Raw genomic sequence first — 72,089 nt, forward strand, 5'->3', positions numbered from 1 at the left:
TTAATAATTACGTAACCTAAAAGTAACAACAACAATCGAGAATTAGGAAGTTTGAAGCATGGAAAATAATGAGATAGTCTATTGATTGATTATCACGTAAGATAGGTCCTACATATTATTCAATTTACTTTTTATTATATACTCATCGGTATATACTTTCTGTTTCATATGTATATTTCATTGTTATTTTATATCCCAATATTATTAAGAACGATGGATATTAAGTTATCCATGTTTGTTTGCTGTATTTCTTAAAATAATTTTTATGTGCCATGTTAATTTTCATTTGTCTTTATTTGCGCAAACAATGATGCACAATGGGGCCAACACAAAAAAAAAAGAATGTTGAGGGACTTATCCTTACAGATAAATGCAAGCTCCCTGGAGAACAATAATCGTATTTTAATTATTTAAATGCAATTTGTAATTGTATTTAATTACTTTATACTTTCATTTGGTATTTTATGAGGTTGTGACTGAGATACTTAATTGTTTTATTTATAACAGTAGGCCATGACTGACCGGGTACATACGGACTCGTGCTCAGAGGGGTGGAGATCGGGGTTTTGGATGGCCCACAAACTACAAGTCGTGCTAAAGATGTTGCTTTGCTAATTATGCAATATGGAGTATGGTGTACATTACGGAACTATATACTTACCAAGTTTTAAATGAAAATGATAAATCCCTGTATCATATCCTAAAGGAAACACGTGCTGTTAAGAGAAATGTTACATACATTTGTTTATCTTAAAACAGGAAAACCATGTGTAGTGTTGCTTCACATTTTCTGTAGCTGTAAGTTATTTAGTTCCGTTCGACATTGCATGTAAATTGTAGTTATCTTGTTATGGGTATTTTGAAGACATTTTATAGTTTAAAAAACCCGGTTAAGTGAAAAACAATCTATCTATTGCATAGATACAAGTGCAGCATAAATTATAATTATCTTCATGTACATACTGTCAGGTTTAGGCCTCTTCACCTGTTCCTACTTCAGAGGAGATTTTCCATTCTTCTTGTATTATTTGTTAAAAAATTCGTAAATTATGTTATTACAAAAGCGAATAAGATGAACAGTACAGTTATTTATTTGTTTGTTTGTTTTTTTATTTGTTTATTTATTTATTTGTTTATCTATCTATCTATTTGTGTGCATAACAGGGCAAAGCCCCAATTACAATAGACAGTACAGATAAAAAAAAAACATAGAATTGCATACAACACGAAAAAAGAGGTAAAACAGATACAAGTGTAACTACAAATTAAAAATGGAAAAGAGAAGAAAAAAAAACAAATAGATACCACCTAAATAAAAGACACAGATACAGATATAAATGAAAAACACCAAATAAAAACAAATCAAAAAGAGCCAAGTACAGACATCACAGCCAAAAATGCAAAATGTAGGCGTAGCTATAATTGGCAAATTGCAGAGCAAATACAACACCATGTTAATAAATTCAATATACAGCACTACGCAGCAGGCCCCATAGGCTCAATTCATTTATTAAAAAACTCACCTGTTTATTTGATAGATGATTGTAAGTTCGAAGCATTAATAAAAGTGGAGACATTTTATGAGATAGAGTTTTTGTTGTCTGTAAATAAAAGAGAGATCGCTTTCTCAAATTTGATTTACCAATATTGAAACTAATTAGCTGTAGAAGATAAGGGTTGTCTATTAAGCCATTTATGGTTTTGAACAAATACAGGGACATCATTTTATTTTTGCTTTATTTTTATTGTACCTGAGTTTTTAATGTACTTCACTCCCACCCCTTCTACTAATAAAGTTCCAACTGTCCTCCACACAGAACCAAGACCGCATATAGTAAACAGCACTGGGTTAGTGAGTATAGTACGTTCCAGAAATATGTTCGCGTTTTCCAGTGACGGAAGAGCTTTCAATAGTGATTCGTATTTTCGCACAGGTACTGTCAGTTTGCCTACGTCGCATCCCGATTTCCCCCACCTGCTTCTGTTCGCCCCTCTGTAAAAGCTGGGTTGTCTTAGCTCTTTTCTGAAAACATTAATTTCTGTTAGGAATTGACGTTTACGCAATATTACACAACTGTTTAAAATAACTTAAATAAAAGGGCTCGTTAAGTAATTAAGTAATTAACTGTCACGTGATTTCCCCCCTTTCTACGATCCTATGGCATAACCACTTGGACGGACAGTAGATAGCATTTCTGAGTAATTTTATCTGTGCGGGTCGGGCAGAAGTGAAGATTGAATTTACAGTACGTAAGGTACTCTTTTATAGAGTAAGTACAGAATTATTTCAACATGAGTTACTAGTACGAAGGACGAAACTGCCAATCGGAATTAGATGCAATAGTCTATAGTGCGATAATATGCACAAAAGAACTGAAGCCTGTATCGAAATGAACGGCCACCGTTTCAAAAATGTGTTTAAATATTCATATTATGATTATTTTACAATTTAACTTCTTTCTCTATATCGTACGTTAATGTGCTGTAGACAGTATAATATACACTGCATAATGAATACGTTCGCATGGATAACTCAGTTCGTGAGTAAAAATACTTATTCTTAATACAGTACTGTATTTTATTAAACAAAAACCTAATGAAAATTATCGAACTCAAAATCGCGATATTTCCTAGTTTACGTAAATGGATGAACTACTTTTCTTCCCTCCTATACCTAGTAAAGTGATTTATTTGTTTCGAACTACAGCCGTGGAAGGGGATAGCAAACTGTATTTCCGGTTCTCTAAAGGTATAGCCAGGTTAATATTAAAAATGTTAGTAAAAATAAAATGATGTCCCTGTACATTTGTTGTGCTCTTATCCTGCGACAACTGAGAGATGGTACATTAAATTCAACCAGCATGGATTCATAAGATTAGAATATGTTGTAACGTGAATGTTTTTTCATATATAGCAGTTTTAGGATTTTATTCTGTACTCTCTCTAGAAGGACCGAGTATTCACTTAAGAGATAATTTTTCTGTATAATGCTAACGTCTAATACAAAATTCAGAAATTCAGAATTTATTAATGAAATGGTTTTTGTGATGTTTTCTTTAGGTACTCCAACAAAAAGCCTACTCAATTTTTGTAACATATTTTATAAACATTTTCATGAAAACGTACACTTTGTAGGCCTACAGTGATTGGACACAATTTTATAGTAATTGGTCTGCGTAGAGGTAGTGACTGACCACAGTATCTTCGAAATAAATTTTTTTATAAATATAGAAAATTTACAAATTATGTTGTATGTATGTATTTATTTACATTGCAAGTGGGCAAGCACCCGGTGGCAGTGGTATACACAATATAAACAATACACAATAAAATCATAAACAATACACAATAAAATTTACAATACACAACACAATTATCCAATACACAATACAATAAGAATATACAATACAATTTAGCACAATAATTACAATTAATAATAAAACATAAATAAAATACCTAATTTTACAATACACCCTACATAATGTATAGGCCCTACATAAGTTTCAATAGTCTTTCACTTTACTCTCATCTCACTCACTGTAGTGGCACTATGACGCATTTCACTGACACTTTAGCACACATTTCACTGACACTCTATAACACATTTCACTGACACTATAGAACACATTTCATTGACGCTATAAATTATCACTGATCGGAACTATTCACTGCACTGTAAAACCATAACTTCACTGACTCACCTCGCTTCACTGATACAACAGTTCAAATAAGTCAAATAATTACACCCTTATGCATACTGTACTTATAAACAGAACTACATTTAAACTAAACATTTCTAGTCTAAGGCCCTCTTACACGCTATTTTTAAATAATTTACAAAACAAACCAAGGAAGTAACTTGTCAGGCTAAATAAATACATGTCACCTTAAACAAAATTAAATGTTAAGTTTCACCTTAATTTTAATTTGCGCTTTATAGACAACTTTCTAAGTTATTCTTGAATCTCCTTAAGGAAGGACAGCCCTCAAAGACCGCTGCAGGTAGGTCATTCCAATCATTTATAGTTCTATTTAAAAATGAGAATTTACCTACATCCGTTTTCTGTTTCCTACATTTGATTTTAAAATCATGATCGTTCCTACCATAGTACGTTGGCTTTTCTAACCGAGCCGTTATGTCTACCCATGCTTTCTGACCTAGATGTGCTCTATACAATGATGTTATTCTAGTTTTCCTACGTCTGTTTTCCAAAGTTTCCCATTTAAGTTCTTTTATCGTATCGTTTCCATCTTCTCTTTTACCTTTAATGTTTATAGCGTTGTCACAATATAATGCGCGTTTGCCTGCTGATCCGGAGTTGCACTCGGGCTTGGGTTCGATTCCCGCTTAGCTTGATTATTCGAGATAAAAAAAAACCCTTCAAAATGCAAGAAATATTAACTTTCAAGGAATTCAAATTCATAAAACTGATAGCAAGCAAAATCTTCCAATATGTTCGAGTGTATTCTATGAGAAACTGCAAGAGGCTATGAAAAACGAACTATGGGATGGAAATGATGTTCATTTGTCTCATTGTGCCAAAGCTCTTGATGCCAACCAGAGAGTGGATGGCGAGAAAATCCACAAATTCGCCTGATTTACTGTGAGAAAGAAATTAAAGGAGAAGGATAATGTAATTTTGACTTTCAATGCACTTTTTTATTATCATTTTTTGTATTTATAAATACAATTGTCGCAATTTAAATTCGAGATTAGTTTTTGGAAAAAAGATTGGAATCAAAATTTTGATAAAGAAAAAATATCAGGATACAGTAATTCACTGAACTGGATATATCTAAGCCATTTTTGAAGATGGATTCAAAACCTCTTTGACATTTACTGCTAAAAGCATATTATTTAAAATGTCTGGAGGATAATTTTGATACTGGCTTTTCAAAATATTGAGATAAGCTATTACATTGTAAGAATGAATTTTAAAGGTAATTGTATAGAAATATGAAAGTATATTTTTTTTTTCAAATTCAACAAAATAAAAAAATATATATATATATATATATATATATATATATATTCGAGAGAAAATTCTTTTAGTAATCTAAAGAATGTATGTACCGAATATTAGACATGTAATATTAATACTTTCGAAGATATAATAATGTTTTTATGTGAATATTTATTTATTTATTTATTTATTTATTTATTTATTTATTTATTTATTTATTTATTCTGGTGTAGTAAAGGCCATCAGGCCTTCTCTTCCACAACACCAGGAATACAAATACAATAATAGAAATAAACAGAAAAAAATACACTATATACAAAGTAAAGCCACACAAAAATATACACAGGTTGCAGTCACACAAACTTTAAATGAGTGATTAAGTATCATAATTAACTGTATCCTGACTAATTAACTAACATAAACAAGAAACTTGCAATTTTAATCTAGATTAAAAAAAAAAAACAAATCAATACTTCTAGCAATACCTAAAAACATTAACTAAGACAAAATTTTTCAATTTAATTTTGAATTGTGATAAAGTCCGGCAGTCCCTGACGTCATTAGGTAACGAATTCCAGAGGCGAGGTATTTCTACAGTATAGGAAGATGAGTATAAAGACGTTCTATGATGAGGGATAGAAAGAAGTGCTTGATGTCGGTTTCGAAGAGTTGTAAGAAATTGAAAGCGCGATAACAGATAATTCGGAGTAGAAGTATGCATGATTCTAAACAGAAGAGACAGTGAATGTATTGTTCTTCGTTCCTTCAGACGCACCCATGAAAGTAACTGGAGGGAAGGTGTTATATGGTCAAATTTACGAGTATTGCAGATGAATCGTATGCACACATTATGAACACGTTGTAGTCTCTCAGCTAAGAGTGAACTTACATTAGTTAGCAAGGAATCGCAATAATCAAAATGGGGCATTACAAGCGTCTGATAAGATTCTTTTTTAGACTAAGTGGTAGAAATTCTTTCATATGGAACAAGGAGTGAAGTTGAGAAAATATTTTTTTGCAAATGTGCGTTACTTGAGTGTTCCAATTTAGATCGCTATCCATAAAAATGCCAAGATTTTTAACTGTTTCACTGTATTTAACAATAATCCCATTCAATGTTATATGTGATATAGTACCACTATCAAGAGTGCTTCGTAGACGATTATGTCCCATTACGATTGCTTGCGATTTCTTTGGATTTAACCTTAATCCAAATTTGTGTTCCCACAGTGAAATCGAATTCAAGTCTTCGTTTATTTTATTTACTGCGTCACTAGTCTCGTCAGGGTGGAAATGCAAATAAATTTGCAAGTCGTCAGCATACATATGGTATCTGCAGTGTTTTATCATTTTAGTCACGTCATTAATATAGATCATGAAGAGTAAAGGTCCGAGAACTGATCCTTGTTGAATTCCAGATTTCACGACACACTATTTTGAAGAATAATCGCATGCAATGACACATTGTTGACGTTCGCGAAGGTAGGATTCAAACCAAGTAATAGAACTTTCATAAAGATTCAGAAGTCTTAATTTACATAATAGAAGGTCCGTGTCAACTGTATCAAATGCCTTACTGAAGTCAAGTAATGTCAGTAATGTTAATTTTCGTTCATCCGTGGAGAATAAAGCATTACTAGAAATTGCAATAAAAACCCTGACGGCCACAATTAAAAAAATTACGTGAAGACAGCTAACAAAGGCATACAATTTTATGTAATATGTTTTTAATGAATCAAAAAGTTTTAAAGCAATATATATATATATATATATATATATATATATATATATATATATATATATATAGGGTGAGCAATAAGTATGGAATATTGCAACTAACTAATTACATTTTAATTATATAAAAAGTTTTATACAAAAGCTGTTGGAGATAAACCTTGGAATATGATACCAGTGTTCGAAAGAAGTTAGTTATTCAGACGTACAGGATGTGACAGTAAACTTTATTTTTTTAATAACATCCTATATTAAAATTTACATATTCCGTATCTCCGTTAAATTTTACGTATGAATATGTAGAAATTTTACCTATTTCCCAGTTTCATGTGTTGTAACTATTAAACTTGTATCGTGGACTTCAGTCTTGAGGCAAATAAATATGTAAAATCATGTCGAGTAGGCCATGAAAGTAAACAAAAGACTATCATTAATCAAACTTTACAACGGATGCTAAAATGAGAACCATTCACAGCCAAACAATGTCCCAGTCTATCACGAAAACAGTCTATTGTCTTTCTCACAGTTACGCGACTGATCTGATCCATATAATTCTACTGTCATGTATAGTAGGCCATGAAATTAAACAAAACACTAAAATTAATCAACAATGAACAGTTTTCATTAGTTTTAAGGCCTACTCAACATGATTTTACGTACTTATTTGTCCCAAGTTTGAAATTCACGAATCGAGTTTAATAAATAGCTAAAAGGACATGAAACAGGTGATTGGATAACATTTCTACACATTCATACGTAGGCCTAACACTTAATGGAGATTAATAATAATAATAATAATAATAATAATAATAATGATAGTAGTAGTAGGTTTATTTTGCCTGGCAGAGTTAATGCCATGAGGCCTTCTCTTCCACTCAACCAGGTTTCAATAATACAAATACATGAGATACAAAATTTGATTACAAAACAACACAAAAGAAAATAACTTAGAAATTACATAACATATAGTAGGAAATTACAATAGACAAGATCAGTTACATAATATAAAATTACAAATGGTCAAGATCAGTTACGTAATATATAAAAATAAAGTAGAAAATTACACATAATCAAAATCAGTTACATAACATAAGGGGAATACACACACACACACACACACACACACACACACACACACACACACACAATTTATAAGATCTAAAATGCCCGAGACAAATTGGACGATTAATTTACTTGAGATATATTATTCAGTTAATATACTATTTGGAGAATACATATGGGTGACAAGACATAAAATGTTGATTAGCAAAGTCCTACTAAATGGCATACAAACACAAATGATTAAGTAATATATGAAGATAATAAAAAAAAAAAAATAATAATAATAATAATAATAATAGGAATAATAATAATAATAATAATAATAGGAGTAGTAATAATAATAACAACAATAATAATAATAATAATAATAATAATAATAATAATAATAATAATAATAATAATAATAGAATATCCGTGACGCAGATGATACAAAGATAATAATACAAATTAATTCATTAATAATAATAATAATAATAATAATAATAATAATAGGAGTAGTAATAATAATAATAATAATAATAATAATAATAATAATAATAATTTCATATATGGTATTCTCAATCTAGAATCGTATCCCGCTCTCATCAGAAATCTTAATTCTAATTCTGTATATTATAGGGTAAGGTTGCCTAATTCCGTGACATATTTAATAAAGTCTATATTAATTTATGCCACACTTGTACTAACAATTTTCAAATAACATCGAAATGATGTTATTTGAACTTTTAGCTACAGTTTTTACAACATTCAGTGTCAACAGTTTCACAAGTTTGGTATATAATATATGATTCTTCATTGCTATAAAGTGGCTCCTAAATCCGTGACAGGGATCCAAATTCCGTGATAGTGGTTTCCTAATTCCGTGATACTAAAATAATCCTCATTAACTGCTCAGAAAACAAACGTGTATTTGGAAAAACACATTAAAGTCATGGTATATTGTTTTCATATGGATTAAGCAAGAAATTACAACATAGAAAAAGGGCCTAAGTGACAAATTTCATAGAAAATACTTGTGTTAACTACAGGAATACATATTACATATCAATGTATTATAAACAAAATAAACTGAAAGTTAAATTCAATACAGAATTAAATTTGAATGAATTGAATTATAACACAATTATTTTTCATTATTTGTATTCCTAACAACAGGAGTAATTAAGTTAAATATAATATGCCCTATTATTTTATTATAATTATAATTTATCGATGTCTTCTATAACTTATTTCTATTATTATTTCCACGATCTATTTTCTTTCATAGATATTAATTTTCACAATTTAGCGTTGGCATCACTGGTCGAGTGAGCCAGGAAGAAGAAATACGAAAATAAATCCGAAAAAGGGAAAACTCCTGTGGCATTGTTATTGTCTCACAATGTTTAAATAATCAGTTGACTATAATCTACAGTAATATATCATTTCATAATGCTATATTAATTTTTATCTCAAATATAAAATGTTTCTTCAGGAGCGGTCGCAAGAGAAAGAAAAACTTACTGGTCAACCACCTTTCACTGAACAAAAGCTTCTGCGGTCCACTACTTATGTTCAAAAGGCGGGTAGTTAATAGAATTGAAAAGAAGACATCTCCTGGTATCTGTTAGGTATGTATTTCAAAAACTTAAAAGTCAGAGACCACAACTGCATGGCAGTCAATTGAAATTATATCACGGGATTAGGGCTATCACGGAATTATGCACCTTTTCCCTACAGATTATGGCAATAAGGCAAGATTTATTTATACCCGCAGAATAATGATGGGTTTATTTACACAAAGATTTCTCTATTCAAGCTATATTGACATCCATTAGAAAATAGTACATTATGCAACGAGCCTATAATGATAGTAATTAAGAAGCGAGTATAGATGTTTATGAAACGAGCGCAAGCGAGTTTCATAATTTTCATACGGGCTTCTTAATTACCATTATAGGCGAGTTTCATACGACTTTTTATGCTCGACCATATTTCTAACTTGAAATTACAGTATTCAGATGTATATGTACATTTTATTTGTATCTGACAAGATCGGAAGTGACCTTGTTCTAGACGCGAAAGTATTGATTTTTTCCGAGGAACAATAATGTCATTGGCCTTGATGTAATCCCGTTAAGCTTGATATAACCTTGATTATTGAATTCGACATTGAAAAACGAGATGACAAATTGAATTTATTTGAATATTATTTACAATTAACGCTAATTATTATAGTAACAGAACATAACCTTCTGCGACAGTATTGGATTTCCAGCCTCCGTGACTTTTCGCTAATTCTCTTTCGATTGCATATCCGAGAATAATCGATACTTGCGGTTTTATAACGGTACAAAGCTGACTTGTCATTGGCTGAACACCTGTACTTTAATGAGTAGGTGTACTTTAATGACTGCATTAAAGGACTGCTACCAGGTGTATAATTACTACATTTCGGCATGGTCGAGCATAAACACTTTTATAATCACAGTGTATTATTAATCGTTTCACGGCGAATTTGGAAAGTAAACAAAAGGGGTACCAATACTGAACATCTGATATCGTCCAACATGTTTAGCCGCGTCCATCGCTGTGGAGTAACGGTTAGTATGCCTGACCGTGAAACTAGCGGGCCAGGTTAAAATCCTGGTTGGGACAAGTTACCTGGTTGAGGCTTCTGCGGTCCCTCAACCCATTAATAGCAAATACTGGGTAACTTTCGGCGCCGGACCCTGGACTCATTTCACTGGCATTATCGCCTTCATCGCATTCAGAAGCTATATAACCACAGCAGCCTGATTAAGCGTCGTAAAATAACCAATTACAAACATATTTAGTCAGCATTCGCTGGTGTTTTGTGCCACTCAAATGCCTAGTTACGTTACATCATCATTTTAATTTAAAAATATTTCATGATGTTTTATTGAATCTTTTGTATTTCACTCAAGCGATGGTAATTTGTTAATTAAAAAGTTGAAAGCAAAATTTCATTTCTTATTGTTATTGTTTTGTTATTTTTAGTTAAAAGGTTTGTTCCAGCAAGCAATTTAGAACACGTTCCGAACTTCTTTCGACGTATGCGCCAGTTGTGTACGATGTCAGAACTAGTTCGGGATTTTACATTGTTAGAACGTTTCTTGAATTATTCTTTCACGGCCTTCGGAGTTTCTTCTCATATTAAAATTATATTCATCTTCCTAACTTAATTCGTCATTAAAATATATCACTATCACCTTCCTAATCACTTTAACCGTAACTTCAGATTAAACCATCTGCGCATGCGTCAGCAGTTCAGAATTTCCAGTTCTGCTCTTAATTGAGACAATTTTTTTCTATTTATGTTACATGTTTAACTACTGAATGAGTAGGCAGTATAAGCAGCCATCGGATGCATGGATGCGTTCGAGAAGGCTGTGTTTTTATGTATCAACGTTGCAATGACAATTGAGGGGCGTTTTCACAAAACTCGTTATCTACATTTTTTTTTTTTTTCCGATTTTGAAGTTTTAGCGTATCCTTATGTTTTTGGGTCAGGAGACTCCAATGGTGCTATCAGAATTAAGCTAAACTTGGTAAGTATATCAGTAATTTGATCTTGAAATAAAAGAGATTTTTCAAAACTCGGTATCTACAGTTGTATATTTTAGAAAAGAGCTCTCTTGAAAAAAAAAAACAGGATTTTGTAGATAACGAGTTTTGTGAAAACGGCCGTCAATTACAAATACATTTTTATTTTTATCCTGAAATAAAATATCAAAAAGAAGAAAATGTATACTTAAAATGAAGTTTTGATGTAATGAAACAATATTTCGGATCTTTTTCAGAATTAAGTAATTTTGACCTCGCCGTGTTCCATGCAGTGCTAAAAAATATGTAAAAAAATTACCGTCTTTTCTATTCAATACCTAGTTGTTTTTTTCCCAAGGTTTTCCCAACCATAAGGGAAATATCAGGTAAGACTTGTGTACAATGATAACCTAAAAACATTTTATTTTTTCATGACTAAAAATAGAACTTCGAAGATTGAGAAATTTGTTACATAATGTGGTTAGTACACTATCTCCGATTAGCTCTAAAAATATTTGCAGGTATACCTCTCCCACTCTGTATATTATCATGTTTGTGACTTCTAACATATTTTATGCTTGTTTTCTTGCAAACCAACGCCAATCCTTGTCTAAAAATTTGTCTTATTAGGCATGTCATTTGAAAACTCGCTCAGTCCGTAGACTGGTGGATAAAAAAACCAGTCCAGTCGTTTCATAAAAATGGACTGAACGCATTTTGGGATCATGCTCTTCAATTGCTAAAAAGGATAGGAACTCACGCCAAATTACAAGTTCTAACCGCTACATCTGATTATGCCCATAACCACAAATGTATGTTATTGCTTTAGGGCAGCGTTTCTCAAACTTTTTTGAAGTGGGGACCACTTTTTTAAGTCGGAACAATTCCGCGGACCACCTTAGTCTACTCTTCTTCCCTTCGAAAGCAGATTTATCATTTTGTAGTATATTTTAATACCAGTATACTCATATTTTTAAATAGAATTAATTAATTAAAATTAATTTAATTAAATTAATTTTATATTAGTATTAACTAATTAAGCCAATGTTAATAGAAGAAAATTAATTTTGTTTCTTTAACAATTTTTGTTTCTTTAATAATTCAAGGCTATTAGAGTTTGGATAATCTTTAACTTATTAACTCAAAAAGAAATAAATAAATGTTGGTTCTCACATTAATGAGATGGATGAGCCTGCCGATTCTTGCACAGTTATTCTATATTTGGATATATGCTGCTAAGTTTAAGTCGGAGATCCTCACATACATCAAGTCGATTTCTGAATTTTTTTTTTCTTATAGTTAGTGATCCGGAGCTGCGTTCGGGCTTGGGTTGGATCCCCCTTTGGTCTTTGGTTTCTTCCGAGGTTTTCCACAGCCGTGGGACTGCAGCCGGATGGTCTATGGCGAGTCCTTGGCATCAACCCCTTTGATTTGATTACCTGGTTGGGTTTTCCCGAGGTTTTCCCCAACCAAATGGCAAATGCCGGGTAATATTTTGGCGAATCCTCGGACCTCACCTCATCTCACTACATCTCGCCAAAATATTGCACAAAATTGTAAAAATTGTAGAAAATTAGTAAATTGTAAAACTATAAAAATTTGTAAAAATTGTAATTGTAGTATTGTAAAATTTTGACTTGTTCCACATCTTAAAGCTTCATTGCTTATGTAAGATTTATGGAATAAAATAAATGAATGAAAGAATGAAACCTTTCTCACACAGATTCGTAGAAGCAAACTGAATTGTAATCTGTAAAGCACCATTGTACAGTTCACTATATTTTCTTTTCACTTGTGATGAGGTCCAGAAATTAACCAAACCTTCCGCTTGGAATTTCATTTTAAGTCCGGTCTCATTCGAGAGTTCAATTAACTGTTCTCTTTCCCTCAATGAAAGTTTGTTAGTTTCAACATCGCAATGAAAGTGATCACGAAACCATGAAAATTCGTCATGTTTACTTGGAAAATAAGTTTCAAAGTGTGACCTCAGAGTTGTAATATTGGTGTACGATACAGTACGTGACCATTTCAATGTGCAGACTGGGTGTCGGCAAAACTATTAAGAAAGTCATCAATACATCAAAAGGTTCGGTCTTCTGTTATGAATTTGGGTGGTTCCTGGCTGAGTTACAGGCGCGGCGCCAGATATGCAGGGAAATACCACATTCATAGTGCTTTAAATCTCTCTTTTGTTGTCGAGAGTAGATTGGGAAGTCGGTAGACGGATAGGGTAGGTCTAATAAATTTAATAAAATGTCAGTACTGGGAGAAAAAGTGAAAAAGCGATTTCCATGTGTTATTTCCAAACTCTGAGATTTTCAGCTATAGTGTGATACGCAATTCGTTTGAATTTTATTTTTTCTTCTGCATTTTTTGAAGGACCACAAGGGCAGACCTCAAGGACTACAGGTGGTCCGCGGACCATAGTTTGAGAAACGATGCTTTAGGGAAAATGAATGAATAAAATGCGTGGTGCAGTTCAAGTCAGGACGGGGGTGTAATGATTGTATTGTATTGTATTGTATTGTATTTATTAACATTCCATGGTATTCATACATTGCTTTACAGCTAGAATGTGGAACAAAAAACGTAATACTATTATAAAGTCTTAATTTATAGTCACAGTCTAGATGAAATATATACAGACGAGATTTACAATATAGTCTACTAGTACAACACAAAGTTTTAGTATCAATTTCATGAAGTGTTATTGAATGTCATGAATTCACCTACAGAATAGAAGGCGTGAGAAATTAGGTACTTCTTTAATTTGGCCCTAAATAATCTTATGTTTTGAGTTTCATTTTTTATATCGATAGGGAGGGTATTAAAAATTTTTACTGCCATATAACGCAATCCTTTTTGATAGCACGATAGACTTGCCGATGGAGTATGAAAGTCATTTTTTGACGTGTATTTATGCTATGAACTGTTGAATTAGTTACAAAGTTTTCACGATTACATACAAGGAAGATATTAATGAAGAAATATACTGACAAGCCATGGGCATTATTTGTAGTTTTTTAAAAAGGTCCTACACGATTCCCTAGATTTGGCACCTACTATTATTCTAATTACTCTTTTTTGTAATAGAAATATACTTACTTATTTACTTACTTACTTACTTACTTACTTTCTTACTTACTTACTTACTGGCTTTTAAGGAACCCGGAGGTTCATTGCCGCCCACACATAAGTCCGCCATTGGCCCCTATCCTGAGCAAGATTAATCCATTCTCTACCATCATATCCCACCTCCCTCAAATCCATTTTAATATTATCTTCCCATCTATGTCTCGGCCTCCCCAAAGGTCCTTTTCCCTCCGGCCTCCCAACTAACACTCTATATGCATTTCTGGATTCGCTCATACGTGCTACATGCCCTGCCCATCTCAAATGTCTGGATTTAATGTTCCTAATTATGTCAGGTGAAGAATACAATGCGTACAGTTCTGTGTTGTGTAACTTTCTCCATTCTCCTGTAACTTAATCCCTCTTAGCCCCAAATGTTTTCCTAAGGACCTTATTCTCAAACACCCTTAATCTCTGTTCCTCTCTTAAAGTGAGAGTCCAAGTTTCACAACCATAAAGAACAACCGGTAATATAACTGTTTTATAAATTCTAACTTTCAGATTTTTTGACAGCAGACTAGATGATAAAAGTTTCTCAACCGAATAATAACAGGCATTTCCCATATTTATTCTGTGTTTAATTTCCTCCCGAGTATCATTTATATTTGTTACTGTTGCTCCAAGATATTTGAACTTCTGCATCTCTTCAAAAGATAAATTTCCAATTTTTATATTTCCATTTCGTACAATATTCTCGTCACGAAATATAATCATTAGGAACTAATTTAATATTTATTTTTTAAAATACAATGACAAATATTAATAGAAAAGTACACAACTCTGTATCCTTGGTTTTAATTATGGAAATATGTTACTTTACTTTATACAGAATTGTATCCTGAAACGTATTACCAGTTTTCACTTGCAATCAAAATAACATAAAAAAATACACTTAAAATTTTCGATCTTCGAAACCAGCTGTATAGTATAATATTTGAGGTGTTGAGAGCAGAAGTGGTGTAAGTCAAAAATGGGTTAAAGTAAACATTCTGTAAAATACAGCGCAAAGTAGCAATTAATATTGAATTTATTTAAGCTATTAGTAGCCAGTGGATAGCACGAAGGACATATTAATTGCTACTTTGCGCTGTATTTTACAGATTTTTTACTTTAAACCTCATTACCCAATTTTGACTTACACCACTTCTGCTCTGAACGGCACATTTGCAAAGAAGTATGAAATGATGATGAGTTTTTGTTGTAGGAACATTAAAGTGAAGAGAGACATTGAAGAGACGCTATGAATTACCTTGCACCATGAATAATACGTCTATGAGTTTGTGGCTATAGTACATATTTAGAGGTCTGCATCTGACGTTTTCGCTCGAGCGCCAAGTAGTTCATAGCATAATCCGATAGGTAGCGCACATGCATGATGGGTAAAATTGTCGCAAGCGATATAAACCCTCGAACGGTATAAGCCGAGCGTTAGACATTCGTTCTTGTTACAGTGATGAACTGTGTAGTAACATCATAGATGTTTATCATTTCAAAACTTCCCAGTGTTTAACTAACCTCTCCATAGTACATCTACAAAACTTGCTTTAAAATGTAATATAAATGTTGTAGGTACATGTTCCCCCTCCCCCCACAGGAGTGATTTTGTTTTTGTCACATCTAACAGATGTTATTGGATATAAATGTATTTATTATTAACGGAGAACACAATCACGATAATGCAAGAACTGTATCAAGTTTTCTAATAATAATAATAATAATAATAATAATAATAATAATAATAATAATAATAATAATAATAATAATAATAATTGTAATAATTAGTGTATCAATCTTTGCGTCTGTAACAGTTGTGCAGCATGATTATTCGTTTTATTATATTTTCTGTGACGTTATCTCTGTACTAATATTGTTATTAATCTACTGCTATATAATAATACTAGTGGCTTGTGCAGTAAATGCTGCAAACTAAGTTCATTAGACGTTCAAATAAACATTTTTCATATTTATTTTCAATGAAGAATACCAGACATTCTGAAAGTTATTTGCTTTCATAATAATGAAAGATGCCCTCTCTCGAGACAATACTGAAGAGAACCACGCATATAAATATCTACACCACACCGCCATTAAATATATGAAAAAGACCCAACCCCACTTGATTAATAACTACAAAAATATTTGATTTTTAATAATATTATTATCTTACGTAAGTTTTATAGCTTTCAGTAACATATACTATATACAGTATATAGGCGCCACTCAGTAAAATATAGAAATCAAAATCTAATTTAAGTTATTCTCTACATCTACGTATATAACCCCAAAACGTTTCACTTTCAAATCATCAATATAGCATTAATATGTATAATTAATGAAAAATAGTCACATCACGGCATTAACTACAATAATATTTCATTTCTAATAGTAATAATGTCATCAAACCACCTCAAGTTTTGTAGTTTTTAATATCCAATACACAGCTGTACCCAGAAAATTACACACCACAGAATCGAACCTGTAAATTATTTTTAGTAAGTTAAGTTTTTAATAACCAATTTAATTTGAGCTCTAAAAATATGTCAACATTCTTGCACATCATGGCCTTCGTCTAATATTGTTTACTGTAGTGTGTGTTTTGTTTTATTCTGAAATGCAACATGGCCGACTTGATGCTCGCTTCGCTTCTCCTGAATGCAATTAGCTAGTTCTCAAAACTGACGACAGATGGATTTTGGAAAATAGGAAAATTATGTAGGAAAATTGACATTTCACTGAAAACTACTATTTTTCCGAAAAACTTTGGGTTCCAAGCTTCAAAATGAGGGGCCATTTATTAAAATCCGTTCAGCCGTTTTCCCGTAATTTCCATTACCAGTTCAAATTATATATAATAATATTTTGTAAAACATTTCTACATTGTCGCAGTATATAGGCGGAACACTATGTATGGATCTATCATATTATATATGTGGTAAATCAAATATTGAATAATTATTAATTAGCAATAATAACTGTATATCGAAGTTTTTCATACTATTTTATTTATAACTTCATGTTACTGTTTTGGTACGTTCCATTAAACGTTTGTCATAAACGCAGAAAATAAAGCCTTATTTTTACCGTGTGAGCAAAACATATGTGTATCTTATCTGTTGCCTTCCATACAAGATAAGACATGTCGGTGAGATGACCTTGCACTGTGCTTCTATTTATTACGAACGTATCACGACCGATCTTATCTCACTCGAGCGTGCGACACTCGACTGAGTTCAAGCGAGCGATTTAACTCCAATGCAGCACTTTGGAGTACATAATATTCAATGTTCATGCTAAGCAATAGGCGGAAAATTTTCCCACGTACTTCGCATCTTTAATAAACTTAAGAAACGAAAATGAGCAGAAATTTCACATTCACTAATTACATGTAAATATAATGTAGGTAAAACACGTCGTATATTCTTAAGGGAATAATATATTTAATAAGTAGTATGAATTGTATTTTTATGCTCGACCATGCCGAAATGTAGTAATTATACACCTGGTAGCAGTTCTTTAATGCATGTCATTAAAGTACACCTACTCATTAAAGTACAGGTGTTCAGCCAATGACAACTCAGCTTACAGGTGTTCAGCCAATGACAAATCAGCTTTGTACCGTTATAAAACCGCAAGTATCGATTATTCTCGGATATGCAATCGAAAGAGAATTAGCGAAAAGTCACGGAGGCTGGAAATCCAATACTGTCGCAGAAGGTTATGTTCTGTTACTATAATAATTAGCGTTAATTGTAAATAATATTCAAATAAATTCAATTTGTCATCTCGTTTTTCAATTCTAAATCAATTTTCAGGTTATATCAAAACTAATGTTCATCTTATTATGTGCCAAGGTCAATGAAATTCGGCCTCGGAAAAAATCAATACTTTCGCGTCTGCGCACATCTCACAATTCAGGTCAGTTCGCAGATAACCATAATTTCGAATACTTTCAAGTTAGAAATATGGTCGAGCATAAAAAGTCGTACGAAACTTGGCTATAATGGTAATTAAGACGCTCGTATGAAAATTATGAAACTTGCTTGCGCTCGTTTCATAAACAATCATACTTGCGTCTTAATTACTACCATTATAGGCTCGTTGCATAATGTACTATTATGACGCCAATAACATAATGTAAATTTCTTCCTTTCTTTTTTCTCAGGTGTAACACTATTGTAACATGTCGTGATACAACACGAGATGAGAAGAGTGCCTTTATCATTTAATAATCCATCTAGTGTACTAAATAAATGCTAGGATGAAAGAGTAATGGAACAGAGAAAAATTCTCTCCGGCGCCGGGATTTGAACCCGGGTTTTCAGCTCTACGTGCTGATGCTTTATCCACTAAGCCACATCGGATACAACTCCGACGCCGGTTAGAATCGTCTCAGATTAAGCTCCAACTCTTGGGTTCCCTCTAGTGGCCGCCCTCTGCACTACGTCATAGATGTCTATGAACGCAGGACCGAAGTCCACACATGTGCTGAGGTGCACTCGATATGAGTGACTAGTTGGCCGGGATCCGAGAGAATTTTTCTCCGTTCCATTACTCTTTCATCCTATGATGACGCAGAATATCTGCATGGAAATATCATATGTACTTCGGTACATTAAAATAATATATAAATATATGATGTTACGGTACGCAGACTGTACAAAGTTTCTTCCGCTTTCAAACTTCACTGTTATTGAAATTTCACTATTTCACTATTATTTCAATTTCCACTATTTAATCTAAAATTTCTGCGTTTTAATATGTTTGACAAACTAAGGCGACAGTATTTTGTTTACAACGCTATTTTTTAAACAACTGAATCCACATTAGTTACGGTAACTAAACATATAAACAAATTATATGAGACAAATTTTTTCTGTCATAATTTTTGCATCATTGTAAAAATGAGTCATACAGATGAAGAAAGTGTCTCTAATATCGACATTGTAGCAAATTGTAAATAATTTGTAGTTAATGTATATAACGAATACATTACTTTTATCTATTTTTGTGCGAGATCGTGCGTATTTGCTTGTTTTCCGCACAGAACCAATAAGCGGTAAGTGTGAAATACCACATTCAGTATTCCCAACGTAACACACATAACAATTTCCCTCTTCTTACTGCTTAAGCGCGACATTCATTTTACTGCTTTAGGCTTTTAACATATTATTTTTAGAGACGTTTAACATAGTAATAATTATAAATTGGAAACTTACCACTGCAATTTCACCTAAATTGCAATGTTAATTATTGTTTTTAAATATTTGCAAAAATTAAGGAAAGTCTACTACTCCACGATTCCTGATACAAGTAACATTAAGGAAGCCGTGAAAAAATCAACACGATTCCAGATGCGGATGTTATTACTGCAATATTTTATATAAATAATATTGTTAAAATATTAAAATGAAAAATAAATCATTACATAATCTTACCGTTTGTTTTAAGTTCGCATTTATAGACTGGGGGGAAAAAAAGACAGACGTATATCACGGCCTCTGGAGTATAGTAAACACAGAAAACATTTTATAGCAACAATGTTGAAGAAAGATATTTTGGTTTTCCGAAGTTGCCGTCATTAAACAGAAACCAACATGGAGATTTCATTGCAACTAATTAGAAATTCGTCTTTCAGGTATGCAATAAACGATCTTCGCATAAAATAATGTACGATACACGAGCGGTATGTTTGTTTTCATGTTCTCGGAAATTAAAAAAGCTCAACTACGTTTCGCTTTTTCAATCTTTTCCTCGAACAAGAAAACGTCAACATACCGCTCTTGTAACGTATATTACTATAACGTATGCTTCACTTTACCACAATAGTGTGGTGAAGTATTTTATTACGACATTTTTGTGAATGTCGTAAACTTTTACCAAAAGAGGATACACATATTTTAGGTCATTAACTAATTTGGGTGTTTAAAAATACATAAAATTGGATATTGGTGTATCTAAAATGTTTTTTATTATTATTATTTCATATTCGGCTTGTGCTAGTTGTAATCTAGCATACGACAAGTGACTGTCTTATTCTAATCAATTTTCTGTATTGCTTTTCCTTCTTATAAAGGAGAATAGCAATGGCAAAGGAAGCTTTTAATAGAAAAAGGAACATAACAAACTTTATAAATAGAAATGTTAGGTCATAAAGATAGGATGTATAATATTACTGAAGTTATAAATATATCACTACTAGTGGCTTGTGCAGCAAATGCTGCAAGCTAAGTCCATTAGACGTTCAAATAAATATTTTTCAGATTTATTTTCAATGAAGAATACCAGACATTTTGAAAGTTATTTGCTCCCGTAATAATGAAACGTACTCCCTCTGAATGTTTTTTTATGCCAAATACTTTTTCTTGAACCTATCCACCTGCAGTTTTTGAGTTTCAACGCGAAAACGCAAATAACAATGTCAGGACGATCAGTGGGTTTTTCATGTGGGAGTAAAGCAATAGCTCTTTCAGGTCATTGTGGATTGTAGGTGAAAGTTAAAAAAAAAATGTCAGGTTTGCTATGCGTTTGAACAATAGACATAGCATTTGGCATAGCTGCTGCATGTAGAGCTTGAAATGTAGAGGGTAAAATAATTTTATCCTGCTAAGAGATCTTGCTGAAATAATCGGGAGACTACAACATTTTGTAGGCCTCTTATTTTATCAGTAAATAATCCTTTTTGGTCTTTCCTTACGAACTGTAATTTTTGCGCTCTCTCGAGCCCATATTTAAGAGAATGACGCATATATTATATTATTAAGTATCTACACCACACCGCCATTATGTACCTATATGAAAAAGACCCAACCCCACTTGATTAGTAACTATAAAAATATTTGATTTTTAATAACAATATTATTATCTTACGCAAGTTTTTCAGTTTAATATATAATAGCCGCCACTTAGTAAATTGTAGAAATGAAGATCTAATAAGATATTCTCTACATCTACTTACATAACCCCAAAACGTTTCACTTTCATATCATCAATATAGCATTAATATGTAATAATTAATTAAAATAGTCACATCATGGCATTAACTATAATAATATTTCATTTCTAATGGTAATAATGTCATCAAACCACCTCAAGTTTTGTAGATTTTAATATCCAATATACAGCTGGGTAGCTGTACTCAGAAAATTACACACGGCAGAATCAGACCTGTAAATTATTTTTAGCAAGTCTTGAAGTTTTTAATAACCAATTGAATTTGAACTCTAAATATGTCAGCAATCCTGCAGGTCATGACCTTCGTGTAATAGCCTATTGTTTATTGTAGTGTGTGTTTTGTTTTATACTGAAATGCAATAATTAGTTCTCAAAACTGACGAAAGATGAATTTTGGAAAATAAGAACATTATGTAGCAAAAATAACGCTTCATTGAAAGTTACTATTTTTATGAAAATCCTTGGATGCCAAGCTTCAAAATGACGGGTTTTTCATTAAAATCCGTTCAGCTGTTTTCCCGTAATTTCCATTACCAGTTCAAAATATAAATACTATTGATACTCTCTATAAAACCATGGTTAGAAGTAAGCTAGAGTATGCGTCTGTAGTGTGGTCACCTCAGTTCCAGTCCCATCAGATGCAAATAGAAAGGATACAGAAAAGATTTTTACATTATTTATATTTTAAAAAAACATCACGTATCGTCTTATGACAAGCAAATTTCATATAATCAGTTACTTTTTTAATTTAATTATAAAACTTTAAAATCTCGACGATTAATAAATAGCCAAATTTTACTCTGTAAGACTGTTAATGGTATATTGAATAACTGTGATTTTCTTAAATTCCTTCAGTTCAATGTAAAAAGAACAGAATTACGTCATAGGCAACCTTTTGTTATTCCCATTCCTAGAACTGTTTTCTTCAAGAACTCTCCATTGTTTGTTATGTGTAATACTTACAACTCTCTGTCTTTAAACTGTGATTCTCAATTGGATTTCAGTTTAACAATTGAAAAATTTCATACAATATTAAAAAGCATTGTATTTCCTTAGATATTTAAATTATGAAGAAGTGTATTATAATGTTTTTACTCAAGTTTTTAAATAATTTTGCATCATTATATTGACATGCCACCGGCGTGGCTCAGTCGGTTAAGGCGCTTGCCTACCGGTCTGAAGTTGCGTTCGGTCGCGGGTTCGATCCCCGCTTGGGCTGATTACCTGGTTGGGTTTTTTCCGAGGTTTTCCCCAACCGTAATGTGAATGCAAGGTAATCTATGGCGAATCCTCCGCCTCATCTCGCCAAATATCATCTGGCTATCACCAATCCCATCGACGCTAAATAACCTAGTAGTTGATACAGCGTCGTTAAATAACCAACTAAAAAATATATATATTGACATTTGGCACTATATTAATAATATATTCTAGCATCTATTACCATTATGCATTTTCTTTCTTTCGTTTGTGTTGTTTGTTTTGTTGTTTTTTTTTTCTCTCTTATTATGTATTTTGTGTATACATCTGTGTAAGCCACCTATAATTGGAAGCCTGCTTCTGTTGGTGGTGGATTTAAAATAAAATAAATAAAATAAAATAAATTATATATACAGATTACCAGGATAACAGGAAACGTGGAGATTATTTAAAGGAAAGGAAAACACTTGTTACTAGATTTACAATGACATAAATGCATAATTTTATTACTTGTGAAATCTTATAATTTTATTATTTACTGTACAAATTTACACATAAACCGTATTCATTAACAGTTTTTAATGTTTCGTATTTATGGCTTATAATTTAATAAACACAATGTCCTATTTCAAAACCAAAATTTAATGAACTGTATTTCTAACCGAAAAATACATGACAAGTGATATAATGTAACAAAAATGCACATATATTTCCACAATATTGGAAAAGTATATAACCCTCTCATTTAACATAGCTATCAATCGTTGTATACATGACATTCGCAGTATTGAAGATGATTTATCAATTCTTGTTGGACTTATAGTCAATTTATAGGAGTGATTTCTCTTCATTGCTTCACTGTAGTCACATACTGTATCAGAACAGTCCATACTTGCTCCTTGGTTAATTTTGAAGTATCATACAGACCAGTTTTGCTGTCTTTTTCTATACCCAGTGCAGCTATTACATTCAGCAGAGGAACTCTCTGGTCGTTCACAATGAGGTACGTCCGTGCCGCTTTGTCAGGATCTTCTATTAACTTCAGGAACTCTTCGTACAAGGCTTGTTGCTGTTGGGCCAAATCACTCGTGACTCTTACACTACTTGTACGGGCACCACTTGTAATGTACAAGTTTATCACTTTAATCAGCTGTTGCACTGTGATTCCAGCAAAGTTGTACCTTCCAGTTGAACTATCTTTCTTAAGATTTAACGCGTTGATAATGACTAAAAGAGGTATCCTTGTGCCGTTAACAATCAAAACCTGACTTTCAACATCATCGGACTGCTGCAAAATACTTATGAAATCATTATAAATGACTTCATCTTCTTCATTTGGTTGCATTTCTGTAGTTGAAGATTCTTCGCTTTTTACATACATCTGTAACGCTGACCAGAATTCGTCAACAGTCAAATTATCTGTGATATATTTTCCAGAAGAATCCTTCTGCAGGTTGAGTATTGAAATTAATTTGTTCACATATATTTTATATCCGTTATATATGAACGTTTCAGTGTCTATATTGTGTGAAGTTCGTAATATTTGCAAGAAGAAGTTCAGAGTCACTTGCTTCACGTTTGCAGGACTGACATCACTCTGGAATACAATCAGCAGCTGTATTATCCGCCAAAGGTCTTCAACTGTGGCTTTCTGGATGTCAATTCCCTGCAGTTTCAGTATTTCGACAAGATAATGCAAGCTAATATTGCGACCGTTGAAGATGATCTCTCCGGCAGCTTTGGAACCTTGCTGCTTCAAGAAGGCCAACACACTTTTCAACACTGAAGTAGTTTTGCTATCAAGACCGTCCGTATTGGCACTTGGGTTGTACAAATTATTAATATATACCAAAATAATATCAGAAAGTACCTTTCCTGACAATTCGGAAGTGGTTATGTTCACAAGTTTGAGAAGGTCAAGGATATAGAGTAGAGGAATCTCTTGACCATCGAACACAACTGATGTATCATCGCCCACATTGTTTATTTTCAAGTAGTATAGGATGTACTGAATTGCTTCAAACTGCTCTTTAGTCAATCCTTTAGGAACAGGTTCTTCATCAGGGGAAGGTGTCACTTGAGCTCTCTCGATATACAGCAAAATAACTTTGTAAAATTCTTCAAATGTTACATCTTGTAGCATAATGTTCTGTAAACTCAATGCAGTTAATATAAATTGCTTTGGAATTTTTAAGCCCTTAAAAACAACATCATCCGTAGAATTTATTCCTTCTTCCTTCAAAGTAGTTAGGTCGCTCTTAAGTGAAACCACCTCCTCCTCTGAAATATCTGTAGTTGTGGTTAACGTAGTTGAAAACGCTTTTTCAGTAGTGGATTGTTTTAGTGTCAAGTAAATTTCTAACAAAGCTTTCCATATTTCGTTCTCTGGGACTTTACTGATGTCATAAATTCCAGTGTCCGGGTTCTTAACTACAGCTAACTTATATAGAATAAGGATAATTGGAATCGAATAGCCTTTATATACAACTGTGTCATTTTGTACGTCATCACTGTTCTGGATTATGTTTACAACGCTGTCGACAGCTTCTCGATCTTCTGGAGTGAGTTCAGTGGTACTTCCCACAGTAGTAGTGCTAATATTTACAATTTCATCATAAAGTTTCAGTATCGCTGCTGTCCACTCATCCTCCGTTAAGTTCGAAGTGTCATATTCACCTGTAGAAGGATCCTTTTGTAGACCCAATTCTTCAACTAAACCAGATATTGGTATCTTAACATCATTATACATAATGTTTCCGTATTCAACATAGTCTGGATTATTTATAATAACTTTGAATTTTTCAAACGTGAGTCCTTCAGGTGTAGTGGGCATTTCAGTAGTGGATTGTTTCAGTGTCAAGAAAATTTCAAACAAAGCTTTCCATATTTCGTCTTCCTTGATTTTACTGATGTCATATCTTCCAGTGTCCGGGTCCTTAACTACGCCTAACTTATATAGAATAAGGATAATTGGAATCGAATAGCCTTTATATACAACTGTGTCATTTTGTACGTCATCACTGTTCTGGATTATGTTTACAACGCTGTCGACAGCTTCCCGGTCTTCTTGAGTGAGTTCAGTGGGACTTCCTACAGTAGTAGTGCTCATATTTACAATTTCATCATAAAGTTTCAGTATCGCTGCTGTCCACTCATCCTCCGTTAAGTTCGAAGTGTCATATTCACCTGTAGAAGGATCCTTTTGTAGACCCAATTCTTCAACTAAACCCGATATTGGTATCTTAACATCATTATACATAATGTTTCCGTATTCAACATAGTCTGGATTATTTATAATAACTTTGAATTTTTCAAACGTGAGTCCTTCAGGTGTAGTGGGCATTTCAGTAGTGGATTGTTTCAGTGTCAAGAAAATTTCAAACAAAGCTTTCCATATTTCGTCTTCCTTGATTTTACTGATGTCATATCTTCCAGTGTCCGGGTTCTTAACTACACCTAACTTATATAGAATAAGGATAATTGGAATCGGATAGCCTTTATATATAACTGTGTCATTTTGTACGTCATCACTGTTCTGGATTATGTTTACAACGCTGTCGACAGCTTCCCGATCTTCTGGAGTGAGTTCAGTGGGACTTCCTACAGTAGTAGTGCTCATATTTACAATTTCATCATAAAGTTTCAGTATCGCTGCTGTCCACTCATCCTCCGTTAAGTTCGAAGTGTCATATTCACCTGTAGAAGGATCCTTTTGTAGACCCAATTCTTCAACTAAACCCGATATTGGTATCTTAACATCATTATACATAATGTTTCCGTATTCAACATAGTCTGGATTATTAATAATAACTTTGAATTTTTCAAACGTGAGTCCTTCAGGTGTAGTGGGCATTTCAGTAGTTGATTGTTTTAGTGTCAAGAAAATTTCAAACAAAGCTTTCCATATTTCGTCTTCCTTGATTTTACTGATGTCATATCTTCCAGTGTCCGGGTCCTTAACTACACCTAACTTATATAGAATAAGGATAATTGGAATCGAATAGCCTTTATATACAACTGTGTCATTTTGTACGTCATCACTGTTCTGGATTATGTTTACAACGCTGTCGACAGCTTCCCGATCTTCTGGAGTGAGTTCAGTGGTACTTCCCACAGTAGTAGTGCTCATATTTACAATTTCATCATAAAGTTTCAGTATCGCTGCTGTCCACTCATCCTCCGTTAAGTTCGAAGTGTCATATTCACCTGTAGAAGGATCCTTTTGTAGACCCAATTCTTCAACTAAACCCGATATTGGTATCTTAACATCATTATACATAATGTTTCCGTATTCAACATAGTCTGGATTATTTATAATAACTTTGAATTTTTCAAACGTGAGTCCTTCAGGTGTAGTGGGCATTTCAGCAGTGGATTGTTTCAGTGTCAAGAAAATTTCAAACAAAGCTTTCCATATTTCGTCTTCCTTGATTTTACTGATGTCATATCTTCCAGTGTCCGGGTCCTTAACTACACCTAACTTATATAGAATAAGGATAATTGGAATCGGATAGCCTTTATATACAACTGTGTCATTTTGTACGTCATCACTGTTCTGGATTATGTTTACAACGCTGTCGACAGCTTCTCGATCTTCTGGAGTGAGTTCAGTGGTACTTCCCACAGTAGTAGTGCTAATATTTACAATTTCATCATAAAGTTTCAGTATCGCTGCTGTCCACTCATCCTCCGTTAAGTTCGAAGTGTCATATTCACCTGTAGAAGGATCCTTTTGTAGACCCAATTCTTCAACTAAACCCGATATTGGTATCTTAACATCATTATACATAATGTTTCCGTATTCAACATAGTCTGGATTATTTATAATAATTTTGAATTTTTCAAATGTAAGTCCTTCAGACGTTGTGGGCATTTCAGTACTGGATTTTTCAATTTCGGAATACACTGCGAATATGGCGTTCCATATTTCTTCGTCTGTGATGTTGGTGATGTCATATCTTCCAGTGTTGGTATTCTTAATTAGTTTTAAGTACAATATGATAGATTTGATTGAAACTGGGTATCCTTTATATTCAACAGTGTCATCTTCTACATCATCACTGTTCTCTATTATATTCACAACACTGTCGACAGCTTCCTGATCCTCTTCAGTGAGTTCTGTGGCGATTCTTTCAGTAGTCGAAGTTGTACTTATAATTCCCTCATAAAGTTCGTTTATCGCTGCCAACCACTCTTCCTCAGTTAAGTCTGAAGTGTCGTATTTTCCTGTAGAAGGATCCTTTTTTAGCCCCAAGAGAGTAATTAATTTCAATATTGCTATCTTAACGTTATCGTACTGTAAATATCCGTTCTCGACGTAATCTGGATTATTTATATCATCTTTGAATTCGTCGAAAGTGAGTACTCGGATGTCTTCAGATGTTGAGGGTCCTTCAGTACTGGATTCTTTTATTTCGGAATACACAGCGAATATGGCGTTCCATATTTCGTCGTCTGGTATGTTGCTGATGTCATATCTTCCAGTGTCCGGATTCTTACCTACACCTAAATATTCTAGAATAAGGATAATTTGAATCGGGTATCCTTTATATTCAACAGTGTCATCTTCTACATCATCACTGTTCTCTATTATATTCACAACACTGTCGACAGCTTCCTGATCCTCTTCAGTGAGTTCTGTGGCGATTCTTTCAGTAGTCGAAGTTGTACTTATAATTCCCTCATAAAGTTCGTTTATCGCTGCCAACCACTCTTCCTCAGTTAAGTCTGAAGTGTCGTATTTTCCTGTAGAAGGATCCTTTTTTAGCCCCAAGAGAGTAATTAATTTCAATATTGCTATCTTAACGTTATCGTACTGTAAATATCCGTTCTCGACGTAATCTGGATTATTTATATCATCTTTGAATTCGTCGAAAGTGAGTACTCGGATGTCTTCAGATGTTGAGGGTCCTTCAGTACTGGATTCTTTTATTTCGGAATACACAGCGAATATGGCGTTCCATATTTCGTCGTCTGGTATGTTGCTGATGTCATATCTTCCAGTGTCCGGATTCTTACCTACACCTAAATATTCTAGAATAAGGATAATTTGAATCGGGTATCCTTTATATTCAACAGTGTCATCTTCTACATTATCACTGTTCTGTACTATATTCACAACACTGTCGACAGCTTCCTGATCCTCTTCAGTGAGTTCTGTGGCGATTCTTTCAGTAGTCGAAGTTGTACTTATAATTCCCTCATAAAGTTCGTTTATCGCTGCCAACCACTCTTCCTCAGTTAAGTCTGAAGTGTCGTATTTTCCTGTAGAAGGATCCTTTTTTAGCCCCAAGAGAGTAATTAATTTCAATATTGCTATCTTAACGTTATCGTACTGTAAATATCCGTTCTCGACGTAATCTGGATTATTTATATCATCTTTGAATTCGTCGAAAGTGAGTACTCGGATGTCTTCAGATGTTGAGGGTCCTTCAGTACTGGATTCTTTTATTTCGGAATACACAGCGAATATGGCGTTCCATATTTCGTCGTCTGGTATGTTGCTGATGTCATATCTTCCAGTGTCCGGATTCTTACCTACACCTAAATATTCTAGAATAAGGATAATTTGAATCGGGTATCCTTTATATTCAACAGTGTCATCTTCTACATCATCACTGTTCTCTATTATATTCACAACACTGTCGACAGCTTCCTGATCCTCTTCAGTGAGTTCTGTGGCGATTCTTTCAGTAGTCGAAGTTGTACTTATAATTCCCTCATAAAGTTCGTTTATCGCTGCCAACCACTCTTCCTCAGTTAAGTCTGAAGTGTCGTATTTTCCTGTAGAAGGATCCTTTTTTAGCCCCAAGAGAGTAATTAATTTCAATATTGCTATCTTAACGTTATCGTACTGTAAATATCCGTTCTCGACGTAATCTGGATTATTTATATCATCTTTGAATTCGTCGAAAGTGAGTACTCGGATGTCTTCAGATGTTGAGGGTCCTTCAGTACTGGATTCTTTTATTTCGGAATACACAGCGAATATGGCGTTCCATATTTCGTCGTCTGGTATGTTGCTGATGTCATATCTTCCAGTGTCCGGATTCTTACCTACACCTAAATATTCTAGAATAAGGATAATTTGAATCGGGTATCCTTTATATTCAACAGTGTCATCTTCTACATCATCACTGTTCTCTATTATATTCACAACACTGTCGACAGCTTCCTGATCCTCTTCAGTGAGTTCTGTGGCGATTCTTTCAGTAGTCGAAGTTGTACTTATAATTCCCTCATAAAGTTCGTTTATCGCTGCCAACCACTCTTCCTCAGTTAAGTCTGAAGTGTCGTATTTTCCTGTAGAAGGATCCTTTTTTAGCCCCAAGAGAGTAATTAATTTCAATATTGCTATCTTAACGTTATCGTACTGTAAATATCCGTTCTCGACGTAATCTGGATTATTTATATCATCTTTGAATTCGTCGAAAGTGAGTACTCGGATGTCTTCAGATGTTGAGGGTCCTTCAGTACTGGATTCTTTTATTTCGGAATACACAGCGAATATGGCGTTCCATATTTCGTCGTCTGGTATGTTGCTGATGTCATATCTTCCAGTGTCCGGATTCTTACCTACACCTAAATATTCTAGAATAAGGATAATTTGAATCGGGTATCCTTTATATTCAACAGTGTCATCTTCTACATTATCACTGTTCTGTACTATATTCACAACACTGTCGACAGCTTCCTGATCCTCTTCAGTGAGTTCTGTGGCGATTCTTTCAGTAGTCGAAGTTGTACTTATAATTCCCTCATAAAGTTCGTTTATCGCTGCCAACCACTCTTCCTCAGTTAAGTCTGAAGTGTCGTATTTTCCTGTAGAAGGATCCTTTTTTAGCCCCAAGAGAGTAATTAATTTCAATATTGCTATCTTAACGTTATCGTACTGTAAATATCCGTTCTCGACGTAATCTGGATTATTTATATCATCTTTGAATTCGTCGAAAGTGAGTACTCGGATGTCTTCAGATGTTGAGAGTCCTTCAGTACTGGATTCTTTTATTTCGGAATACACAGCGAATATGGCGTTCCATATTTCGTCGTCTGGTATGTTGCTGATGTCATATCTTCCAGTGTCCGGATTCTTACCTACACCTAAATATTCTAGAATAAGGATAATTTGAATCGGGTATCCTTTATATTCAACAGTGTCATCTTCTACATCATCACTGTTCTCTATTATATTCACAACACTGTCGACAGCTTCCTGATCCTCTTCAGTGAGTTCTGTGGCGATTCTTTCAGTAGTCGAAGTTGTACTTATAATTCCCTCATAAAGTTCGTTTATCGCTGCCAACCACTCTTCCTCAGTTAAGTCTGAAGTGTCGTATTTTCCTGTAGAAGGATCCTTTTTTAGCCCCAAGAGAGTAATTAATTTCAATATTGCTATCTTAACGTTATCGTACTGTAAATATCCGTTCTCGACGTAATCTGGATTATTTATATCATCTTTGAATTCGTCGAAAGTGAGTACTCGGATGTCTTCAGATGTTGAGAGTCCTTCAGTACTGGATTCTTTTATTTCGGAATACACAGCGAATATGGCGTTCCTTATTTCTTTGGCTGTGAATTTCTTGATGTCATATCTTCCAGTGTCCGGGTCCTTACTTGCACCTAACTTATTTAGAATAAGGGTAATTCGAATCGAGTAGTCTTTATATTCAACAGTGTCATCTTCTACATTATCACTGTTCTCTACTATATTCACAACACTGTCGACAGCTTCCTGATCCTCTTCAGTGAGGTCTGTGGTGGTTCCTTCAGTAGTCGAAGTTGTACTTACAATTTCCTCATAAAGTTCGTTTATCGCTGCCAACCACTCTTCCTCCGTTAAGTCTGAAGTGTCGTATTCCCCTGTAGAAGTATCTTTTTTTAGTCCCAACCTTTCAATTATAAGCAATATTGCTATCTTAACGTTTTCCAACAATAAATATCCGTTTTCGACGTAATCTGGATTGTTTATATAATCTTTGAATTCGTCAAAAGTAAGTTCTTCTATATTTTGAGATGTTGGGGGTCCTTGAGAACTGGATTTTTCCATTTCGGAATACACTGTAAATATGGCATTCCATATTTCGTCGTCTGTGACGTTGCTGATGTCATATCTTCCAGTTTCAGGATCTTGTGGAAGATTTAATAGTGCAATGATCTTAATGACTGGAATTGTCACACCTCCGTATTGTATGGTTTCGCTTGGAACGTCATCACTGTTTTGTAAAATCCATTGAAATTCTTCCACTGTTTCCTGTTGGTCACGTGGCAAATCTGTGGTTCCCGGCGTTGTAGGTTCGTTTTCGGCGTCACTGACCTCTGTCTCAATTGTGGAGAGGACATCATCCCACGACTTACTGCTGTCACCATTGGGTTGTATTTTATCATATATTTGCGTATATATCAATTGCCATGGTATATTTGGCCTCTTGGAGAATTCTATTGTGTAACTGTTCGTCAACAAGTCTATTATAGATTCTTGAGTCTGTTGCTGAGAAGTGTCGTCTCCTCGTGATTGTATAATTTGTAATATAAAAGTTAATGTGTTCGTCTCGGGGAAGACAAAGTCGTTAATGTACGCAACTATGTCTTTTTCATCTTCAGTGTATTCATCTGGATTTTTGTTGTATTCGTTGTCAATAAATGATTTTATGACTTGTATAGAGACAATCTTACCATTGCCAAGTTCTAAATAATCTCCTTGGTGACTCTTTGTGAAAATCCTCCATATCAACTTCGGCGACAAATCCTTTTGAGTTTTTGCTTGTTGTACGAGATACAGAAGGTAAGGCCAGAATGCTTCACTATCGACGTTATCAAAGTTTTCTATACTTGTGAACCCGTACGGCTCAATAACAGTCATTACATAATCCAGAACGTCTAGTTGATCTTCGTCGTAATCATCATCATCTTTGCCTTGCAGTTGTCTGAAGATCTTGAGAACGTAGTTCCAAGTTACTTCTTTGCCAGTTTGAAGCTGTACCTTATCGTTTCCTTTCTTATACAGTAACAAGATGTTGTACACTATCTGCCACGTGACAGCACGATCCTTTTCGTCAAGTTCTTCTTGTTGTATGGACAACCACAAGTCTTCCCAAGTGATTTGATCTCCGCTGTGTGTTTCGCCTTCAGCCAGTTTGATAGGGTATTCTGATTCCTTCTGTTTGTATACTTCAAAAATGTATTGCCAGATCGCTACGTATACAGCACTCAGATCTTCTAAGTCGTCACCTTCAAGGGAATCTAGTGCAGCACTAAGAATGACGCCCCATTCAACTGTATCGCCGTTGTTGAGAGTAACTGGTTTGCCTGCTCCAGAGGACTCTTTCAAGATCTCGATCAAGATCTTCCTATTCAGAGTTTGAGTCGTTTGCTGCTGGTCAGAGCCACCTGCGAAGTTTAGGTACATGTACAGATCTTCCCATGACACGCTCTTGCCGTTGTAAGGTTCCCCGTGCACAATCTGGAATGTGAATCCCTCTTCGCTCAGACTTTCCCAAATGTACTCCCAGATGGCAACTTCTGTTTTGCTTAACTGATCAGGAGTTCTTGCGTCTTTCTTCGGTCTCAGAACATTTCGGATGTCTTTCCAACTAACGCTACTTCCATCATTCAGTTTTATATCATTATTTCCAATAAGGAGAGGTTTGAGATAACTCCATAAGTACTGCCAAGTTACTCGTTGGCCCCTTATTCTTCTTCCTCCCTTGTTTCCTCTACTGTGTCTCCCATGTCCTCTGCCACGTCTACCATGATCCTTCTTTCGTCCTTTCCCACGTTTATCATGATCTCCTTTTCTTCCTTTTCCTCCTTTTTTGCCCTTTTTATCATCATCGTCATCATCATCTCTTCCTCGTCCTTTTCCTCCTTTTTTGCCTTTTTTATCATCATCGTCATCATCATCGCTTCCTCGTCCTTTTCCTCCTTTTTTGCCTTTTTTGTCATCATCATCGTCATCATCATCTCTTCCTCCACCTTTTCCTCCTTTTTTGCCCTTCTTATCATCATCGTCATCATCTCTTCCTCGTCCTTTTCCTCCTTTTTTGCCCTTCTTATCATCATCATCGTCATCGTCATCATCATGGTCGTCATCATCGCCATGTCTTCCCCCTCCTCTTCCACGTCCTCTATCGTGTTTATCGTCATCATCATCATCATCATGGTCGCCGCCATGGCCGTTATTTTTTCCATTTTTCCCAGATCCCTTTCCATTGTTTTCATCGTCTCGAGGCATACCTCCAACTTCGCAAACAACGAAAATGGCGATCAGCAAAAGTGCGAGTCCAACCTGAAATAAATAAGTAGATAAATAAACAAATGCATCTTAAGTAATAAAGAGGAGACACTCTTCAGTTTTAAGGATTAGTATGCCATCTGGCGGCGATACGCACTATGTCCCACTCCCAAACCAGCATTATTTAGTTCATCGACAAATGTTTGTATTTACGTTAGTAGGGTTGGCCGAAGCTTTCCATTTGGAATACCGGTAATAACTGGGAATTAAACAGAGTATTGCAGATATACGTTAGAATTTATAAAACAGTTATATTTCCGATTGTTCTGTATGGTTGTGAAACTTGGACTCTCACTTTGAGATAAGAACAGATGTTAAGGATGTTTGAAAATATGTGGGGCTAAGAGGGATGAAGTTACAGGATAATGGAGAAAGTTACACAACACAGAACTGCACGCATTGTATTCTTCACCTGACATAATTAGAAACATTAAATCCAGACGTTTGAGATGGGCAGGGCATGTAGCACGTATGGGCGAATCCAGAAATGCATATAGAGTGTTAGTTGGGAGGCCGGAGGGAAAAAAAAACCTTTAGGGAGGCCGAGACGTAGATGGGAAGATAATATTAAAATTGATTTGAGGGAAGTGGAATATGTATGTATGTATGTATGTATGTATGTATGTATGTATGTATGTATGTATGTATGTATGTATGTATTTATTCACACTGCAATGGGTATATACCCGGTGGCAGTGGTAACTAATTGCACTCAATAATGACAATAATAAAGTTGTTAATTAAAAATACACTTAATAATAATAATACCAATAATTAATACAAATAATTAATGCTAACAATAATTTATAATAATAATAATAATAATAATAATAATAATAATAATAATAATAATAATAATAATAATAATAATAATAATAATAATATGATGGTATGGACCGGATTAATCTTGCTCAGGATAGGGACCAATCGCGGGCTTATGTGAGTGCGGCAATGAACCTCCGGGTTATTTAAAAGCTATTTGTAAGTTACAGAAATACAATGGATTTTAACACAAAATTATGTTATTAAATCAGACACACAGTATTTAATTCTATAACTTTTGTACTTTTCAACGTGATTGATGTGGTAGAAGTATGAAGTCCTATAGATTTTTATTTATTTACTTAATCGCAGAGGATCTTACCACATAGCATAGCTATACAAATACAAACGTATTGCAAATTACATGAAAGACCAATAGAGTATCAGCAGGATCAAAACAGAACAATTATAACACAAACACAAGAGAAATAAAAGAACAAAATAAGAAGTGACTGTATTAGTAGTAGTACAGTATATTATTTTTTTAGTCGGTTATTTAAGGATGTTGTATCAACTACGAGGTTATTTAGCGTCGATGAGATTGTTGATAGAGAGATGGTATTTGGCGAGATGAGGCCGAGGATTCGCCATAGATTACCTGGCATTCACCTTACGGTTGGGGAAAACGTCGGAAAAAATCCAACCAGGTAATCAGCCCAAGCGGGGATCGAACCCGGGCCCGAGCGCAAGTTCAGACCGGCAGGCAAGCGCCTTTACCGACTGAGCCACGTCGTATATTAGTAGTAACGAAAAGTAATAATAATAATAATAATAATAATAATAATAATAATAATAATAATGAAATACATTAAATGACAAGACTAGAAATGACAATACGGCCTGTAGAATAGTTACTATACTGTTCTCCAACCAGGAGATAAACCGTGAAAGGAATGTGCTTACTATTGCATCATCTATTGGAGCGAAGTAGATAGATAATATTAGAGTTATAACGTCAGTTTAAAAATCATGCGCTCTCCTGCATATGCTATTTCCTGTATGGAGGGATTAAAAGACCAGGAGATTAACCGTGATCTAATTTTGTAACTAGGGTAGTATAAAAATGTGTTGTGGTTTGTGCTTTGAGAGATAGCCAACAGAGATACGAGTACCCACGTGTGTGACCTTATGACATCTTATGACATCAACATTCATTCACAGCATCACCCCGCTCCGTCTCATTCCCTGGAGACTTTCTCGTGGTTGGAGTGCAGTACAGTTAGGGTATGATGTAGGCCTGAGTTGTGCGTCTAGACTTTTAGCAAGGAATCTCATGAAGAAGAATGCGATTTTTAAATTTACAATTGATTTTCGATACTGTTTAACAGTCTCTGACATGGTCAGGGAGAAGATTCCAGAGCCATTAATTTATTGAAAAAAGAAAACAAGAAACAGTTTAAATGTAATATGTACATTTTAAATTATTTCGTCTGAGTTACGACGGCTGGCCGGCGTCAAGAGCATGGGCGATGCGGAATGCCCCACGCTGCTGGACATCGAGATCTGCAGCGAGCAGGACGACCCCAGGCAGCGCCCCAACTTCGGCGTCAAGTGCAAGATCTTCGAACTGGACGCTTGCCAAGGCATCGGAAAGGTGTGTCTGGTGTACCTTCACAAGAGCGAGTGCGAATCCGATCTAAAACGAGAGGACCCCAAGATCTGGCTGCTGAACAGAAGTTTCGAGTGGCACTACCTGGCTGCAGACTTCACGCAGTACTTCCGCATGATGCTGGTACACCAGGGTCTCCCCCAGTGGCAGTTCAAATTCACGCCCATGGACCATTATTATGAAATTAGTTTACAATGTCCACCTTATGAATTTTTTTTTCATATAATGCAAATTAATTTGAATATTAATTTTTCCTACATTTTTATCGTTAGCTTCTTTGTTAATATTTAAATTTTATAAAATTCCTGTGTTAAGTTACGCACTAAGCAATAATGAATGTTCCCTTAAAGTTTGGAGTAATTCTGAAGAATTACCAACAATATAAACAAAATAACTATATATACTATACAGCCGCCACTCAGTAAAATATAGAAATCAAAATCTAATTTAAGTTATTATCTACATCTACTTTTTGTAAAGTTAAATGTCAATACAAATATTAGGTAGGCCATGGCGTTTCTATGGCAACGAAATAATTATTTTCACAACATTTGAACAAAAGACGCTGCAGTATGGTGGTACTGTTTCAAATAATGAAAATGTGGAGATGATTCTTATCTATGCCGAGCGCTAGCCTTATAAAATACTTTCATGAGATTTCATTAAAAAGCTTCATCATGATAAAGAATTACCGACAATCAGAACATAAGCTTGTGATGATAATGTAGTAGCAGTGTTGCTAAGAACCCACAGATATTCTGCATGAATTAGGTACATCCAAATGCTCAGTATATTGAATTTTGAAATAGCATAAATTGCATTCAGTACTGGTTTTTATAGATGAAGATTATGACACATTTGTGAATTTCGCTTATTAAGTAATGCTTAATGTGGTTCCTATATAAAGTTTTATGGACAGGTGAAGCAATATTTCATAATGTACGATGTAGGGTATTTATGCTATGAACTGTTGAATTAGTTACAAAGTTTGCAAGATTACATGGTTGTATAGTACTCCTATGTGAACGACAGGGGCGATTTCTCAGGGCATGCTATGCTTGCTGCGCAAGCCCAATATTTTCGTAGAATGTGTATTTCTCAAAATGGGATTACGTACATTAAAATTTATTTTGATTTTTGGAATACTGTATAGGCGTAATACCATCCGCAGGTTGCACACCGCAAGTATCGCAACGCTTGCTCGTTTCTCGGAGCTACAGGAAAGACGTAGAAATAGCGAGAATATGATGCGCGCGCAAGTGCCTTCCTCCTTAGTCCGTCCTAGGCGCACATGCTTCTGTTATGTGTTGTTTGAAGCTCTGGTCCGAGAGCTACACCAACGACTATTTAACGTTACACAGAGCAGTATTGACAGCGGGAATGTGCTGTGATTTGCGAGTGCAATGTAATTGTGTTAGCTGCTGCATGTATTATTAATTCTTAAACATTAATTTGAAGTATTGCAATGACTTCGGAATTGTGTGTTATTGAAACCCCATTATTAAATCCATTTTCCCGAAGGACTATTCAAGAGAAGACAGACATTATAGAGAATATGTGCGCTCGTTCAGAGCAGCTCAATACAACAATGTGCATTGGTTGGCAGGGTCGAAAAAACTAAATAAACTGTTTTGTTGGCCATATTTGTTATATCATATCGAACTTCTACATCTGATAAGCGAATATGATCCATGACTCATAATGATTTCATAATTAGAAAATAAATTATTTATGTGGGTCTGATTATTTTTATTAATTACTAGCTGTACCCGTGCGCTCCGCTGCACCCGTTAGAAATAAATATAAAGTAATTACATCATTAAAATAGAACATCTGGTACAGGGAACATTCATGTTTGATAGAAGGATAAATCGTTTAATATGTCACTTAATTTAAATTAATGCTATCATTTAGTGCAATGATAATTCCTTTAACATATTTCTTGTTATTACATGCAAATAATTAAAATATGATCATTTGGTTCAGAGAACATCCGTTTTTGGTGCAATTTGGTCCCGTCAAAATTTTGCTTGGAATGAAGCGTATCGGAAATCATTATAAAGAAACTTTTGTTATGTAACATTTTTCACAAAAATCAATAATAAGCGAGATATTTTGGTTTATTTAATTCAGGCCCCCTTATAACCCCCCTTTTAAATGAAGTATTTTGAATGCCATATAGCCTAAAATCTAACTTACAACGAACTTATATTCCAATTTTCATATAAATCGGTTCAGCCATTACCGCGTGAAAAGGTAACAAACATACAGACAGACAGACAGACATACAAACAAAAATTTCAAAAAAGCGATTTTCGGTTTCGAGATGGTTAATTATACATATTAGGACAAATTATTTTTGGAAAAGCGAAAATTACGAGATAAATTTCGGCTATAGATTTATTATTAGTACAGATGAATTATTATATCCTCCCAACTTCTCCTATGAATAAAAGAGGAAGCCTAACTTTCGTCATTAGCATTCGCCCCTGGTGAACAACATACGCTACAATGTATAGATGGCATTTAAAAAATAAGGTTGATCAAATTATTTAAGAAAATATTAGCATGAAACTTGTGAAAAAGACAAAAGAATGAATTGACATGTTTAGAGATTTAACTTACGTTATAAATATCTTTATTAACAATAAGTTATGTGAAAACAAGAATTACATAAAAATTCAAGTATTTAAATAATTTATTATGTACTCGTAAATACTGCACGGTTGAATAAAATAAGTGTATTAGACAATATTAATGTTTATAGAATTTCAGGCTTTAACTTAGCAACCATAAAATGATGTTCTCTTGTTTTACAAATTGTCAAGGCCTGCTAATTTCTAAACGAGGCCCACTGATTAAGTTATTTCTTCATTGCTTTTATACGTAGGTTTCTATGGCAATGTTCAATCCCTACGTCATATAAAAAGAAAACTAAACGGTAGGCCTATATGTATTGCCGTTCTCATTTGTAGTCTTTTGTTTTGTACGGTATACAAATTGCTGTACTGACTCTCTAGGAATGGATATGTAGGCTAAGTTACCCTATATTTGAATTCACTTCTCGAAACTTCGCATAATTGGGTGAACAGCTTAATTTGGCCAAATTGTACTAATCCATTGCACACGGATTAATAGGAACTGGCTGTATCTTAACCTGAAACGTTTATGCGGCAGACATTTGAGAAATCTGGTCGCCATTTTTGTTAATGTGGTGACGTCATAAATTACTGTAGGCTTTGAAATTATGATCTGTTTAATACAATGTACTCTCGATGCAGCCACCCGTGGTAAAACATAAAGTTGAAAGAAATTAACGTGGAATCATAATGCATTCATTGTTATTCCTACACAAATACGGGTGATTAATAAATTAGAGGATTATAAAGGCAGAAATGATTAATTTAACACATTCTAAATCTAAAACACTTAACTGTGGCATTAATTTAAAAATGGATCCAATTCTCTGTTATGTCATTACTATTCATTACAATTTCAAACAACTCATTGGCGTCATATTGATGTGTGAATCGTTTCGACTATCAATTGCATTGTTGTCTGCAGACTAGGCCTCCTGGAATGAGGAAGCGATTATAAAGTAGTTAACGAGAAGGCTCTGACTTGTTAAATTTAAATGCGGGGAGTATGAAGACAGAAATGAAAAGAAATATCAAACTTCTATTTGAAATTCCAAACATCCTTACAATCCCAACCAAATTCACAATAACAATCACGAACAGCTTTAAAGTTTCAGGCAATTAAAGTCATTCAATCAATCCCCTGTCAATTTTTTGTGTTAATATTTAATTCGATTATATGCAAATTGACGGTATACTCTTTACAATGAAGAAGTAATATATTCATATGTTCGTAGTTCTATAACACGATGGAAACCCTTTTCCCTGGAAAACGTCCCAAATTATAGCTATCACTTTTAAAGCCGCTCTCTTGCATGGACTATGTTGCCTAGGCAACAGCAAACAGAAGAATGCAGCAGTCTAAGTAAAAGAGTTGAAAGTGTCACGAAGAAATTTTCAGATGTCATAAAACACGAAATTTACAGCGATGTTATTCACACAGCATTTCAGGTTTCGTCTTTAATATGAGATAAAAATAAAACTTCTATTAACAGCACCGTCTACCGTCCGATGCGTCACTGATATCCCGGACGAACAACCATGACACCTGATAAAAAAGGAACGGGACTATAAATGACGCGATATTTGTAATGTTTAACATATCTGGTTTCTTTCTATCAAGAAAGGTATACCAACAGTAAATTTAAATGTTATGTGTAACCGATGGTGAAGTACGTAATAATAATAGTAGTAAAAATAATAATAATAATAATAATAATAATAATAATAATAACAATAATAACAATAATAATAACGTAAAATATTAATTTTGTTATTAATAGGTCTGCTGTTATAAAACACGACATAGGTTCGATTCTTTGACCGCTGATACTATGACGTTCGATATAGATTCAGGTGAAGTTCGCAGCCCTAATGATCCTACAATAGGTAAGTCTTTCCGTTCCCGTATGGTTATTAATTTAGATCACTTATGCGACACGTCGTATATTATTTTCAACATTATATAACAAAGTCATTTTTTAAAATTATAATTCTTTTATATACCCACGTTTCTAATAGTTAAAAAAAAAAAAAACTTACACAAATACCGATACTGAATTTAAAAATACAAATCTGTGTATGATAGAAAAAATAAATACTTCTTAACACCAGAAATAATATAATATAATATCTTATAGCCGTAATTCTAGTTTCAATTTGATTATTTTTAGCTGGGTATGGTCGATTAGATTGGTGATAGCGAGATAGTCTTTGGTAAAATAAGGCTGACGATTCACCATAGATTACCTGACATCCGACATACGGTTGTTGAAAACCTCGGAAAAATATTGTTCTTATATTATTTTTAATATTATTTTCATTATTGTAATTATTGATATATTATTATTATTATTAATATTATTATTACTATTATCATTATTTTCATTATTATTATTACTATTACCATGCATACTACAATAATTAATCTCTAACATAAAAAATTACGAAATATTTAAGTACATAACACAAATTAATATTTAATATTATAGGACAGTAACTACATCATGACTAATCTTGAAGATATAATGTATTACGAAAAAGATAAGTAGGCAAAAATGTATTCCTTTATTATTTAAAAAAAACAATATTGCATTGATTTTGTTCATATTCAGTATTTAAGAGTCAATTCATCAGGGAATGATGTACATGAAATATAATAATTTTAGTACTAGTCTGTCTGTGTACAGCGATTTCTACTAAACTATTGGACGGATTTTGTTGATATTCAGTATCTACGAGTCAATTTATCATGGAATGATGTACATGAAATATAATAATTTTAGTACTAGTCTGTCTGTGTACAGCGATTTCTACTAAACTATTGGACGGATTTTGTTCATATTCAGTATCTACGAGTCAATTTATCAGGGAGTGATATACATGAAATATAATAATTTTAGTACTAGTCTGTCTGTGTACAGCGGTTTCTACTAAACTATTGGACGGATTTTGTTCATATTCAGTATCTACGAGTCAATTTATCAGGGAGTGATATACATGAAATATAATAATTTTAGTACTAGTCTGTCTGTGTACAGCGGTTTCTACTAAACTATTGGACGGATTTTGTTCATATTCAGTATCTACGAGTCAATTTATCAGGGAGTGATATACATGAAATATAATAATTTTAGTACTAGTCTGTCTGTGTACAGCGATTTCTACTAAACTATTGGACGGATTTTGTTCATATTCAGTATCTACGAGTCAATTTATCAGGGAATGATGTACATGAAATATAATAATTTTAGTACCAGTCTGTCTGTGTACAGCGATTTCTACTAAACTATTGGACGGATTTTGTTCATATTCAGTATCTACGAGTCAATTTATCAGGGAGTGATATACATGAAATATAATAATTTTAGTACTAGTCTGTCTGTGTACAGCGATTTCTACTAAACTATTGGACGGATTTTGTTCATATTCAGTATCTACGAGTCAATTTATCAGGGAGTGATATACATGAAATATAATAATTTTAGTACTAGTCTGTCTGTGTACAGCGATTTCTACTAAACTATTGGACGGATTTTGTTCATATTCAGTATCTACGAGTCAATTTATCAGGGAGTGATATACATGAAATATAATAATTTTAGTACTAGTCTGTCTGTGTACAGCGATTTCTACTAAACTATTGGACGGATTTTGTTCATATTCAGTATCTACGAGTCAATTTATCAGGGAATGATGTACATGAAATATAATAATTTTAGTAGTCTGTCTGTGTACAGCGTTTTCTACTAAACTATTGGACGGATTTTGTTCATATTCAGTATCTACTAGTCAATTTATCAGGGAATGATGTACATGAAATATAATAATTTTAGTACTAGTCTGTCTGTGTACAGCGATTTCTACTAAACTATTGGACGGATTTTGTTCATATTCAGTATCTACGAGTCAATTTATCAGGGAATGATGTACATGAAATATAATAATTTTAGTACTAGTCTGTGTGTGTACAGCGATTTCTACTAAACTATTGGACGGATTTTGTTCATATTCAGTATCTACGAGTCAATTTATCAGGGAGTGATATACATGAAATATAATAATTTTAGTACTAGTCTGTCTGTGTACAGCGATTTCTACTAAACTATTGGACGGATTTTGTTCATATTCAGTATCTACGAGTCAATTTATCAGGGAGTGATGTACATGAAATATAATAATTTTAGTACTAGTCTGTCTGTGTACAGCGGTTTCTACTAAACTATTGGACGGATTTTGTTCATATTCAGTATCTACGAGTCAATTTATCAGGGAATGATGTACATGAAATATAATAATTTTAGTAGTCTGTCTGTGTACAGCGTTTTCTACTAAACTATTGGACGGATTTTGTTCATATTCAGTATCTACTAGTCAATTTATCAGGGAATGATGTACATGAAATATAATAATTTTAGTACTAGTCTGTCTGTGTACAGCGATTTCTACTAAACTATTGGACGGATTTTGTTCATATTCAGTATCTACGAGTCAATTTATCAGAGAATGATGTACATGAAATATAATAATTTTAGTACTAGTCTGTCTGTGTACAGCGATTTCTACTAAACTATTGGACGGATTTTGTTCATATTCAGTATCTACGAGTCAATTTATCAGGGAATGATGTACATGAAATATAATAATTTTAGTACTAGTCTGTCTGTGTACAGCGATTTCTACTGAACTATTGGACATATTTTATTCATATTCAGTATCTACGAGTCAATTTATCAGGGAATGATGTACATGAAATATAATAATTTTAGTACTAGTCTGTCTGTGTACAGCGATTTCTACTAAACTATTGGACGGATTTTGTTCATATTCAGTATCTACGAGTCAATTTATCAGGGAATGATGTACATGAAATATAATAATTTTAGTACTAGTCTGTCTGTGTACAGCGATTTCTACTAAACTATTGGACGGATTTTGTTCATATTCAGTATCTACGAGTCAATTTATCAGGGAATGATGTACATGAAATATAATAATTTTAGTAGTCTGTCTGTGTACAGCGTTTTCTACTAAACTATTGGACGGATTTTGTTCATATTTAGTATCTACGAGTCAATTTATCAGGGAATGATGTACATGAAATATAATAATTTTAGTACTAGTCTGTCTGTGTACAGCGATTTCTACTAAACTATTGGACGGATTTTGTTCATATTCAGTATCTACGAGTCAATTTATCAGGGAATGATGTACATGAAATATAATAATTTTAGTACTAGTCTGTCTGTGTACAGCGATTTCTACTAAACTATTGGACGGATTTTGTTCATATTCAGTATCTACGAGTCAATTTATCAGGGAATGATGTACATGAAATATAATAATTTTAGTACTAGTCTGTCTGTGTACAGCGATTTCTACTAAACTATTGGACGGATTTTGTTCATATTTAGTATCTTCAAGTCAGGTTACCAGGGAATATTGTTAAATATATTTCTAACGTGAGTAGTTGATGCATATGTTACGCTTAAGTAGATATATAAAGCAAGATATTAAGATACATATGATTTATATTTTAGCATTGACATCAATTTTGTTTGGCAATTTTCTTAAGAAAAAGACTAATATTGGAAAATACTGCTTCCAGCAACTCATGAAGGGAATTATTATGAAATCAGTAAAGCTTATAACAATAACGTATAGGCTATGTTTTATATGTTACAATGACGTTTGATATAAATACTTTGTTTTTATTTTGGAGTCTATCTGAACACGAAACGAAACTCTATTGAGGGAGAGTCATTTGTGTGTGTAGGACCGAGTCGGAAAATAAATGTAAAGGATTGAATTCCCGACGCAAAGTAACTCAAAACTTTCTCTAACTTAAGCAGTAAATTAAACTCAACACATAATTCTCCATTTCGTTAGCAAACCAACGCACTGGTGCAGATACTTACAGGTAGTCGTAGGGACCCCATGTTGGTGGATTGCAGACAACTTGTATGGGTATTCTTTGAGGATTGAAAGTGTTCTGATGGTCGATGAGGCCAATGCTTATATTTCCATGACAACGCCAACTCAACACCCCCGCAGCTTAGCCCATTGGAGGAACTTTCAGCTGATGGGAGTAGTATCACTAGTTGGGTGATATGTTCGACAACATTTCTTTTTTGACGTGAAGGTCGGTTGATTTCTGGTGTCAGGTTCCAGAATTTATTCTAAAAAAACATCCGCTCGTGTGAATCCGAGGAGAAAGATAAAGTTTCCGGTCAGGTCTGTCACATTTCTTTCACAACTGCAAGCTCGGACCACGTACCAGTTAAAATGCTAACGTCACGGCCAAACATTTCACCGACATAGCGTTATCAATGTTTTCTACGTAAAAGGGTGAGAAACGAAAAAATACAGTGTGTGCATATGAAGTGCGTACGGACTTCATGTAAAATTTGAGGGAGAAATAATGATAAGTTATTCAGAAGAGGCACAACTTGGAGACTTTTCATTACGATCCAATACACAAAAAGTCACACAACTTATCAAAATCGGAATGGAGCTTACATTTACATGAAGAATCTTCCACTCAGTCTTTCATTCAAGGAAGAAGAAATGCTGCGATTTCTTGTGTATTTCACCACGACTAAAACAACAAGCAGCACTTTCTTTGAATAATATTTAAGTGCTTCAGCCTGACAAAGGGCCGAAGTATATTTCCTGATATTAAAGAAAAAGGGCGTGTTATAAATAGAGTGATCCAGGAGGAATAGTCAATAATTTAGGTGGTGGCAGTACGGAATATTCTGTGTAAAAAGTTCATATAAACATGTATGTGGAGATGCAGCTATTGGAATGTTACGTGTGACTGTAATTCTTAATTTAAACTTCCCTTAAACTACAGAGGCTATTCATAGACGATAAGATGATAATTGTAATTATAATTATTTATTTAACGTTCCATTTAAACTACGGAGGCTATTCATAGACGATAAGATGATAATTGTAATTTTAATTATTTATTTAACGTTCCATTTAAACTACGGAGGCTATTCATAGACGATAAGATGATAATTGTAATTGTAATTCTTTATTTAACGTTCCTTTTAAACTACAGAGGCTATTCATAGACGATAATATGATAATTGTAATTGTAATTCTTTATTTAACGTTCCTTTTAAACTACAGAGGCTATTCATAGACGATAAGATGATAATTGTAATTGTAATTCTTTATTTAACGTTCCTTTTAAACTACAGAGGCTATTCATAGACGATAAGATGATAATTGTAATTGTAATTCTTTATTTAACGTTCCTTTTAAACTACAGAGGCTATTCATAGACGATAATATGATAATTGTAATTGTAATTATTTATTTAACATTCCATTTAAACTACGGAGGCTATTCATAGACGATAAGATGATAATTGTAATTTTAATTATTTATTTAACGTTCCATTTAAACTACGGAGGCTATTCATAGACGATAAGATGATAATTGTAATTTTAATTATTTATTTAACGTTCCATTTAAACTACGGAGGCTATTCATAGACGATAATATGATAATTGTAATTGTAATTCTTTATTTAACGTTCCTTTTAAACTACAGAGGCTATTCATAGACGATAAGATGATAATTGTAATTGTAATTCTTTATTTAACGTTCCTTTTAAACTACAGAGGCTATTCATAGACGATAAGATGATAATTGTAATTGTAATTCTTTATTTAACGTTCCTTTTAAACTACAGAGGCTATTCATAGACGATAAGATGATAATTGTAATTGTAATTCTTTATTTAACGTTCCTTTTAAACTACAGAGGCTATTCATAGACGATAATATGATAATTGTAATTGTAATTATTTATTTAACATTCCATTTAAACTACGGAGGCTATTCATAGACGATAAGATGATAATTGTAATTTTAATTATTTATTTAACGTTCCATTTAAACTACGGAGGCTATTCATAGACGATAAGATGATAATTGTAATTTTAATTATTTATTTAACGTTCCATTTAAACTACGGAGGCTATTCATAGACGATAATATGATAATTGTAATTGTAATTCTTTATTTAACGTTCCTTTTAAACTACAGAGGCTATTCATAGACGATAAGATGATAATTGTAATTGTAATTCTTTATTTAACGTTCCTTTTAAACTACAGAGGCTATTCATAGACGATAAGATGATAATTGTAATTGTAATTCTTTATTTAACGTTCCATTTAAACTACGGAGGCTATTCATAGACGATAAGATGATAATTGTAATTTTAATTATTTATTTAACGTTCCATTTTAACTACGGAGGCTATTCATAGACGATAAGATGATAATTGTAATTGTAATTCTTTATTTAACGTTCCTTTTAAACTACAGAGGCTATTCATAGACCATAAGACGATAATTGTAATTGTAATTCTTTATTTAACGTTCCTTTTAAACTACAGAGGTTATTCATAGACGATAAGATGATAATTGTAATTGTAATTCTTTATTTAACGTTCCTTTTAAACTACAGAGGCTATTCATAGACGATAAGATGATAATTGTAATTGTAATTCTTTATTTAACGTTCCATTTAAACTACGGAGGCTATTCATAGACGATAAGATGATAATTGTAATTTTAATTATTTATTTAACGTTCCATTTAAACTACGGAGGCTATTCATAGACGATAAGATGATAATTGTAATGTAATTCTTTATTTAACGTTCCTTTTAAACTACAGAGGCTATTCATAGACGATAAGATGATAATTGTAATTGTAATTCTTTATTTAACGTTCCTTTTAAACTACATAGGCTATTCATAGACGATAAGATGATAATTGTAATTGTAATTCTTTATTTAACGTTCCTTTTAAACTACATAGGCTATTCATAGACGACAAGATGATAATAGTAATTGTAATTCTTTATTTAACGTTCCATTTAAACTACGGAGGCTATTCATAGACGATAAGATGATAATTGTAATTTTAATTATTTATTTAACGTTCCATTTAAACTACGGAGGCTATTCATAGACGATAAGATGATAATTGTAATTGTAATTCTTTATTTAACGTTCCATTTAAACTACGGAGGCTATTCATAGACGATAAGATGATAATTGTAATTGTAATTCTTTATTTAACGTTCCTTTTAAACTACAGAGGCTATTCATAGACGGTAAGATGATAATTTTAATTGTAATTCTTTTTTTTAACGTTCCTTTTAAACTACATAGGCTATTCATAGACGATAAGATGATAATTGTAATTGTAATTCTTTATTTAACGTTCCTTTTAAACTACAGAGGCTATTCATAGACGATAAGATGATAATTGTAATTGTAATTCTTTATTTAACGTTCCTTTAAACTACAGAGGCTATTCATAGACGATAAGATAATAATTGTAATGTAATTCTTTATTTAACGTTCCTTTTAAACTACAGAGGCTATCCATAGACGATAAGATGATAATTGTAATTGTAATTCTTTATTTAACGTTCCTTTTAAACTACAGAGGCTATTCATAGACGATAAGATGATAATTGTAATTGTAATTCTTTATTTAACGTTCCTTTTAAACTACAGAGGTTATTCATAGACGATAAGATGATAATTGTAATTGTAATTCTTTATTTAACGTTCCTTTTAAACTACAGAGGCTATTCATAGACGATAAGATGATAATTGTAATTGTAATTCTTTATTTAACGCTCCTTTTAAATTACAGGGGCTATTCACAGACGATAAGATGATAATTGTAATTTAATTCTTTATTTAACGTTCCTTTTAAACTACAGAGGCTATTCATAGACGATAAGATGATAATTGTAATTGTAATTCTTTATTTAACGTTCCTTTTAAACTACAGAGGCTATTCATAAACGATAAGATGATAATTGTAATTTTAATTCTTGATGATAAAATAACCACTGGAACTCAAGTCTTTATTTATTTGGTCTCTGTAAGTTTCGTGACGACTATTTCTCCTTTTGCCCATCATCTTAACATGTAAATTATACAATACTAATATGTTTATCCATTCCAATGCATTTTTGTTTTGCTTCTCAAAGTATCCTCAATTTTGATTTAATTATTAAAATATTAGTTCATATTATATATATTGATTTTGTTTGAGCAATTTTTTTAAATTTTCTATTTACTTTATGAACCACATTTCTGAAACTAATATTGTTAGGTATTAACCATTTTCAATTTCCTTTTTGGTCATGTAGGTGACAAGTATTTTATTAAATCGGCAGAAATATGTACTATAAAACATTTAGACATATCTGTAGAAGAAATAGGTAAAGGTAAAATTGTACCACATAGTTTGAAAATGTCCAGTTCTTTTCACACCATCCTGTATGTACTGTTGTTACGTCTCTCCTTTCTGAAAGCCGAGAACGTTCTGCGTCATTACTTCTCTGAACGAAATGCATAAGATAGTATGCATGGAATTCAAAGAAGCCATAAATATTGTTGTCAACACCTACTACACTTCTTTGAATATGTCTAACATATTTTTAATTTTTCATGTTGAATGTGTACGGGTAGTAGCAATGATAGGTCTGAACGCTATTTTTCTCAATTCAGAAGTGAATAGTCTTGACAGCTGATAATCCGACACTTGTAGAAGAATGTCCTTTATCACTCTAAAATTTATGCTAAGTATAGACTGAATTTTACAATACTTGGTTATGTACAAGTCATTTTTCTTGTACAACTTTCAACATAAATTTTTAAGGGAGTATGTAGCGTCAAGTAGGACTATTATGATACAAAAAATCAATCTTTTGCTGTAATTTTTCTCTAAAAGCATATACAAATTTGAAAAAAATTAAGTCATGTGCTACTTCAGACATAGCCTATATTAAGCAGTCCACACCGTGGAGTAACGGTTAGTGCGTCTAGCCGCGAAACCAATTGGCCCGGTTTCGAATCCTGGTCAGGGCAAGTTACCTGGTTGAGGGTTTTTCCGGGGTTTCCCCTCAACCCAATATGAGGAAATGCTGGGTAACTATCGGTGCTGGACCCCGGACTCATTTCACCGGCATTATCACTTTCACTTCATTCAGACGCTAAATAACCTGAGATGTTGATACAGCGTCGTAAAATAACCCACTAAAATGTATATATATTAAGCACTTGGAGTTAAATTTATGAATTTGTAATAATGGATAAAATTAAAACAAAACTAGTGTATCATACAAAATAGCCTTCTGTGTGGGCTATTGTGATACACCTACAGGGTTACCTGATACAATGCCATATTATACAGAGCAATGAAGTGCGCTTAATGTATCACCTGTAAAACTTGGTTGAAATCACATTAAATTTGAGACTGTGTTATCAGCTGGTTGTGTGTCTGGTTTTCATGTTAGTATGTTGTATACAGAACGTTCATTTCAAAACTTCCCAGTCTTACTTACTGGCTTTTAAGGAACCCGGTGGTTCATTGCCGCCCTCACATAAGCCCGCCATTGGTCCCTATCCTGAGCAAGATTAATCCAGTCTATATCATCATATCTCACCTCCCTCAAATCCATTTTAATATTATCTTCCCATCTACGTCTCGGCCTCCCTAAAAGTATTTTTCCTCCCGGCCTCCCAACTAACACTCTATATGCATTTCTGGATTCGCCCATACGTGCTACATGCCCTGCCCATCTCAAACGTCTGGATTTAACGTTCCTAATTATGTCAGTGAAGAATACAATGCGTGCAGTTCTGCGTTGTGTAACTTTCTCCATTCTCCTGTAACTTCATCCTTCTTAGCTCCAAATATTTTCCTGAGCACCTTATTCTCAAACACCCTTAACCTATGTTCCTCTGTCAAAGTGAGAGTCCAAGTTTCACAACCATAAAGAACAACCGGTAATATAACTGTTTTATAAATTCTAACTTTCAGATTTTTTGACAGCAGACCGGATGATAAAAGCTTCTCAACCGAATAATAACACGCATTTCCCATATTTATTCTGAGTTTAATTTCCTCCCGAGTATCATTTATATTTGTTACTGTTGCTCCAAGATATTTGAACTTCTCCAACTCTTCAAAAGATAAATCTCCAATTTTTATATTTCCATTTCGTCCTATATTCTGGTCACGAGACATAATCACATACTTTGTCTTTTCGGGATTTACTTCCAAATCTATCTCTTTACTTGCTTCCAGTAAAATTCCCGTGTTTTCCCTAATCGTTTGTGGATTTTCTCCTAACATATTCACGTCAACCGCATATACAAGAAGCTGATGTAACCCGTTCAATTCCAAACCCTCTCTGTTATCCTGGACTTTCCTAATGGCATACTCTAGAGCAAAGTTAAAAAGTAAATGTGATACTGCATCTCCTTGAACTTCCCCGTCTAATATTTCAAATTTCGAGAAAGAATTTGTGATATAAAGAAGGTGTTAAAATATGATCCTGATGGATATGAACTTTACATTGAGCTTCTACAACGCCCTCTAACATCAAAAGAGAGAGAACATTCTGACATAGCGACAGTGACTGAAGAAGACGAAAACCCTAAAAAAAATATTAAGAAATCATGTAAATGAGAAACATAACTGTAGGCCTACTGTATTGTAATGAATACAATTCAATAGAGAAATAGTACTCAATTATAATTCATTACGATAAAGATGTCTAATAGATACTCAGAGAGTTCATAATTTGAAAAAAGTAACATGTGAATCACAATAATTTATTTTTTATTCCCTAGTCCAAGAACACACAGATTTCAGACTTTGTAAAATCAAAATATGTCGACTGACACAAGTAACAAGGATACCCATGAGTGAATTTAGAAGAAAATCTCTCAAAAACCAGAATTTTGTTTTCTGACATTATAAAATACTACAGAGGCCTAGCTCCCTCTATTAAAAACAAAGTAGTACAACCGGTACGGTATCGCCATAGATGTGATCCTGCCGACCGTCACCCATATATTCAATGCATCTATTATGACTGGGTCCTACCGCTCACTCTGGAAAATGGCATTAGTGAAACCTTTACGTAAATCTAACACACCTTCCACAGTAAACCGTCGACCTGGTTGGCAAGTTGGTATAGCTTCTATGCCCAAGGTTGCGGGTTCGATCCCGGGCCAGGTCGATGGTATTTAAGTGTGCTTAAATGCGACAGGCTCATGTCAGTAGATTTACTGGCATGTAAAAGAACTCCTGCGGGACAAAATTCCGGCACATCCGGCGACGCTGATATAACCTCTGCAGTTGCGAGCGTCGTTAAATAAAACATATCATCATCTACAGTAAACCAATACAGACCGATATTAATTCTTCCCACTCTTTCAAAAGCATTAGAACATATTGTACACGGACAACTTACGAACTATCTCGACGAACACAAACTCCTTGATGACTATCAATCGGGTTTTAGGCATGGACACAGCACTTCTACAGCCCTACTTAAAGTGACCGAGGACATCCGTGAAGCTATGGATAGGGGTGAAGTAACGGCACTAACTCTTCTCGATTTCAGCAATGCCTTTGGTTCTGTTGATATCGACTTGCTTCTTGCAAAGATGAAGGCTTTGCACCTGTCAGACAATACCTTGAGCTGGATGGACTCCTACCTACGGGACCGCCAACAGTGTGTTTCACTTGATAATCAATTCTCCCAATGGCGATGCACAAAGGCGGGAGTACCGCAGGGCTCCGTATTAGGACCACTACTTTTCTCTATCTATATTAATGACGTATCAAAGAACTTACAGTATTGTCGATATCACCTCTATGCCGACGACCTACAACTTTACATACATTCCAGACCCAATACGATCAATGAATCGATTGACAAGTTAAATTGTGACCTAGCCGCTGTCTCCACTTGGGCGGCCAATTTCGGACTCGCACTTAATCCAAGTAAGACTCAAGCTATAATTATTGGACATAAGCGTTTAGTTAACTCCCTTAATAACAGTAATCTTTCAGTTGTTACCCTTAACAACATGCTAATCCCTTATTCATCTGTTGTAAAAAATCTTGGCTTCTTTTTTGATAATAAGTTGGAATTTTCAAGTTAAAGAAACGATAAAAAAAATCTGTTCCTCCATTCACTGTTTGAGTCGCTTGAGAAACTTCTTGCCCCAGCAACTAAAACTTACCCTAGTACAAACCCTAGTAATGCCGCACTTCGATTATTGTGACGTTTCGTTAAGTGACCTAAGTTCTGAACTGTCAGTCAAGTTACAGCGAGCTCAGAATATGTGCGTCAGATACGTGTGCAACATCCGACGATATGATCACATATCACCGTCCTTCGTAAGTCTTTCGTGGCTCCGACTTAAAGAACGCAGAACTTTACACTCTTTGTCTTTACTCTTTCGAATTCTGCACACCTTAACACCAAATTACCTTTCGTCTCGTTTCTCTTATCTATACTCTAACCACGACGTAAATACCAGATCACTTATCTGTGGCACGCTAAGTATACCTCTTCATAGAACATCTTGTTATTCATCATCTTTTACAGTATCCACCTCGCGTCAATGAAATTCCTTGTCACAAAGTATTAGGGGCTGCAAGACAATAAACACCTTTAAGAACAGCTTAAAAGAAAACCTTATTAGCATTTCACTCCAATCATACTGATTTAAACTCTCACTGACTAGATTGTTACTTCTTTCTTTAGACATCATCCTGATTGTGCTGTATTTTCAAAATTGTCTCATAATAATGTCTTTCTATTATCTAATATTGTTTGAAATATATTAACATTCTATGTATTTTAGCTTAATTCTGCTACACAGTTTATTTCCGTGTTTAATTAATAGTTCATAGTATTTTGTTGTTTAATTCGTAAATAACTCTTGCATACATGTAACTCTCATCTAAATCAAATTGTTGAATTCTTTGTAAGTTCATGCATATGTATATACTCTTTTTTCTGGTTGAGTGGAAGAGAAGGCCTTACGGCCTTAACTCTGCCAGCTAAAATAAATTATTATTATTATTATTATTATTATTATTATTATTATTATTATTATTATTATTATTATTATTATTATTTTTAAAGGTCTTACGCCAATTTAAATTTTCAGCTGCGACTCGCTCAACAAATCGGATTTATTTGCATTTTCATTGACTCTGTTTCAATATACCGCGCTACTTTGATTGTCAGATGTTTCCATAAGTTCACTGGTGAACCAAGAGTGTTTTAATATCACTGTTACACTTTTACTACGTTATACTACTTTTGACCAATAAAGCGGTACGAAAAGACGTGTTTCAACCAACTAAGAGCAAATGCTGGGTAGGCTAACTTTCGGTGCTGGACCCCGGACTCATTTCACCGGCATTATCACCTTCACTTCATTCAGACGCTAAATAACCTGAGATATTGATACAGCGTCGTAAAATAGCCCACTAAAATAAAATAAAATTAACCTGTGTGAAAACTAGGACCGAAGTCACTACTTCAGATATATTGCCTCTGTCGAACTGAATTCTGAAATTATTATAAATAGCAACACGGAAATGAATGAACACGTACAGCACAGAAAAGTGTTTTCAAGTCTTAATTGTGGGTTGTCAAGATAAAAGGTGCTGGGGAAAAACTACGCCAATGCCTTACTCCCGGAACGACCTGTTTGGCCGCTATCGAGGGAGATACATTCATTACATCCAACGAGTGCAAGGATACTGATACACACGTGTGTGTCTTACTGGATGGGAGATCTCGAGGTAGAGTACACAAGCCTGCCACGCAGACGGCCCGACTTCGAATCCCGATCACAACTGAGCCTTTTCTTCACTTTTAACACTTATAATAATCATTAACTTCATAATTATTTACTATGTTAATACGAGGAAATTACCTGGCTGACTACTTTCTAAGTGATATTCTTCATTTTCAAAAGCCTAGTGAATGTCCCGCGCTATTTTCTGGTGTCCTGTTGTGGTGGGGTGTGTTCATTTTTTTTAGTTGGTTATTTAACGACGCTGTATCAACTACTAGGTTATTTAGCGTCGATGAGATTGGTGATAGTGAGATGATATTTGGCGAGATGAGGCCGAGGATTCGCCATAGATTACCTGGCATTCACATTACGGATGGGGAAAACCTCGGAAAAAACCCAACCAGGTAATCAGCCGAAGCGGGGATCGAACCCGCGCCCGAACGCAACTTCAGACCGGCAGGCAAGCGCCTTAACCGACTGAGCCACGCCGGTGGCGGGTGTGTTCATGATTGTGTCGAAAAGGGTGTGTTTTAAAATGAGTTGAGTGTTCAGGATATGTCGTGAGTGTTTTTTTTTTGTATGTTTATGAATTTCATATTGTTCTAGAGTATCAAGTTTCTGTTTTTTGGCTGGATGTGTAGTATTTTCATGTCAGTGTCTATGTTGCTGTAGTTGTGGTTGGAGTTTGTGATGTGTTCTGCGTAGGTTGAATTGTTGTGTAGTTTGGTTATGGCTGTTATATGTTCCTTGTAACGTGTCTAGTGATCTTCCAGTCTGTCCAATGTACAGGGACATCATTTTAGTTTTACTTCAATTTTTATTGTACCTGAGTTTTGGAATGCACTTCACTCCCACCCCTTCTACTAGTAAACTTCCAACCGTTCACGACACAGAGCCGAGGGCGCGTAAGCAGTACTGAGTTACTGAGTATAGTACGTTCCAGAAATATGTTCGCGTTTTTCAGTGAAGAAAGAACTTTCAATATTGAATCATATTTTCGTAAAGGTACTGTCGTCCGTTTCCCTATGTCGCATCCGGTTTCCCCCACCTGCTTCTGTTCGCCCCTCTGTTAAGTCTAGTAGCTGGGCTATCTCAGCTCTTTTCTGAAAACATTAATTTCTGTTAGGAATTGGACGTCTACGTAATATTATAAAACTGTTTAAAATAACTTAAATAAAAGGGCCTCGTTAATTAATTGTCACTTGATTTCCTCCTTTACTACAAACCTGCGACAAAACCACTTGAACGGACAGTAGATAGCATTTCTGAGTAATTTTATCTTTTCGGATGGGCAGAAGTGAAGATTGAATTTACAGTACGTAAGGTACTCATTTTTAGAGTAGGTACAGAATTATTTCAACATGAGTTACTCGTACGAAGGACGAAACTGGTAATTGGAATTAGGTACAATAGTCTATAGTGCGATAATATGCACAAAAGAACTGAAGCCTGTATCGAAATGAACGGCCACCATTTTCAAAAATGTGTTTAAATATCCATATTATGATTATTTTTCAATTTAACTTCATTCTCTATATTGTACGCTAATGTGCTGTAACAGTACAATATACAGTACACTGCATAATTAATACTTCCGAATCGATAGCTCAATTCGTGTGTAAAAACACTAAGTGTTAATACAGTACTGTATTTTGATTAAACAAAAACCTAATGAAAATTATCAAACTCAAAATTGCGATATTTCCTAGTTTAAATAAATGGATGAACTACTTTTCTTCCCTCCTATACTTAGTAAAGTGATTCGTATTTTACGCCAGTATCATCGAACTCCGTCGTAGAAAGGGTAGCAAACGGTATTTCCTGTTTCAATCGTTAATAGAAAGGTATAGCCAGGTTAATATTAAAAATGTTAGTAAAAATAAAATGATGTCCCTGTAGAAGTCATTGGAACTACTGCATGATAGTTTGTGTACATCTGTTATGTTGTATTTGTTTGTATGTCTTGTCTGTGTGTTAAGATGTTTTTGTAGAGTTTTCTACATGCAATAGCCTATTATATTTTAATTTCTTGAAAGATGATGCAATGTTGTACATGTTCTTGTATTTGTATGTTAGTGTGATGTATTTGTTTTGTTCTTGTGTTTGTGTTTCCTTTTCTTGTTTGCGTTTAGCCTTTCCTATGACAATTAATATTTGAGGAGAAAAATTCGCTCCGGCGCCGGGGATCGAACCCGGGTCCTTGGTTCTACGTACCAAGCGCTCTGACCACTGAGCTACGCCGAATTCAATCCACAGCACCGGACCGAACCCTCCTCCTTCAATCTTTCCCTTTGTGGCCTTACTCCAAGTTAGGCATATATGTTGACGTATATGTCCAATGTCAACTGCCATTATACTAGGAGCGCACTCAGTTGAGTGACTTATTTGGCCGGGATTCCGCAGTTAAGTGCACAGTAATCTGTATAGACATATACACTGCAGCTATGAGAATATTATAGATGTATCAATTTGTCCAACAGAATAATATCTGTAATATTGACAATTAATATTTGAGGAGAAAAATTCCCTCCGGCGCCGGGGATCGAATGGCAGTTGACATTGGACATATACGTCAACATATATGACTAACTTGGAGTCTGGCCACAAATGGAAACATTGAAGGAGGAGGGTTCGATCCGGTGCTGTGGATTGAATTCGGCGTAGCTCACTGGTCAGAGCGCTTGGTACGTAGAACCAAGGACCCGGGTTCAATCCCCGGCGCCGGAGCGAATTTTTCTCCTCAAATATTAATTGTCAATATTACAGATATTATTCTGTTGGCCACATTAATAAATCTATAATACTTTCCTATGATGTTGTATATTATATTGTAGTTGTGCCCCTTTCCCTGTGCTGTCGACCTGGTTGGCGAGTTGGTATAGCGCTGCGGGTTCGATCCCGGGCCAGGTCGATGGCATTTAAGTGTGCTTAAATGTGACAGGCTCATGTCAGTAGATTTACTGGCATGTAAAAGAACTCCAGCGGGACAAAATTCCGGCACATCCGGCGACGCTGATATAACCTCTGCAGTTGCTAGCGTCGTTAAATAAAACATAACATTAACACTTTCCCTGTGCTATGTATTTGATACTATATATTTGGCGGGTGAGTGGGAAAGTGTATTACTTACTTACTTACAAATGGCTTTTAAGGAACCCGAAGGTTCATTGCCGCCCTCACATAAGCCCGCCATCGGTCCCTATCCTGTGCAAGGTTAATCCAGTCTCTATCATCATACCCCACCTCCCTCAAATCCATTTTAATATTATCCTCCCATCTACGTCTCGGCCTCCCTAAAGGTCTTTTTCCCTCCGGTCTCCCAACTAACACTCTATATGCATTTCTGGATTCGCCCATACGTGCTACATGTCCTGCCCATCTCAAACGTCTGGATTTAATGTTCCTAATTATGTCAGGTGAAGAATACAATGCGTGCAGTTCTGTGTTGTGTAACTTTCTCCATTCTCCTGTAACTTCATCCCGCTTAGCCCCAAATATTTTCCTTAGAACCTTATTCTCAAACACCCTGAACCTATGTTCCTCTCTCAGAGTGAGAGTCCAAGTTTCACAACCATACAGAAGAACCGGTAATATAACTGTTTTATAAATTCTAACTTTCAGATTTTTCGACAGCAGACTGGATGATACGAGCTTCTCAACCGAATAATAACACGCATTTCCCATATTTATTCTGCGTTTAATTTCCTCCCGAGTGTCATTTATATTTGTTACTGTTGCTCCAAGATATTTGAATTTTTCCACCTCTTCGAAGGATAAATCTCCAATTTTTATATTTCCATTTCGTACAATATTCTGGTCACGAGACATAATCATATACTTTGTCTTATCGGGATTTACTTCCAAACCGATCGCTCTACTTGCTTCAAGTAAAATTTCCGTGTTTTCCCTAATCGTTTGTGTATTTCCTCCTAACATATTCACGTCATCCGCATAGACAAGAAGCTGATGTAACCCGTTCAATTCCAAACCCTGCCTGTTATCCTGAACTTTCCTAATGGCATATTCTAGCGCGAAGTTAAAAAGTAAAGGTGATAGTGCATCTCCTTGCTTTAGCCCGCAGTGAATTGGAAAAGCATCAGATAGAAACTGACCTATACGGACTCTGCTATATGTTTCACTGAGACACATTTTAATTAATCGAACTAGTTTCTTGGGAATACCAAATTCAATAAGAATATCATATAATAGGGAAAGTGTATTAGCTCCAGAAAAGTTGTTTTCGATAAAAACGTTTTTTTAAAGTTGGAATAGTTCCCCAAAATCCTAATTTGTATATATTTCTACTTCGTACACAGTTCCATGTTTTACCTCTGACTTGAAATATTTTAGTAAGGAATTATACTCATAGGAATACAGTAGATATCACTGCCACCTCTACCTGCAAACGGCTTCATATCATACAAAACAGAGTCCTTGGTCTACATCGCAATCGGGAATCGAAGTTGAATGTCCAGAAAGCAACTGAACTCTGTAAAAATGGCGTGGCAAGCAAGCACTGCGGCGTGTCGAAAGTCACAGGTTTTATGGCTGCATTTGTCTTGCTTCATTTCTTACCAAATACTTTTACTTTATATGCATTTCTGCTTCCTCTTGATGCTCCTGAAGGTGGCTCTCGTATGCAACATAAGATGCTAGTGTCAGCTTATCACAAGTGCAGCGGTTCTTTATTGAGAGGTTTAACTTACGAAACTCACTTTTCTTCCTCATTTGTTTTTGTGTTATTTTCTTCGTTATATTTGATTTCTCCTTTTGCTTTTTTAAATTTTTAATTCTTTATTCCAACTCCATCCATTTCCGCTTTCTTGCTTTAACTATTTCTTCTTACTCTGATTTATCTTCATTATCCTTTTCTTGTTTCTTTTGTTTCTATAAGTCTTTTTCTTTAATTTTTGCTTCCTTTCTTTTATCCTTCTATTTATTTCTTGCTTTCATTTTGCATAAATTTCTCTCTACCTTCTCTTTACTATTTCTTTTACTTTTCTTTTCTTTCTTACTTCCTTCTTTTTATCTTTCTTCAATTTTTCTTCATTTCTTTCTTTCTGCTCTTTATTTCTTTTTCTTTCTTTCGTCCTTTCCTTTCTTTTACTTTTCTTTACTTTCTTACTTCCTTCTTTTTTCTTTCTTCAATTTTTCTTTATTTCTTTCTTTCTGATCTTTATTTATTTTATTTTATTTCGTCCTTTTCCTTTCTTTTACTTTTCTTACTTTCTTCCTTTCTTCTTTTTTCTTTTTTCAACTTTTCTTTCTTTCTTTCTGCTCTTCATTTATTTCTTTTACTTTCTTTCGCCCTTTTTCTTTCTTTTATTTTCCTTTACTTTCATACTTCCTTCTTTTTTTCTTTCTTCAATTTTTCGTTATTTCTTTCTTTCTGCTCTTTATTTCTTTTACTTTCTTTCGTCCTTTACCTTTCTTTTACTTTTCTTTACTTTCTTACTTCCTTCTTTTTTCTTTCTACAATTTTTCTTCATTTCTTTCTTTCTTTCTGCTCTTTATTTATTTCTTTTACTTTCTTTCGTCCTTTTACATTTTTTTACTTTTCTTTACTTTCTTCCTTCTTTTTTTCTTTCTTCAATTTTTCTTTATTTCTTTTTTTCTGCTTTTTATTTATTTATTTTACTTTCTTTCATCCTTTTTCTTTCCTTTACTTTTCTTTACTTTCTTCTTTTTTCAATTTTTCTTTCTTTCTTTCTTTCTGCTCTTCATTTATTTGTTTTACTTTCTTTCGCCCTTTTTCTTTCTTTTACTTTCCTTTACTTTCATACTTCCTTCTTCTTTCTTTCTTCAATTTTTCTTCATTTCTTTCTTTCTGCTCTTCATTTATTTCTTTTATTTTCTTTCGCCCATTTTCTTTCTTTTATTTTCCTTTACTTTCTTACTTTCTTCTTTTTTCTTTTTTCAACTTTTCTTTCTTTCTTTCTTTCTGCTTTTCATTTATTTCTTTTACTTTCTTTCGCCCTTTTTCTTTCTTTTACTTTCCTTTACTTTCATACTTCCTTCTTTTTTTTCTTCTTCAATTTTTCTTCATTTCTTTCTTTCTGCTCTTCATTTATTTCTTTTACTTTCTTTCGCCCTTTTTCTTTCTTTTACTTTCCTTTACTTTCTTACTTCCTTCTTTTTTCTTTCTTCAATTTTTCTTCATTTCTTTCTTTCTTTCTGCTGTCTATTTATTTATTTTACTTTCTTTCGTCCTTTTACTTTCTTTTACTTTTCTTTACTTTCTTTTTTCCTTCTTCAATTTTTCTTCATTTCTTTTTTCCGCTCTTTATTTATTTCTTTTACTTTCTTTCGCCCTTTTTCTTTCTTTTACCTTTCTTTACTTTCTTAATTCCTTCTTTTTTCTTTCTTCAATTTCTCTTCATTTCTTTATTTCTTTCTGCTCTTTATTTATTTCTTTTACTTTCTTTCGTCCTTTTTTCTTTCTTTTACTATTCTTTACTTTTTTTCCTTTCGTTTATTTTTCTTAACTTTACTTCTTCCTTCTGTTTATTTCCTGCTTTAATTCATTTTATACTATGCAATACATGCGTATGAAGTGCATAACAGAATCTCGGGAATTGATTCTGGATTCTGTATGCATTGGCATGGGGTTTCAGAAGAACCTTAAAATAATCCGTATCTGTATTTGAACAAGGCATTTATTATAGATATGTGGCAGGCCTCATTCAAGGGCGCGTTCTATTAACCTTACCCATACAAACTCGAATATCTACAGAGATAATTAAGACCGATAACCTGTAAACCTCAGGTTCTATTCTTCTGAAAATATGTCATTCCTGATTAGCAGCATAGCTATCGCTCTAGGTAGCAGTAGAAAACATACAGCAGCTCACGAAGGACATTTAAAAATGTTGTAACCTCCGCTAAGGCACGTGAGCACGAGGCCAGCAGCTGGTATGGTTCACCTTAACCCTCCATGGACTTTCACACCAGCGATCCAATCAAATTTCTAACTTAGTTTAGGGCTCACAGATTTCGTCTGTGTATTGTGTAATGTCGTCCGTCGTCGTGATCTAAGCCATCTTGCCTAGGACTCGCGTTACAGAATGCGCGCTGGTTCGAGTCCTTATGGGGGAGACATTTTCTCATGAAATTTCGGCCAGTGTATGGGACCGGTGTCCACCCAGCATCGTGATGCACTTGAAGAGCTACGATAGGTAGGGAAATCCGGTTACGAAAGCCAGCTATAACGGCTGGGGAGATCATCGTGCTAAACATGCGATACCTCCATTCTGGTTGGATGATCGTCCACCTCTGCTTAGGGATGTGGACGTGAAATCAGCAGCCGGCTGGTCAGTCTGAGTCCTTAAAGGGCTGTAACGCCACGGATTACAATTTTCAAAATATCTGTCACACTTCGCTATGTGTTTTACAACTTCTATAGCAACAAGCAATGTAATAAAACAAACGAATACTCAAACGCGTTCACTTTATGGCATGTGAAGGAGCTACCTTTACCTTTATTAGTATCCATTTCAATTCCTCCTTTACCTCACAATTTCACAATAAGATATGGGCTTTGGTGGTGGGGTTGAGCCTGATTTCAAAATTTGTAAACATTGAATAATTTCAAATCTGCTTTACAGGAAGCTTCACCTGAAAGACTAGATTTGCATAATATATATACGTTAACAGAAAACCACAATTCCAAGTCACACAGAGATTGTGTGCACTCGTTGTGGGTCTCTGGCGTTTCGTCAGCCCACGCTAGTTGTGTGGATATAAAGGGAAAAGTTGAGACGGTGTCGGGTGGAGTTCCCGGGTAGCTCAGTGGTAGAGCGCTGGTACGTTCAACCAGAGGTCCCGGGATCGACACTCGGCCCCGGAACAATTTTTCCCTTGAAATTATTCAAATCTGCTTTACAGGGAGCTTCACCTGAAAGACTAGATTTGCTTTGTAAACATTGATTATCCTAGCGGAAAATTGTTTTTAGAATTTAAAGTCTTGAAAATACATCAAATTATTTCAATGCATTATTAAATTTTATATATAAAAATCACACATATTTCAGATAATATACTCGCAAACAAAACCAAAAGCATGAATACAATACGTTTGTTGGAACCTAGTGTTTAACGAGCACTGCTTTCAACCAAAGTTCTAATAGCTTATCTGCCCTAGAATTTATAACAAATTAATAAAGAAACACGCAAATTTATTTATCTCCAACAGTTTAAAATTTAAAAATGTATGTAAGCAATCAGTTATGAGTAATGATTAATTTTAAAGCACCAGCCGCCACTGGTACAGGGTGTTGTATGTTGAAACGACAGAACTATTGTCTTACAGTGTTTTCTCCGATGGAATTCTCTCCATACACGGCACAAATGTTTCGAGCCGTCCCTGCTGCCTTTGCTCCTCTATTAAACTCAAACAGAAGAACACGTCAGAAATGTTCGTTCCCCCCCCCCCCCACCCACTTGACACTCCAACTTCTTTGGCCTACAAACAGCACAAACTTTCTTGGAATCAGAAAAATTCAAGGCATATTTACAAGCACAAGACTCCAAATAACAAATGACAAGTGACAAATGATAAAAATCTCCTAGCAACGCAACGAATTTATACAAGAACTTAAACTTGGCAAACTCCCAACTTCAGTATTTCCCTTCTAAAGGAGCCAACTCTAAAGACTTCTTCATCGTCAGAATTCCACCGCCTTCGTCTGGCTCCGAACTCGCAAACCCCTGATCTAGCGGCTTTTCACTTGCCATTGCAACCTCGAGTGGCCTGGGAATATATGAAGGGTTCTAAGCCATAGTGGCCCAAGCGCCATTTATTAAAAACGGAGAAAGCAAGGGTTAAAATTAAGTGAATACCATAATTTAATTAAGATTGACATATCATTTAGTTTTAATGTGTAGGCTATACTTTATACAGGGACATCACTTTATTTTTACCAACATTTTTAACTTTAACCTGGCTATAATCGGAAACACTGTTTATTTTTACCAACATTTTTAACTTTAACCTGGCTATAATCGGAAACACTGTTACCCCCCTTCCATTACAGGAGTTTGGTCTCACTAGTGCAATATGTAAACAAATCATTTTACTAGATATAGGAGGAGAGAAAAGTAGTGTATCCATTTATGTTACAGGAAAATACAGTAGGCCTATTGCGATTTTCAGTTTGATCATTACTTTTACGGTATTTTTAAAAAAACAGTAGGGTAGTAACAATATATATTTTTTCACAAAGTCAACTCTTCATTGTGTAATGTCTACTTTATTCAGCATATTACCAACCTAATTTACTCCTGAGAATTTTGTGAGCACTTCCGTAAGAAACCCCAATTTCTACAGCTAACTTCTTGACCGACTTATTAGGACTTCGCTATATCCTTTCTCTAGCATCTTCTACAGCATCTTCTGTCACCTTTGTTGGTTATCTTATACTTTTCTTCCTTTCTGTCCACACCTGTGGAGTAACGGTCAGCGCGTCTGGCTGCGAAACCAGGTGGCCCGGGTTCGAATCCCGGTCGGGGCAAGTTACCTGGTTGAGGTTTTTTCCGGGGTTTTCCCTTAACCCAATATGAGCAAATGCTGGGTAACTTTTGGTGCTGGACCCCGGACTCATTTCACCGCCATTATCACCTTCATATCATTCAGACGCTAAATAACCTAGATGTTGATACAGCGTCGTAAAATAACCCAATAAAAGAAATTCTTCCTTTCTGTACACCCTGTTGCTCTAAATTTACCTATCAGATTAATGACATTTCTACGAAAATATTCCGTAATGATATAATAAGAAAAACGTGAAAAAAAAAACTGTTGTTCACATTCGTTTATATTTTAATTCCAGTTTCCACCATCGTCCTTCATAACTACAAACAGTAAAACAAAACTCTTGTTTAAATTTATTAATGCTGTTAAGTACCGTACCATATTGTAGGGTACCGCACTTTCTGTAACTCTAATCTTCACTTGTGTAGCATAACTGAATTTATCCGTGTGGACTTAGCACACCATACCTGTGTGAAAATAAAGTTCAATAATATACAGTAAGTTCTTACTTCTATAGAAAACGCAACATATTTCTGAAACACACTGTACTCTGTAGTACTTCACTGCTAGCAACAGCGGCCGTAAGTTTGTGTGGCTGACGTTAGCAAGGACATTAGTGAAAGGGGTGAGAGTCAAGTACATTCAGAAAAGCAGATACAATAAAAATGCAAGTAAAAATAAAGTGATGTCCCTGCATTACTTGCTATATGTTTCCATTGAATTATGATAATAACTTCATTTTAATCCTTGTTTTATACGGTTTTAGTAAATGGTGCTTGGCCCACTATGGTTCTGGACCCTTCATATTGACGTAGGACCTTAAAACCTGGTTCGAATTTCCACAACTGTCAGGCCGCAATCTCGAACTTATCCCTGCCACTAATTCCATCCACAATAGAACAAAAAAAAAATGATTTCAGGAATTAGCAAATATCAAAATGGACCAAATAGTAACCTGTAATAACATATAAGTATGGAACGGAGGAGAAATGTAAAACGCAAGAAAATGCCAGCTTGTCTTGGTATACAACCGTGCCTTGAAATGTTATCGCCTGTTCAAAGCTCATCAGTCCGGTTGCTCTGCTGCGCGGGGGCGACACAGATACCGGAGTGACCTGCCTGCCGGCCTCTTGGGCTTTCCTTCCTGAACGACGAGTGGAAATATCCCTGACGAAAACAGTACCGACCTTCAGATAATATGATAGTAGTGAAAATATCAGTAGTAATAGTAATGGCAGTAAGTTGTATAGTAGCAGCAGCAGTAGTATTGTAGCAGTAGTATTTGTAGTAATAGTTTTTGTAGCAGTAGTAGTAGTTTTTGTGCAATAGTAGCAGTAGCAGTATTAGTAATAGCAGTAGTATTTGCAGTAGTAGTTTTTGTACCAGTAGTAGTAGTATTTGTAGTAGTAGTTCTTGTAGCAGTAGTATTTGTAGTAGTAGTTTTTGTAGTAGTAGTAGCCTAGTAGTAGTATTTGTAGTAGTAGTTTTTGTACCAGTAGTAGTAGCAGTAGTATTTGTAGTAGTAGTTTTCGTAGGAGTAGTACTAGTAGCAGTAGCATTTGTAGTAGTAGTTTTTCTACCAGTAGTAGCAGTAATATTTGTAGTAGTAGTTTTTGTAGCAGTAGTATTTATAGTAGTAGTTTTTGTACCAGTAGTAGTAGCAGTAGTGTTTGTAGTAGTAGTTTTTGTAGCAGTAATATTAGCAGTAGTATTTGTAGCAGTAGTTTTTGTACCAGTAGTAGTAGCAGTAGTATTTGTAATAGTAGTTTTTGTACCGGTAGTACTAGCAGTAGTATTTATAGTAGTAGTTTTTGTACCAGTAGTAGTAGCAGTAGTATTTGTAGTAGTAGTTTTTGTACCAGTAGTAGTAGCAGCAGTATTTGTAGTAGTAGTTTTCGTAGGAGTAGTACTAGTAGCAGTAGCATTTGTAGTAGTAGTTTTTCTACCAGTAGTAGCAGTAATATTTGTAGTAGTAGTTTTTGTAGCAGTAGTATTTATAGTAGTAGTTTTTGTACCAGTAGTAGTAGCAGTAGTGTTTGTAGTAGTAGTTTTTGTAGCAGTAATATTAGCAGTAGTATTTGTAGCAGTAGTTTTTGTACCAGTAGTAGTAGCAGTAGTATTTGTAATAGTAGTTTTTGTACCGGTAGTACTAGCAGTAGTATTTATAGTAGTAGTTTTTGTACCAGTAGTAGTAGCAGTAGTATTTGTAGTAGTAGTTTTTGTACCAGTAGTAGTAGCAGTAGTATTTGTAGTAGTAGTTTTCGTAGGAGTAGTACTAGTAGCAGTAGCATTTGTAGTAGTAGTTTTTCTACCAGTAGTAGCAGTAATATTTGTAGTAGTAGTTTTTGTAGCAGTAGTATTTATAGTAGTAGTTTTTGTACCAGTAGTAGTAGTAGCAGTAGTATTTCTAGTAGTAGTTTTTGTACCAGTAGTATTTGTAGTAGTTTTTGTACCAGTAGTAGTAGCAGTAGTATTTGTAGTAGTCGTTTTTGTAGCAGTAGTAGTAGCAGTAGTATTTGTAGTAGTCGTTTTTGTAGCAGTAGTATTTGTAGTAGTAGTTTTTGTACCAGTAGTAGTAGCAGTAGTGTTTGTAGTAGTAGTTTTTGTAGCAGTAATATTAGCAGTAGTATTTGTAGTAGTAGTTTTTGTACCAGTAGTAGTAGCAGTAGTATTTGTAATAGTAGTTTTTGTACCAGTAGTACTAGCAGTAGTATTTGTAGTAGTAGTTTTTGTACCAGTAGTAGTAGCAGTAGTATTTGTAGTAGTAGTTTTCGTAGGAGTAGTACTAGTAGCAGTAGCATTTGTAGTAGTAGTTTTTCTACCAGTAGTAGCAGTAGTATTTGTAGTAGTAGTTTTCGTAGCAGTAGTACTAGTAGCAGTAGCATTTGTTGTGGTAGTAGTAACAGCAGAGGTGATATTAGGCCTAATAGCAGTAATAGTACTAATATTATTAGTTGTAATAGAGTAACAGTACTAGTAGTAGATCTAATATTGCAATATTACAACCTATTTAATGGGGCATGTTGAAATATACATAAAAAAGTAGGGCCTAGTACTAGGAAGTGTAGTAGCTTAAATTGTGTATTCGAAAATGGAAAGTTAACTTCTCAAATGTCCGATTTTCCTTAAAGAATTCAGGTCTCCGTCACTTCTACTATCACTATCGATTAGAACTACAACTTCACGAGACCAACGCCGGCCGCGGGAAGTCCCGTTGATAAAGCACGACCACGCCTGGAGGATGTGCACTTTCCACTGTCTTCGGGGCAATGGCTGGCGGGCGACTTTCAGTGCTAGCAGAGACATCTGCGTTCACCTGAACTATTGCATCCCGAAGGTTTTAGACTTTTGCACAGAAGTAGTAGTAGTAGTAGTAGTAGTAGTAGTAGTAGTAATAAACGATTTTCCCATTAAATGTTATAATACACGTCTTCCAATAATTCACTTCCTTTGTCATGACATAATAGAGTACCCTGTTGTTAGTAGTTTACCTTTAAAGGGCGTCTTTCTGCATGTTACTCCAGAAGAAATGTAAAAGAAAGGGTAGGGCTCAACGAGTTAGATACTATAGAGAGGCTAAAGACCTCTGATAAGCGCTCCCTGCGGAGGCCAACAGTACTATGGATCGTTCCCTACAAAACATGGCGGTCTATAGTACCACCAGCCTCCGCAAGGAGTGCTTATCAAAGGTACACTGCCTCTTTGAATAGTTTCCAATGAATACTTTATTTCATATTCTTGTATGATACACTTTCAATAATAATAATAATAATATTTCACAACATATTATTATTATTATTATTTATTTGTAAGTGGAAGAGCAGGCCTTAACTCTGCCAGGTAAAATAAAATAAATTATATTTTTCGGATACATCAATATTTAATTTGAACATTTCGCTATAGGTTTTGTAAAAAGCTGATTTATAAATGACTTTAAAAGACTTTAAAATTTCCAAAAATGTCTCATTCCATCGGATTTAAATGAAATGTACCGTAAATCATAATATTCGTTGCTGGATAATTAACCCCTCTCAATACAGGTACCATTGCCCCAGAGAATTATAAGATAAGACGGACTGAGCATAAGCGAAATATCTGTATTAATAAGTTTGTACCATCAAGAGTTTAGTATTTATTGTGTTTATAGGGCCTACTCCAATTTTCTTTTTATTAATGCGTAGGGTTCTTTTTGTTAACAAAGAGGAAAGTTAGCACTTGCATCACACACAATTTGTCATTATTGTTCAAAATAATGTAAGAACAGTTTCATTCTGAAAAAGCCTTTGCTTAGTTGCGAGACACGTGTGAGATCAATATTTGTTTCAAATTATATTAGACTGCACGATGTCTCCATCACGCGACAATATTTGTTTCAAATTATCCTCCTGAGACCTACTGTATCATATGTGATACAATAGGTTTCTATTTTTTCACGCGCTGTATTCGTAAGAGAGTGCACGAACGCCTACTGTATCTTATTCTATACACTTCGCGCTATACGACAATCATTTGTTTTTACTTCTGGCTGTGCACACCAGATGGCAGACACACTTGTAACTTCATCGAAATGGAGGTAGCAGCTGTGATTCCTAAGACATCAGGTTAGTAATAGTTTATATTCGTTATTTTTAACTGAATTATGCTAAATATGTTGTTAACTATATGCAGAAAGCATATGCATTTTCAGATATTGATTCTGTAAAAAGCAGTTGCGTACAAGTATGCATTTATTCGATGTATTAGATATGCTACATTGAGTCATTACCCATTCTTTCCATACCGATACCGTATATGTACAATATAAAAACGTTCCTTTGGTAAATTATATTTATCATCTGTTTAAATTAATTCTGATACATTCTGTTTATGCCATCCTTCTTTCTGGCTATGTGGATAGCGATGTGGGCTTCTCAACCCAATTGTCCATGGTTCGATTCCCAGTGTGGCAATGAAAGACTTAATCTTCCATCAACAGGACTCGGTGTTCTGTGATTCCTTTATTTTCATAATGTGGAAGCGATAGACAAACCATCGCAGTGTCACTACTGCCTAGTATACCTAGGGCGGGTCGTGGTTCACATCCCTACGGCCTTGCCTGAGGAACGTACCTGCTTTTGGGCAGAGTACCTGATTCTATATATATTCAACGTGAAATATTACTAACGGTACTTAACTTTAAAATATGCATATAATAAACGATATTTAAACAAGAATAGGCCTATCTTAAATAGCTTTTGTTTCTATTTTTTTAGGGCTGTCTAATCATGAAATTACAGAACTTCTGTACAAAATTGACCCCAACAATTCTGATGTTGAAGTTGAAAATGACGACAGTGAGGCAGATATTAGGGATCCAGAACCTAATGAATTGCTGGATGATTTGCGTGAAGATGAAGACAATGTTGTGCCAGAAGGTGAAATTACTCCAATTACACCTGGACAAGCCGGAAGTAGCAGAGATCCTTCCCAACGTTGGCGCCATAAAAATGAGTGAGTTGTGAAACTTGAATTTTAATTGTTATGAATAGCTACGCCAAGTCTAAGATTATATGCGACTGAAATCTTTGGAATAGGGTTCTTGTTCCATCAGTAGTAGTTCGTTGGCTCCTACTGATCTATCTTGATTTAGAGGTTCTGTAGGCCTACATGTTTTTGGTCTAGTGGAATCTTCTTTTATGATCTAAACAATTTAGTAAACATTGTCTTATTAAATATAATTTGGTTTTAGGTTTCCTGTGTTACCAGAAATGGACCAAACCTGTAGTACTGGTATATCTGCCGGATCTTCCGAAATTCCAGAAGTGAAGACACCATTTTCTTACTTTGAACGTTATTTAAAGGATGACTTTTTTGAGGACATGGCTGAGTTTTCAAACAGAAAATATGTTTTACTAAAGGGTAGATCCTTGAACACTAATGGACCGGAAATAAGGAAGTATTGGGGTGCTAGCATTGCTGCAGCTCTGGTTGGATTCCCTAAAATCCGTATGTGCTGGGATCGTAGGACTAGGTTTCCCTTGATTGCAGATAATATTTCGAGAGATAGAGTTTACACATTAAGGAATAGTCTCAAAATTGTTGATGACAATGCAGTCAGTGACCTCAAAAAGGAAGACAGGTTTTGGAAAGTGAGGCCTATGTTGGCGAGGGTAAGAAATGCTTGCCTTGAAAATCCTCGACCGAAAGAAATTTCAATAGACGAACAAATGATACCATTCCATGGTCAAATTCGAATGAAGCAGTTTGTAAGGGGTAAGCCTCAGCCTGTAGGATTGAAAAATTTCGTTATGACGACAACAAGTGGGCTTCCCTTAGATTTTTTAATGTATGAAGGGAAAGGCAAGGAGATTGTGTCAGGAAAGGCTCCAGTACCTGAGAAACTAGATGTAGGGGGAAGAGTCGTCCTAAAATTATGTGATTCTTTACCAGCAGGTTCTTCTATCTTCATAGATAGATACTTCACTTCAGTGCCCGTCCTTGAAACTCTCCTATCACATAGGAATATTTTTTGCACTGGGACAATCATGTCAAACCGAATCCCAAGGTCTGTCGAACTGAAAAGAGATAATGAAATGAAACGGGAAGGAAGAGGCTGCCATGATCAAGTTGTGAGGCTGGATGATAAAATGTCAATCGTTAAGTGGTATGACAACAGACCAATTTATCTAGGCTCAACAATCTGCGGTGTTTCACCCATTGAAGAATGCAGGCGATGGTCTAAGAAAGACAGTGCTTACATCCAAGTTCCACGCCCATATATCGTAAAAATGTACAACACAAATATGGGTGGTGTAGATCTTTCGGATCGAATCTTGAGCAAGTATGCAATGAGGAACAGAACAAAAAAATGGACTGTGAGAGTATTGCACCACTTTTTTGATTTTGCTGTAGCTGCTGCATGGATTGAGTACAGATATGCTGCTCAATTAAACAAATGGCCAAGCAAAGACATATTGTCCTACTTTCTGTTCAAGATGGACATTGCAGAGAATTTGATTTATTATCTAAGGGAAAGAGAGGTTCAACAGGAACATGAGGAAGAAAGCGATGATGCTGAAGAAGAAGATGATGATGTAGAACAAGCTGGTTCCAAAAGGAAGCGAAGGGCTACTCAATCTCTACCACCTAAAGCAGCAAGAATTCAAAATGCAATTCACATGCCTGAGATGATGCACAATCAACAGAAGAGTAGATCAAGATGCAGATTTCCAGGGTGCTCATCTGTGACATATATCAGATGTACACAATGCAAAGTATTTCTTTGCTTCACTACAGAAAGAAACTGTTTCCGTAATTTTCATATGAAGTAACAAAACTTTAAATCCCTCCAATTTATAACTTTGTTTTTCACACCTACTGTGTTTGTATTTTAGAAGAAGAGTTATGGCTCATGTTTATAAAGAGTTTTAATTATATATCATTTAATATTATAACATAGTGTATACACTTATTTCCAGTAAATATTGCATAATGTACTCCATTTATATTCAATAAAATATTATATACTCTTATTTCAAGTTCTGTATGGTTTGTCTTCCCACAGACCCAATGTATCACATATGATACATGCTTTCGCGCAAAACTGCGTAAAGGAAAAAAATAGTTGTTGACGAAACAATTTTCTTCGTGCCTTTAATATCACTAACATTTATATTTCACGAACATGCATAAAAAATCTCAGTCTCAGGTCTCAGGAGGTTATATTAGACTACACGATGTCTCCATCACGCGACAATATTTGTTTCAAATTATATTAGACTACACGATGTCTCCATCACGCGAAAAGAAGGGTACCTAGCTGTGGCTCCTGTTGCTTCTGATAACAATGTTAATCGTAAGTATCTTATCGTTTCAATAAATGTGGTGAGTTATGATCACGAGTAACTTTCTATTAGTGTTATTCTTTAATTATTATGTTGCATGCTAAGAGGTTATTTGTAGTTTT

At 34.5% G+C, this 72,089-nt stretch overlaps 2 protein-coding genes across 2 annotated transcripts; one reads left to right on the forward strand and one right to left on the reverse strand.

The window, feature by feature from the left end:
- Window positions 1-23,090: 23,090 nt before the first annotated feature.
- On the reverse strand, window positions 23,091-45,016 carry LOC138712637 (uncharacterized). Its single transcript, XM_069844608.1, has 2 exons — window positions 44,865-45,016; window positions 23,091-33,873 (listed from the first exon to the last, which is right to left on the reverse strand). Exons 1-2 carry the CDS (start codon window positions 44,883-44,885, stop codon window positions 23,437-23,439), a joined length of 10,458 nt encoding a protein of 3,485 aa, XP_069700709.1. The 5' UTR covers window positions 44,886-45,016; the 3' UTR covers window positions 23,091-23,436.
- A 23,986-nt stretch (window positions 45,017-69,002) lies between these two features.
- LOC138695234 (piggyBac transposable element-derived protein 3-like) lies at window positions 69,003-71,839 on the forward strand. Its single transcript, XM_069819688.1, has 2 exons — window positions 69,003-69,634; window positions 69,873-71,839. Exon 2 carries the CDS (start codon window positions 69,892-69,894, stop codon window positions 71,452-71,454), a length of 1,563 nt encoding a protein of 520 aa, XP_069675789.1. The 5' UTR covers window positions 69,003-69,634; window positions 69,873-69,891; the 3' UTR covers window positions 71,455-71,839.
- Window positions 71,840-72,089: the final 250 nt, after the last annotated feature.

The sequence above is a fragment of the Periplaneta americana genome, chromosome 2 (assembly GCF_040183065.1).
Source record: "Periplaneta americana isolate PAMFEO1 chromosome 2, P.americana_PAMFEO1_priV1, whole genome shotgun sequence".
Lineage (NCBI taxonomy): Eukaryota > Metazoa > Arthropoda > Insecta > Blattodea > Blattidae > Periplaneta > Periplaneta americana.

Coding starts and splice junctions, on each gene's coding strand:
- LOC138712637 (XM_069844608.1), bottom strand. CDS start 44,885: ATGGGGTCCCTACGACTACCT. Junction 33,874..44,864: donor TGGGGTCCCTACGACTACCT/GTAAGTATCTGC, acceptor TATTTATTTCAG/GTTGGACTCGCACTTTTGCT.
- LOC138695234 (XM_069819688.1), top strand. CDS start 69,892: ATGGACCAAACCTGTAGTACTGGTATATCTGCCGGATCTTCCGAAATT.